The sequence below is a fragment of the Zea mays genome, chromosome 6 (genome assembly GCF_902167145.1).
Source record: "Zea mays cultivar B73 chromosome 6, Zm-B73-REFERENCE-NAM-5.0, whole genome shotgun sequence".
NCBI lineage: Eukaryota > Viridiplantae > Streptophyta > Magnoliopsida > Poales > Poaceae > Zea > Zea mays.
This window is the reverse complement of record NC_050101.1, coordinates 88,053,264-88,115,154: the sequence shown is the minus strand read 5'-3', so window position 1 is coordinate 88,115,154 and position 61,891 is coordinate 88,053,264. Positions and strand designations below refer to the sequence as shown.

Sequence of the window (61,891 nt, the reverse complement as noted above, 5' to 3'; positions counted from 1 at the left end):
TATTTTATTATTACTTTTCTTTATTATTATTAAGGTTTGGTATTTACTTACACTTAGTAATTGCTAATAAAACTTTGACCAACTTATAAAAGCAATGCTTAGCTTCAGCCTATATTTTATTGATCAGCCTTACACTTCACATGAACTCCCACCTTTGGTGAGTTCATGCACATTATTCCCCACGACTTGTTGAGCTATGAACGTATGTGAGCTCACTCTTGCTGTCTCACACCCCCCACAGGAGAAGAACAAGTGGTCGAAGAGGAGCCGCCTAACACTGAGGCTTTCGACTTGATCTAGGTGGCGTCTCCCAGTCAGCTTTGTGGCGCCAGGGAATAATATTTAGTTCGCTTTATTTTATCATTTATTTTTGTAAGACTTCCGCTATGTAATAAGTACATTATGATATTTATGACATTTATCTCTATGCACTCCGTTATTATGTGTGTTGTTCTTCCTTGACGCATATATGAGATGCACCCGGATTTGCTCCTTAAATCCGAGTGTGACAACCCTACACCCTTACGTATACGTCGTCCCGGTTCTACCTACGTATATGTTACACGCTGCACGGCGCATGCTCAGCTGAGCTGCAAATTAAAGGCATATATAGGCAATTAGTACAAGTAATAGTAGCGACGACTAGCGAGAGAGAAAGCAGTGCTACTGCTACGACTACTCAGCTCGTAGTTAGTAGAATGCTAGATAGAAGGTGACGAGAGAGAGGGGGAGAGGAGATTCTTGATAGGGATGAAAACGGTCGGAAACGGTCGGTAAACACTAAAACCATTACCGTTTTCGTATTTTTTATCGGAAACAAAATCGAAATCGGTAACTCCGGAAACGGAAACGATATCGGTATTTCGGAAACATCGGAAACGAAAATTTGGTGCGGAAAATACACCGGTAACGGTCGAAATCTAAAATACGATCGGTAAACATATCAAACTTCATAATACAAAAAAGTTGACAAAAGATCACAAGTTCACAATTCATAATATAACAAGTTCACAATATAACAAGTTCACAAGGATCACAAATTTATAATATAAAAAATTTACAAAGATCACAAGTTCACAATATAACAAGTTCACAGTAAAACAAGTTCATAAAGATTACAAGTTCACAGGCTCAAAGTTCACAATTCAGAATATCCACTCGATCTAGCTGACATGGCATGCTTACTTATGAAATATTTTTTTCTCACATAAAGAGTTTTTCACAACCTCACAGGAAAACCATAAAACCTAGTGTGTGAAAAAGACCAAATCGTTAATCTCAACTGCCTTCCAACACCATCTATCCCAAAAAATCTTAAGGCATCCAGAAAATACAAAAATAAGTGATCCTTATCTAAAGACGTACAGGCGATGCGAAAAATCACATGCTGGAAAATTCCAAAAAATTTCGAGACACAATTCCGAAAATTTCCGAGACACAAATCCGGTAATTTTCGACAAAACCGGTAACTGAAGGAAACGGTCGGTAAAACACCACGCCGATTCCGATACCGATTCCGATAGAAAATTCCGAAAACTTATTTCGTTTTCGAAAAATACCGTTACCGGTGAATCCGATCGAAAAAATTCGAAATCGGTTTCCAGAATTTCGAAAAATTCCGAAACTGTTTTCATCCTTAATTCTTGATCTAGTTGAGTGCTAACGATCGAGGAGAGCAGTGGAGGAACTGAGCTAGCTAGGAAGGAGAATCGAAGAAAAAGTAGGAGATGGGGCGCGACAAGGTGGAGCTGAAGCGGATCGAGAACAAGATCAGCCGGCAGGTGACGTTCGCCAAGCGCCGGAACGAGCTGCTCAAGAAGGCGTACGATCTATCGGTGCTCTGCGACGCCGAGGTCGCCCTCATCATCATCTCCAGCTGTGCCCGCCTCTTCGAGTTCTCCACCTCCTCCTCGTGGTACACATGCTGCTCCGCCCCACCTGTGCCTTACATACCCAGACGATCTGGTTTTGAACATGAACGTTGAACGCATCTTCTGTTTGTCATGCATTTTTCTACGGTGTACGTTACTCCTCTTAGCGCTAGTTTGACAAACTTTTTTTCTAAGGGATTTTTATTTTCTTGAAAAATTAGTTTATTTTCTTTGGAAAATGAAAATATCTTAAAAAACTGGAGTTGCCCTTTCTGCCTCTAATAATTATTCCCTATGTTTATTTATTTCTCTTGCTTTGCTTGGACTTTACTGTTCCATTAAGACACAGTCTCTCTCTGTGGAAAATGGCATCTGCTCTAGCTAGACTCTACTGTTCCATTGGGGAACTGATCAGCGTGTTGTCGCTCTCTCTCTCTACGTCTTCTCAAACATGTTAAAAGAACTTTTAAGATAATAACTTAATAGTAAAATGTCGAATAATTAGTAGCCACGCGTTCATAACCCGGTCGTATTTAAACATGTTAAAAGAACTTTTAAGATAATACTATAATATATATCTTTTTATTTATTTGTTGCTTGGTATGAATATTTTTAGATGTGTCTTTAGTTTATATATTGCACTACCGGAATCGCGTTCTTTGTCGAGTGTCTAAGACACTCGGCAAAGACTATTTTACACTCGGCAAAGGCTTTGCTGAGTATAACACTCGGCAAAGAAAAACACTCGGCAAATTAAGAATTGAAAAAAAATAAAAAAAACAGTAAAATAATTTTTTAAATTATAGGAACAACTCTCCACAATAGGAACAACTCTCCACAACCTACCCATTATCTTACCCATTGCCCTATCATATTCACTATTATTTTGAATCAAATTTATATATTTTGTGAATGGTGAGATTGGAACTCGCAACCTCTCTCGCGTGCATACCCTTCTATACCACTACACTACTACACCAATTATGTTTATATTACGTTTTTATTCCCCATGTACTATAACAAACCGAGAGTAATTTGATTATTTAAGGCACTAAATGAGTTTATTTGAAAATGTAACCAACTATAAAGTTGCATAACGTTTTAAGATCTACAAGTTTTATTTTAATAGTTTCTACATCCGAGACCGTTCACAAATTTTATACATCTCTCTCTTAGTTTCATAAACTACGAGAGAGATATAGGTTTTATGAACAAATTTATTTTTATTTTGTCATATGAATAAATGTTGAATATATAAATTGTACATCATAATGAGTTATACAAATTTGTAGTTGAAAACTTTTTCATTTAAATTAATTTACTGCTTTAAAATGTGATTTTTAAATTGTCTTTGCCTAGTGTTGGAAAAAAGCACCCGGCAAAGAGCTCTTTGCCGAGTGTCAACAAAAAACACTCGATGGCCCAGAATATGATCCGAGCACCGAGCAGATCGACCCCGATGTGCTTATGAAGGTCGGAGGAAGCAAGAGACATGGGCGGTACTGGATTGCCGACAGGGAAATTGACTCGTCCTCCACTCCCACTCTGTCTTAGGTGCGAGCAAGGAGCACGGGCTCGAGTCCAACCATACGACCTCGGCACGATAGCTCACAACATCACATACAGCAACTCGAGGTTAGTGCTTCTGTAACTCGTCCTTACTTGAGTTATATACCTTCTCTTTGAGTTACTATAACATTGGCTTGTAATATTACAGACCCAACTAGAAGAGATGGAGGCGAGGATGATGGCGGAGCGGGTGGCTCGCGAGGCAGATCATCAGAGGATGACAGAGATGTTTCAATACATGCAGAGCCTTGGCGCCGCACAGGGTTTCGCTCAGCCACCTCCATTGTTCCCTACAATGGACCCTGCTCTATTCCATACTCCTGTGAGTATCAAAATTGTAGTTAGATGTTGGTAATGCATCTGGTATAACTCATGCAATCTCTTCTCTGTGCAGGGCCAATCTGGGGCGGCATCCAACAACCCTCATGAAGTGTCCAGCCCAACGCAGCACCAGTCCAACCGCCCACCTCAATGAGTTTAGTGTTTAGACTACAAAACTTATGTTGAATACTTATGTCAGAGCTTGTGAACTTGTGTTGATACTTCTGAACTTGTGTTCATACTGTTTGTGTTGAGAACTTCTGAACTTATGTTTGTATATTAACGTTTGTGTTGGCTATATATGTCTGTGATGATATGTGATGTATATATGTGATATCTGTGAAATATCTTTTGTTTGTTTGGATGGAATAGGAAAAACAAATAAAAAAGGTGTGTACTGGTCTCTTTGCCGAGTGACACACTCGGCAAAGAGGTGCTTTGCCGAGTGTCAGGACCATAGCACTCGGCAAAGAACCAAGACCTGGGCACCGGTACAGGTTCTTTGCCGAGTGTAGTGGCTCTGACACTCGGCAAAGAGGCCTTCTTTGCCGAGTGCCATCCAGAAGCACTCGGCAAAGAACCTGACATAGGGACCCCGCTGACGGATTCTTTGCCGAGTGTTGGCCGGCAGACACTCGGCAAAGATAACTACTTTGCCGAGTGTCACCTAAGACACTCGGCAAAGACGCCGTCTCCGTCACCCGGCGCCGTGACGGCTGCTTTTCTTTGTCGAGTGTCCGAGAAAAAGTACTCGGCAAAGAATGCTTTGTCGATGCACTGTGTGCCGAGCCCTCTTTGCCGAGTGCGACACTCGGCAAAGAGTTTGCCGAGTGTTTTTAAGGCTTTGCCGAGTGCTTCAGGCACTCGGCAAAGTCGTCGATTCCGGTAGTGTTGTTTAGAAGATTAAATCTCATCTATGATTCTCAGTGATTGAGAGAAAAGTTAAGTTAATTTGCAATTTCTCTCTCAATCCCTAGGGGGGATTTAAGTTCTCAAACTATCCCTAATTATCGCATTTTTCCAGTGGGATTTCATGTAAGGCTAGCTATTCTCTTCATATATGTCTGGCTCGCACACGTACGTCATAGCCTCATACATACATAGCTCCTTTATGTATTCTTCTTTTAGTTGTGTTTGGGGAAATATTGGTTGTCATGTATTTTATCATCTCATTGAACGCTTAATTTTTCCTCTTTTGTTTTCCGCGAGCAAGACAGCGAGTTGATCAGTAACTTCAGTTACATACGTTTTGCGTAAAGGGGCAGTCAATAGAAGATGACAACACACAAATGATCTGGATCTCTTCACAATCCGTGTGATCTATCTACCTGTAGGGCTGCAGCTCAAAACCCTCCTCAGCTCGTCTCCTTTTTAGCGCATGTCAGCACTCAGCAGGTCATTTGCTGCCTGTTGGACTGGACCTTACATACCCAGACGATCAGCTGGTTGTGAACATGAACGCATCTTGTGTTTGTCATGCATTTTTCTACGGTGTACGTTACTCTTAGCGCTAGTTTGACAACTTTTTTTCAAGGGATTTTCATTTTTAAGGGAAATTAGTTCATTTTCTTCTCTGTGTTTATTTATTTCTCTTGCTTTGCTTGGACTTTACTGTTCCATTAAGACACAGTCTCTCTCTCACTACCGGACACAGCTCCTTTGCCGAGTGCCTTAGGCACTCGGCAAAACATAGAAAACACTCGGCAAACACTTTGCCGAGTGTAACACTCGGCAAAGAACGCTCGGCGAACTGTACATCGACAACGGCCTCTTTGCCGAGTACTTTTTGTCGGGCACTCGGCAAAGACTTTGCCGAGTGCCATTTGGTACTCGGCAAAGAAAAGTCGCCGTCACGGCACCAAGTGACGGTGACGGATCCTTTGCCGAGTGTCTTCTTTGGCACTCGGCAAAGAGGCCAATTTTACCGAGTGCCTGCTATCATGGCCCTCGGCAAAGACGGCTCCAGTGGGCCCCACCGCCAGTCCCTGTGCTGAGAGCTCTCGTAGGCACTCGGCAAAGGAGGCTTCTTTGCCGAGTGTCTAATGGACTGGCTCTCGGCAAAGAGTCCTCCAGTGGGCCCCTTTGCCAGTCCCTTTGCCGAGTGCGCTGGGCGGCACTCGGCAAAGGTAGCTTCTTTGCCGAGTGTCTTGACCACAGCACTCGGCAAAGAAGGCTTTACCGGTTCCCAGGTTTCCTTCTTTGCCGAGTGCCATGGTCATAACACTCAGCAAAGATACCCTTTGCCGAGTGTTACACTCGGCAAAGTGACCAGGAAGTCCCTTTTTTATTCGTTTTTGCTGTTCCATCCAAACAAACAAAAGATATATATCATTCACATCACATTATATATCATTTGCATCACATAATCAACACATTTATCATCAACACCATATATATCACAAATATCACCACATAAATCAGGTTTCACAGCACATAAGTCTCACTAAGTATCTCACAAGACCAAGTATAACTAACATCACTAACACTCACAAATATAAGTCTGGATCATCACAAAACAGGTCATCAACGAGGTGGGCATCTGGACTGGTTCGGCGAAGGGCTGGACAAAGCGTGAGGGTTGTTCGACGCCGCCGATTGACCCTGCACAGAGAAGAGATTGCATGTGTGAGAACATATGAATATATATCATGCAGTACTAAAATTTTGATACTCACAGGAGTAGTGAACTCAGCAGGGTCAGCTGCAGGGAACAACGGAGGTGGTGGAGCATGACCCTGTGCGGCGCCAAGGCTCTGCATGTACGCGAACATCTCCGCCATCCTCTTCTCCAGCTCCTCACATTGCCTCCTCTCATCATCTAGCTGAGTCTGTAATATTTCGCCCTAATGTTACGATAATGCAAAGAGAAGATATATAATAATCAATGAACGATGAATAGCTAAGGAATAACCTGGAGTTGCTGGATACGATGCTGTGAGTTGTCCTGCCGAGGTCGTATGGCTGGGCTCGCGCTCGTGCTCCTAGCTCGCACCTGAGATAGAGTGGGAGTGGAGGACAAGTCGATTGCCCCGTCGGCAATCCAGTACCACCCATGCCTCTTGCCTCCTCTGACCCTCATGAGGACATCTCCGTCGATGTCCTCGGTCCTCGGATCGTAATCTGGCCCGTGGACCTCCTTGGCCATGGCGGTGTACTCACTGAGGCGGCTGTGGACGGCGGGGTTGGTGTACGCCTCGGGCCCGTCATCCGGGTTGTAGGTGACGTCGGACGTCGCCTTCCCCTTGTGGGCCATAGCATATGCCGAGAACGTGGAGCAAGGCGCGCCACCATGTGCCGCCGACTGCGAGATAACGAACGAGATGGTTAGAAATCATGTCTAATCGAAAGTTATATACCTAAATAAAAGTACACGGCATATTAGAAGATAAAACTAAGCATATTTAGTACCAATAATAAAGTTTTGTATTTACCTGCAAGTACTAGTCCGGAGTCAACGACATGGTTCGGGCGTCCTTCTTGCTCACCTTCTCCCCAAGGACGGAGTCGTGGTAAGTGACGATGGCCTGGATGCGCGCCTCGTAGTGCATGTCCACGACGAGCTTCTTACAGCTCGTGGTAGCCACCACATCCGCCCTGGCCTCATATCCAGCTTCGCATCTGAAGAAATCCTACATACAAAGACGATGTATCCATACATTATTTCAAGAATATGCAACAAATGCGACTTATTAAACAATATAGTGTGAGGAAGACTTACCCACAGCTCTTGCTTCACCCGCTCCGCCTTGTTGTTGAATTCTCTGCCGACCCGATCTACTGCATCGGGGGCGACGACGTAGTGGTCGAAGGTGTAGGCTGGGCTCGTCACTCTGGCGTACTCGACAAGTCCAGGGAAGTGTTCCCTGCATAGAAGGCCGAGGATGCCATTGGGGTTGCGGTCGTGACCCCCTGCACTCTCCAAAACCTTCCAAGACCTTTCCAAGTGATTAAGATAAAGTATTAGTATCTATTATTAATTTGAACATATAATATGAAAAAGCAGCAACAACATCTAAAGTTACCTACCTCTCTCCATCGGGTCATATCAGCGGACGTCTGTCACGAAGTATGGGTCGCTGAGGGAGACTCGCGGGACCTCGCAGGTAGATGCTCCTCAAACCTGAGGAGCCAGAACTTGAGACGTCCTGCTGAGCGGCGTCGTCGTCGTCCTGCTGCGCCGCGTCATCGTCGTCCTGCTGCGCCGCATTGACAGTGGCTTGCTGCTCCACCTGCTGCTGTACGGCGTCGTCCTGCTGCGCCTCCTCCTCAGTCCTACGGGTGCTCCTCCTCCCCCTCCCCCTCGTCGTCCTCGTCCCACCGCCCACCATCTTTGTCCAACAACCTGCAATTAAGAGTAAGCAATTAAGCACATGTAATATGTATTTAGAAACATATGCAAAATAAATGAAATATAGCATTACATCGATTAAAAATAATCTTCATATGTGTCCGGGTTAGCCGGATCATAAGTGTCATCATCACTCTCAACCATTTCATAGTCAACACCATCTGAAGGCGCAATTTCGTCATTGGCATTACCTTCAAGCATTTCTAAGTCATTCTCATTTTGCACCTCATCATCCTCCTCATCAACAACCATTTCAATATCTACTTCCATTCCGATCGCTTCGGTTAAGTCTATCTCAAATCGCCCTTCTAGCCCATCTTCTTGGAAGAACTCTCCATCCTCTAAAATATATAACCGAGTATAGTTTAATATAGACATGTAATGCATGTACACTACGTTCCTACCTTCTAATAGGTGAGGATAGGTCCTAATCCCACCCGCGGTTGCGTTGATGGAGTTAGTTTCCATGCTCTACTCCGATCCGAGATAGAATTTCGGCAGCACCTCCCCGCTGTTCTCCGGATACACGTCCTGGCAGGGAGAGTGTACTGTCCGGAGAACAACAGGGAGGTGACGCCGAAACTCTATCTCGGACCGGAGTAGAGCATGAAACTAACACCATCTACGCAACCGCGGGCTGTCCAAAAAACGTGGACAATTCGAAACTGATACATTTGTAGATATGCAAAGATCTGCATATCTATACCGTATCTCTTTCGAACGGGAGACGCCTAACTGGGTTACGTGATCTATGACCATGATGCGGAAATAGAGGTTATACCTAGGGTGGCGGTGGAGTCAGGCTAGTGGGGCTGTGGCGGGTCGGTGCAGTGGCGCCGCGACGCGGTGCAGGCAGACCCGCAGCGGCTAGGAAGACAAGTATCTTCTCTGTAAAAAAGAATCACAAGTATGTTAACACAAGTATTTGAAACACGAATTAAATATTCAATGTCCACTATGGATGGTTATTGCTTAACCACAACCCACTAATAACTAGATAGATAACTATAAGTATAACCACAACCGACTAAATACTAACCACCTAATACTACCCACTAACTACTAAATAACTAAGTATAAATTTTGACAGCACCTCCCCTGCACGGGGAGGATACTAAAACCTGCATATTCAACTCACATTCATCACATCCGATCAAATTCGCATTTATCACATTCATATTCACGATATTCATACCTAACAAAAATGCTAACAAAACTAACAAACAACTAATTATAGCAACAAAACTAACATACCTAACAAAAATGCTAACACAATAACTAAAAATCGTAATTGAAAACTAACATACCTGCACGGGCGGCGAGTTGAAGGACGGCGCGTTGGGGTGGCAGCGTGGTGGCGGTGCGGTGGCTAGCCGGTGGCGATTGGTGGGGCGGGGCTGGGGCGGCGGGGCAGGGCGGTGCAAGGCTGGGGTTGGGGGCACGGCGCCGGGGCGGGTGGCACGGCCGTGGCGAGGGGCGGGCGCGGGGATGGGCGGCCGGACACAGCTCGCGAGGGGCGGGCGCGGCGGCGGGCGGACGGCGCGGCGGCCACCGGACGGCGGCGCGCGGATGGCGGGGTGAGAGAGAGTGAGATGAGAGAAAGAATGAGAAAGGAGAAGCCGCGGGCGGTTTATTTCTCTTCTTTGCCGAGTGCCCGCGATCTGGCACTCGGCAAAGATTTTTTTAAAATTTTAAAATATTCTTTGCCGAGTGCCAGATCGCTGACACTCGGCAAAGTCTCCTTTGCCGAGTGCCCACTGGGCGGCACTCGGCAAATATACTTTTACAATTCTTTGCCGAGTGTCAACCAGCTGGCACTCGGCAAAGGCTGCTTTGCCGAGTGTCATTTCTTGACACTCGGCAAAGTACATTTTTATTTTTTTTTTATTTTTCCAACCAAAATTTTTGTGGTATGTTCCTACACTATATAGACTTACATGTACCATTTTGAGACAATTAGAAAATTGTTTTCTATAGCTAGTAGATTTAGTTCGTTTATTTGAATTTCTTCGAAAAAATCACATTTGAACTGCAGGTCACTCGAAACTTGGAATATCGTGCATGCAAAAATGATATCCATGCTAGTTAGCACAAGTTACGACCGATTTCAGGAGCGGACCGGAAACTTCGAGCACCATGTTCACTCAACATGGCCGTGAACTTGTCATACAACTGTTTAAAAATTTTATAAAACACAAACAAACTTAGAAAATCATGAAACTTGTCCACGTGTCATGATATCATATGTAGAGTCTGTGATAAAAAATTTAGAATGTTTGGAGAAAGTTGTGAGACATTATATGTAGAAACCTGAGAGAACTACACATGAAATCATAGAGTTTCAATATGGATCTCTTAGGTTTGTACACATAGTGCATTACAGCTTTTTCGAAACTTTTTCAAATTTTTATTACAGCCTCTACATATGATATCATGACACGTGGACAGGTTTCATGATTTTCTGACTTTGTTTGTGTTTTATACAATTTTTAAACACCTGGATGGCAAGTTCACGGTCATGTTGAGTGAGCATGGTGCTCGAAGTTTCCGGCCCGCTCCTGAAATCGGTCGTAACTTGTGCTAAGTAGCATAGATATCATTTTTGCATGCACGGTTTTCCAAGTTTCGAGTGACCTGCAGTTCAAATCTGAATTTTCTGAAGAAATTCAAATAAACAAACTAAATCTACTAGCTATAGAAAACACTGTTATAATTGTCTCAAAATGGTACATGTAGGTCTACATAGTGTAGGAACATACCACAAAAAGTTTGGTAACCAAAATTAAAAAAATAAAAATACTCTCTTTACCGAGTGCCAAATATTTGACGCTCGACAAAGACTGACGGCCGTCAGCTGTAGACGGCCGCTAACGGCCCTTTGCCGAGAGCCATCTTTGCCGAGTGTTCGACTCTCGGCAAAACAGTCTTTGCCGAGTGCTTGTCTGTGCCGAGTGTCATGCACTCGGTAAATAAGCTCTTTACCGAGCGCAGGACTTTGCCGAGTGCGGCGCTCGGCAAAGACTTCTTTGTCGAGTGCCCGATAAAAAGCACTGGGCAAAGACCCGGATTCCGGTAGTGTCTGTGTGGAGAATGGCATCTACTGTTCCATTGGGGAACTGATCAGCGTGTTATCTCGCGCTCTCTCTCTCTACTTCTCAAATGTCTAGACTCCTCTCGTCTTGCAAACGGCTGCAGCAGGAGGCAAAGTTACTGATGAGAGAGAGGCACATGTACATGTACTAGGTGTGCTGTATCGATTGGCTCGTCAGGAGTTATCCCTATGCTGGCGTAGTATGAGTCGACGACCATGGACAGGTACCAATAGTGTACTGCGTGCGTGCCTGCCTTTCACTCTTTTAGGCATGCAGGCAAGAGACCACGCAAGGTGCATATGTATCCGGACCATATATGAACATCGGGTACTGAACAATGATCTGATGGAGAGAGAAAGTACCAGTTTTTTTTATGTGTGTGTTGGGCATGGAGCTACTAGCTGATGCAGAGAAATCCAATGCGTAGCAGGTTGACTGTGGGTAGAAAATGCTTTTATTAGTAACAAAATAATAAATACTGTGTTTTTAAATAAAGTCTTAAAGCTTTTTGGCTGAGTAATAAACATAAAAAATAAAGGATTACACGTTCAACTTTGCTGCGGTATATGTTTTACTCCTTCTGTACTAAAATAAAATTTGTTATATATCTAGTTTTATCATTATCTATTTGAATATAGACATAAAATAAAGAGTTAAAACGACTACTATTTTAGAACGTAGGGAGTACCTTAGATATTCTGTCTAATAAATAATAAAATGCTGACAAGAGGTACCGATGGGCGTATAATATATACTACCTCCATTCTTAAATATACGACGTGGTTCACTTTTTTTGAAAACTTTGACTACTAGTCTTATTCAACAAAAAATGTGAAATGTTATTTATTTTATTATAATTTTTTTATCACTTAAGGTAGTTTGAGCGCGACTTGAAATTTTAGATTTTCGAGTAAATATATCGAATAAGACGAGTGATCAAAGTTTTTAAAAATATCAAATGACATTATATATTTAAAAACAGAGGGAGTACTTTCTGATTGAGTATGCATAGTATCTCTGATAGTCTGATGTTTATATTTTATACTTCGATCTTGTTTTTCATGGGCTAAGCTAGCTGTGTAATGTCAGCTGCATGCACGTGTGTATATATATACTGTTATTATATATTACACCTGGGTGCATTCAATATAGAGAATGCACCCAGGCGCAACCTACGCGCCCATGTGCACATGGTCCGACCCAACCTATCCACACAGCCGAACCGACGCTGCCTTTTCACTTACCCGCACCCGACTGTGCCTTTTCCACTTTCCTGGCCCTCCGCGTACGGCTCAATCCATTCTCTTCCCCGGCGACCTAGCCCTCGCCGTAGCCGTTGTGCGCTCGCTCCCGTTCTCGTCTTCGTCCATCCCGCACGCTCCCGCACGCTCCCGCTCGTTCCCAGCTCCGGCCCCCTCCACACTTCTCCGCGAACGGATCCTCCGCTCCCGTCAGAATCGTTTGCTCGCCTGAGTCGTAGACCGCGAACGTCGACGTAGCCCGCGCCGGAGTAGTTTGCGCCCGCGACCGCCGTGTAAGCGCATCCGATCTCTCTCCCATTTCTCTGTCCCCATTTTTTGGATTTGTTTTGTTATTTTCGGTAATAGACAGGTAAACCCCATTTTTCCCCAAGTGTTGCAACTAGTATTATTCGTTGATTGGAATTATTAATTGTTGTATTCTAGGTTATAATCTAGGTTAATGCGGATACATTTCATTTTTGAACAAGCAGTTTGTGTTCTAGGTTATAATCTCAGATGTTTCCACTTTTATTGTAACTGCAGTGTACCTTTTGTTGCAACTGGTCCATGACATAAGTTGCAACTGTATAATTTTTACTTTCAGACCACATACATCATTACTGTCTTTTATAACTGTGCTCGTATACAACTAGTTATTTGTTTAAATTCACTGTTGCAACTGTCCCAGTAGTAATTTTTTTAGCAGTCTTGTTGCAACTGGCTTATGTCGCATGTTGCAATTCCGTCCCAGTACTAATGTATGTGTGCAGCATTAGTGTGTATTGCAACTATTTTTTGTTCCTATTTTTGTACTGTGTGTTTTAGTTTGTTGATTAGCAATTTTTGGTTATGAGATCTGTACCATGTGTTTGTGCCCTCATGTTTTTTGCATTCCCATTTTTTCAGTGTTTTTTATAATGGATCAAGATCAGAATGTATCAGGCCAGCAAGGCGCTCATGCTGTCCGTCGCTCTCCCCGTGTTGAAAACAAGAGAAAGCAATTAGATAAAAATGAATTAAAGGAAAGGAAGAAGAGATTAAGGTTGAAAGTCCCTCCTATACAAGACGCCGAAAGTGATGATGAAAAAGACACAGAGTTTGTTCCTGGTGGCGATGGGTCTGGTGATGACAATGTTGGTATTGTTGGTGGAGATGAAAATAAGGGTATAACTAAGACACGAGCTATTCGATGCTCACCTGGAAAGTTTATAAAGCTTGTGAATTCTCTATCTGATGAATTGAAAAGTGAAGTGGTTGCTAAGGGGTTTGGCGGCCTGCTTAGATTCAAGCCACATTTATTGTCGAGAAAGTTGCTTAGCTGGCTGATGCGGAAGCTTAACCCAGAAACAATGAAATTAGAGATTGGTGGTGGGAAAGAGATTCAAATCACCGAACACAGTGTTTGGTGTGTTTTGCAGTTACCAAACGTTGGCAGTGATCCGCCCCCCATGTCTGATGCAGATGCTCGTGCCTTGCGGGACGAGCTGGGGGAGCAAATTTGTGGGAAATCTTATAGACGCATATCTGGCATCAATATATCTGTTATCACTGATAGATTGCAGAAGAGGACTCTCAATGGGGAGCTGGGCCTGAGAGCCTTTTTCATGGCAGCATTTCAGTGTCTTCTATTCTCCAATACTGACACTCGCATCAGGATTGATGATGTGAAGTACACTCAGGACATCCAGAACATGGGCAACAAGAACTGGTGCAAAGCTGTAGTAGACAGGCTGAGCATAGCTGCTCGTCTATATAGAAAGGATTTTGCGGAGAAAGGCATTAACGCACCCATCAGTGGATGCGGGATCTTTGTAGCTGTAAGCTCAACACACACATTCAATTTTTGCCCTTGCAACTTACTCTTCCAATTACACAAGTAGTAATTTTTTATGTTTACTGTTACAACTGTCATATGTTACAAGTTGCAATTTGAGGGCATTTTTTTATGATAACTTAGTTCACACATTCACATGTATTTTGTAATTTATGTTGTTCATAAAGTAGCAATAATTTTAGTATGAGGCTATTTCAACTGGCTTATTGCACCTGTGCCAATTTGGTTTACTTTTTTTCATTATATGAATTCAACCTAAAATACCCATGTGTCTTTTACCTAATGTTAAAAACATGCAGATGCTTTATGTCGACAACCTGCAACATGGATTAGACACAAGTCCTTTTTCAATCCCTCGATGTGCTTTCTTGGACTCCAAGATGATTGATGCTATAGCAAATATGGATCTCAGGGGAGATGTTCCTCCTGGGACCACTGAGTTTGGACACCTCAGGGTAAGTTGCAAATGATACTACACAATAGTTGCAATTTGTTATTCATTTATCATTTTATCATTGTTTTTTTTACTTTCAGTTGAGAAGTATCACTGACACGTGCTACGGCGTCCCCATTGGTGCTCTAGCAATATTACATGCTACAGTACCAGCACCTGCCCCAGTAGCAGTCCCTAATCCAACAGCAGCACCTAACCCAGTAGCAGCAGCATCTGTCCCAGTAGCAACAGCAGCACCTACTGGGACATCTGCTGATGTGCTTGGCACATCCCATGATCCCGTCGGTCATGCTTCCTTCAATATCCAACCCCCAGTCTTTTACCAGTACCCTAGCTTTAGATCTTCTTTTGGTCAGAGTATTACTGATTTAGTTGGAAGGAGTAGGAAGTCAGATGCGCTGAACATCTTGAAGGCGTTTGATGAAAGCACTAGTGAAGCCCAGTCGTACGCACAGAAGGCTGTGAAGTATTCAACAATATCCCGCGACCTTATAGCAAAAGCTCACCACGAGTGCTACACTGGCATTCAGAAGCTTATCGCTGACGCTATCGTTGAGAAGCGAGCTGCCAAAGAGCGCAGGAGGAAGGTGAAGAACGACCCTAGAGCAGGAGCAGGTATTTTTTGTTGCATATAGGATAATATTATTGTTTGCAAGCACCCACCATACAAGTTGCAATTTGCCCAGACACATCAATATGTGTTTACAATCATTTTTTTTAAATTTGTATGCAGGAGCAGGAACTAGTTCAATTGCACCGGAGGACCAATCTAGAGGAGGTGATGGTGAAGAAATTATACGGAGTCCCGTTGCAATTGACCCTAGAGCTGGAGCAGGTATTTTTTATTGCATACAGTATAATATTATTGTTGCAACCACCCACCATACAAGTTGCAATTTTACCCATATACATCACTTTGTGCTTTCAATCATTTTTTTAAATTTGTATGGAGGATCAGGAACTACTTCAAATGTACCGGAAGACCAACCTGGAGGAGGTGATAGTGAAGAAATACAGTTGGATTGCAGTGGTGGAGATCTTGATGACAGCTTAGATTTTACGAGAACCCCATCGTGTGGTGATGACATTGATCTGGAAGAGGGAAATTTGAATAGAAGTAAGCCTACCTATGTCTTCCATGCTTAAAAAATGTTTTTTCTCATCTTGATTATTCCTTTTTTTCATTTATATTTTTTATTCTTTCCCCTGGCAGCACCTCCTGATTTACGTGGGTCAATCCGAAGTATTGATGATATATTGCAAATGATGTATTCCCCAGAGCACTTTGCAAGCATTGATGGCGAGGTTAGTTTATTGTGTTTTTTTATTACCATCAACTCCTTTTTTCTGATTAATATTATGATTTTTCCCCTTTTTCTACAATTACAGTCCCCTCCCAATAGCCAGCCGACTCGTGCACCACGAATTGCTGTTCGCAAGAGGAAGGCTTCCTCAAACCCCCCTGGCAATGATCAACGGCCTGTGGTAAGATCATCTGATACCCATGTGAAAGCAGTCCATAGTTGCAATCGGGCCCCACCTATTGTAGTAATCATAGCCTATACCAACTTGCAATTAATCATATATTATGAACAGGGACCACCTGAGACAGAAGAGGAGCCTCTGAGCAGGGACACTGGGATGCAGCATCCTACTGCCCAGGTATGTTCATGCAATTCGTGTCTTTTTTTTATAATATAAATGATTCACTTTCATAATACAAATATGTTAATTTGGCTATTCTACTCAACTGCACCAGGATCATATAACTTACTCAAGGAGGAGCGATAGGTCCATTCAAGTTGCCAACACACAGAAGGCAGAGGCTGAGAAGAAGAAGGCTGAGATTGAGATGAAGAATGCTGAAGCTGAGGAGGCTGAGAAGAGAAAGGCTGAAGCCGAACAAGCTGATAAGAAGAAGGCAGAAGAAGCTGAGAATAAGAGAAAGGCTGAGGCCGAAGTAGCTGAGATCAAGAGAAAGGCTGCAGCTGAAGAAGCTGAGAAGAAGAAGGAAGTAGAAGCTGAGAATAAGAGAAAGGCTGAGGCCGAAGTAGCTGAGATCAAGAGAAAGGCTGCAGCTGAAGAAGCTGAGAAGAAGAAGGAAGAAGAAGCTGAGGATAAGAGAAAGGTTGAGGCCGAAGAAGCTGAGATTAAGAGAAAGGCTGAGGCCGAAGAAGCTGAGATTAAGAGAAAGGCTGAGGCTGAAGAAGCTGAGATTAAGAGAATGGCTGCAGCTGAAGAAGTTGTGAAGAAGAAGGCTGATGCCGAGAAGAAGGTTGATGCGGAGGAGAAAAGGATACAGGTTGCAATCCAGAAACAGCTAAAGGACAACATCAAAGCTTTGAAAAAGCCGGTGCCCGCTGCCAAGTTAAAGAAGATGTTCCAGTTACAAATGTCAAAAGAATATGCTGAGCAGCGCCAACAGTACGAGGATAGGTTGAACATGCTTCGTCAGGAGGCCAAAGCTGAGATTGATAGTTTGGAGAAGAGCATTGATGGCCAGGCAGGACCCAGCTCATCATTTGATGATATCCAGTTCCCGGCGGAGTCTGATGATGATATCAACAATTTGACCCAACCAATCCGACTTTCTCAAGACGAAGTCTCAGTAGGCCAGGCTGATTTTAGTGAGTTTCAAAGGATGATATTCAAGCGCCTAGGTGATAGAGTGCTGAAGAAGCCTAGGGAGTACATATCCCCGTTCAAGATCCCTCGTAATCGACCTGAGATACCCCTGGCCAAGGCTGTTGCACTTAGGCGGAAGATCGCATCTGATCCTGAGCTGAAAAGGTTTTTTTTGTTTTTCCCAAGTTGCAATTGCTATTTACATTTTATTTTGCAATTCTAACCAAGTAGCAATTATTTTTCTTGAATAGTTAGTTACTTATATAGCAGTAGCAATCGCAGCTAATGCGTGGTTGCAATCACACCATAACAGAAGTTGCAGTCATTTTTATTTAAAAAGAATTTCACAGAGTTATATAGTACATGCAATTACAACACACTAGTTGCAATTATACTACACCAGTAGTTTGCAATCATATTTGTGTAACAGAATTTCCCAGAGTTATTCAGTACTTTGAAATCACACTAGACCAACAGTTGCAATCACAGCACACCAGCAGTTGCACATTCTACTGTTCTTCTCACTAATCCATATGTTTTTTTCTTTTTTTTGTTGATGCAGGAGAATTTTGTTGGAGTTTGGCCTTCTTGTTGGACTAACTGGCGAGAAAATTTTAACATCTTTTTCTAATGACACCCTTGGTGAGTCAGGAATCATAGACTTTTTCGTGCACTGCATGCGACATGATGATATTGTGCATAAGGTTGATTCTTGTGGATACAGAGTGTTTCTGACCACTGGTTTTTATGTAAGTTTCTTCTCCAAAACCATGTATTTTTTGTATATTGTCTTGCATTTATGTGTTTAAACTAATTTAATCATTTATCATTTCTCTTTTTTATTTATTCTCCAAACTGTAAAACACATACAGTTCAATGTATCAACGTGTGAAGCAGTACTCAACGCTGATAAATCTGAGACGGAAGAATTCATATATGTATGGAATAATCTGATGTCTGAGTGCGAAAACTATGATTTGTCAAGAGCAAAATTGGTTAGCAGACCTTTTCCCCAACCCACTTTTTTCATACCTACAATTTTTTACTTTCCATCATTTACAGTTGCAATCACCAGGACACATACTTTGCAACTGTCTATACTTTTTTCTTGCAACTTCTTTTTTCATATATGTTTTCCATTTTTAGTAATTAGTTTTCTACTCCTTTCTTGCACCAGGTTTTGTCCCTATCAAAGATGGTGCTCACTATTTTGTATATTGCTTCAATTTTATCCATAAGCGTATTGATGTGCTGGACTCGAACGACTACTTCCTGAATTGTTCTAATCAGGAAGAACGGCACAAGGTTGTCTTTGCCAAAATCCCAATCATTGATGCAGCCTTCCAGAAAGTTTCCAACCTCAAGTTACCCAGAGTTAGCAAGTGGAGGCGGCCTTTTATTGATGTGCCAAAGCAAGCAGGTCAAAGCGATTGTCTTTTTTTTGTATGGAAGTACATGGAATATTATGATGGGGACAAAATGACCAAGGAAATCAATCCGGTTAGCCATGCTGTCAACTGATTTTCTATCTGTTTTGGTGCTTTTTTGTGTGTTTTCTATGTGTGCATCATAATATAGTCACTGACCATTATGATGTTTTTATGCCATTGCAGTTCAAGGGCCCGATATACAGATGTGAGCTGTTGCATTACGAGATCTTCCACCCTTTGAACCAAGCTGAAATTCCTGGTTCGGTTGATAAGTTTAGAATTGGTGGTCGTCCGTTGCCAATTGAATGGGATAGTAGTCAGTCGAACAATTAGATTCATGCAAAAACAATCTGTTGTGTTATGCAGTAGTCAGAAACAATCAGTTGTGTTATGTTATCTCCAGAAACAATCCAGTAATGTTGTTTAGGTTGCAACCAGCGCACTGGTTCCATTTGCAACTGGTCTATTCATCTAGTTGTTATCGTACTCTAAACTGCAGTTTCCAATTTTGTTTGAAAAATCCCAGCCATTGCAGTTGCAACCAATGTATATGTTTGTGTTCTGTACCCACCGGTGAGGTGGAGCCCTTCCATATGAGGCAGTTGCAACCAGCGTATATGTTACAGTTGCAACTGAAATTGTAATCGTAGTTGCAACTGACCATGACCACTCATTTTTATTTCTATGTTTGGTAACCAGCATGATGGCAAACTTTGCAAACCTGTTTATGAGTAGTAGCAGCGTATATGTTACAGTTGCAACTGAAATTGTAATCGTAGTTGCAACTGACCATGACCACTCATTTTTATTTCTATGTTTGGTAACCAGCATGATGGCAAACTTTGCAAACCTGTTTATGAGTAGTAGCAACTGTTATATGATAATAAAACAAGATATATTTTAATTATATGTCGAGACGTAAACAGATAACACAGATTCATGTATTATTCAGTGTATACATACAGTTGCAATCAGCGCAACTACGATGTTGCAATTGGTTGGTCATGTGTGTCCACTGTTTTCCGAACAGTCACACAGTCATTATTGAGTTTAACTTACACAGAGTTATAAAATAAGATAAAATTGAAATATTACATTGGAGATTCAGTCAGATTCATAGTCATCCTTAATCACTTTCGTCCTGGTAATTAACATGGCAAGTTGTCGCCCTCCTAATTCTTGCAATCACCGCGTGTGCTGCTGACTCCTGCACCGCCATAGTGCACCCAGATTGCTGTGTATCATCCCCCTCACTCTGTGCCTCATCTTGATTCCCATCTAGTACTTTTTTTATTGTTGGGCGACCTCTTTTTCTTGGAGTCCAACCTACAGTTTTCGCACTTCTCTTTTTGTCCTTGTTCTCGGCCGCTCTGCTTCTGTTTGGGTTCTGAGGGCATGTTGTGCTATAGTGCCCCCTAACATGGCAGTTTTGGCACTCTCTTATGCCCTGACCACCACTATATGTGTTGTATGGATTAGCAGGTTCCACACTATTTTTAGCACATTTAGCCCCACTGGCAGACTTCCTACCCTTCGTGCGCGACACTGGCGGTTCAGTCAATCTTAGATCAGTGAGGCAGTTTGCAGAATCTGGATTCAGGCCCGATTCCGGTGGTGGTGTAGGTCCAGTTGGCATCACAACAGGTTCTATATTGTTGTCAGAACTTTGTTGTGTTGGTGCAATGGGACCAATATTCCGCCGTCCTTCTGCATCTTGCTGCAACTCAGTATTTGTTGCTTCGTCCGGACCAATCGGACCAATCTCCGCTGTTCGTAGAAGCTCAATTCCAGGAGTTATCATGTCGATGTGCCTGATAGTTTCAGTGTATGCTCTATCAGATTTGCTTCCCGCTCTTCCCAGTCGCATTAACTTTGGCAGCAGCTTCGACAACCTTGACTGCTCTGTCTCATTTTGACCACCAACACTCACATCGTGCCGGTCCCACGGAACCACAGATCTTGCATTACGTGTATATCGCTTCAGAATGTACTTTTCAGGTATGTTTTGGACTTGGAGGTGGGTGAATGCCTTTATTATGTGCATGCAGAACAGACCTACATTTTTGTGTTGCAATTTGGATGTAAATATGCAGGAACATCAATGTTTAATTTTGTTAATATAACGAGGTTGCAATTCATCTCACCTGTATGCTCCCACTGCATGCATTCGCATTTATACACGCCTGCTGCTTTGTCAGCCACCACCTTGAATGCGTGTTGTGCCCAGCAAAATGTCCCATCGCCTTTCTCATGTTTCACCAAGTAACCGCATTCCACTCCCGGATCAGGCTCTATCACAAAAGCTGTGCTGTTAATATATTCCCTCTTGTATTCATTGTACACAGCCCTGGTGTACACCCTGCTGAGTTGCTCATCAAATCTTGATTTGCAGGCTCTGACAACTTCAGTCTGCATCAAGACCAGCAGTTGCAATCACATCAAACAGCAGTTGCAATTACACGAGACAGCAGTTGTAATCATTGTTTGTTTAACCAATTTTTGGGCATAGTTATATAGAAGTTGCAATCACACCAGACCATCAGTTGCAATTACACCAGACAACAGTTGTAATCATTGTTTGTTTAACAAAATTCCCTAGAGTTATTCAGTGCTTGCATCCACACCACACCAGCAGTTGCAATTACAACACAACAGTAGTTGCAATCATTTTGTTTACATTTTTAACAGATATTTGGGTAGAATTATACAGTAGTTGCAATCACACCACACCAGCAGTTGGAATCATTTATGTTTAACAGTTTTTTTACAATCAGACCAAAAAATTCAGGGGTGTGGGCAAATACCTGTGAGTAGTGTGACTCCCCAGCATCCATGTGGTCTGTGTGCTGAATCGAGTCAAGCACCCTCTTTGCAAATATATGCAGACTTGTCACATTGTTAACATAATCATCTTTCAAAACCCTGTTTTGGCTCTCAGATCTCTGGGTGGAAGTCATTCGCCCACAGTACATGCCTTTGAAATATGTTGCTATCCATCTCTTCCTTTTCTGCCACAATGCAACAATTGCAGGGTGTTCTCTTATGCCACATTCATCCACCAGCTTATTCCACTCCACCTCAAATTGTGTGGGCCCCAGAGGATAGTTTATCAGGGACTGCAGTTTCTCCTTTAGATTATTATCATTGTGCAATTTGTACAGCTCCTCGAGTTCGTAATCCCATGTTCTGGTTATGTGCCATCGGCAATTTCGGTGTTGTGTCTTGTTAAACACAATCCTTATTGCTTTCTTCATCGCTGCATCTTCATTTGTTTGTCAAAAATAAAAATCAGCAAAAAACCCCAATAGGTTTGCAATCAAGCAGTTTAAAATATTGCAATCATCTTCAAAGATACAGTTGCAACAACACAGCAGTAATTATGTGACAAGCATTTTTTTGTAGCCAAAGCATACCTGTAAGAATCACAAAAGGTTGCTGACCACCCATGCAACTTTTAAAGGTCTCAAAAAGCCATCTGAATGTGTCTATTGTTTCATCCCGAAGAAGTGCTTGGCCAAAGGACACATTTTTCAAATTATTGCTGCAACCCACAAACATGGCCAACAACATATGCTTGTTGTTAGTCTTGTGTGTTGTGTCAAATGTGACTACATCCCCAAAATCCTTGTATTCTGCACGCTGACTTGCATGACACCAAAAAATGCTCCGAAGCACATTTGTTTTTGGTTCAAAATCCACATCCCAGTAAAAGTATTCATTGTGTTCTTTGCACTCCCTGAAAAATTGGAACAGTTTATCCATGTCACCATCCCTCTCCTCCCTTGCTTGCTCAGCTTTCCTGTACCATAAAAGAAAAAACAAATGAAGATGCTGTTGTCAATATATCGCACAAAGATATGATGTCAGTTTTTTTATGACCTACTTGTTATGGACATCTTTCTCTGTGAACGGCCAGTTTTGACGGCCTCCAAATAATTCTGACATTACATTCATTGCTGCCTGTGTTGGCACACCACTCTTTGACATGATTGCAAATAGGTCATCCAACGCTGCCTCCCTCTGCTTATGAGAATGCATATATCTCACCATCCTTGGTGAGGGTTCAAGTTTGTGATTGTGTGCTTCCTGAACATGATGAAAATACCAAATATTGCGCTTCTTGTCCTCCTTCACCTTCACATAAGCAGGGCAACCAATTCTCATCGATGTCTTATTTGTCATAGGCTCCTCATTCTCTTGACCTGGCTTCAGAAACCCCTCACGGTTGCAAACCCAGTGTCTGGTTTCTTTACTAGTCCTTTTTGTCCTGACACTAAAACCAGCCAATTTTGCATAGTCAAGGTAAAAGAGGTAGGCTTCTTCTTTTGTATCAAATGTTTGCTGCACCCTGGGGACAAACACATCAAGTATGTTTGCATCCTGCAGGACAACACGCAATCATGAGTTTTGCAATTAGAGGATACACATAGTTGCAATCAACAAGCAACAAATGTTGCAACTCGAGCACAAACACACCATGCAACTGTAATCAGTGAGTAAAAACAGAGACTCAAGTTTGTAATTAGAGTATATACCTAGTTGCAATCAACAAGCAACAAACGTTGCAACTGGAGCACAAACACACCATGCAACTGTAATCAATGAGTAAAAACAGAGACTCAAGTTTGCAATTAGAGTATACACCTAGTTGCAATCAACAAGCAAAAAACGTTGCAACTGGAACACAAACACACCATGCAACTGTAATCAATGAGTAAAAACAGAGACTCAAGTTTGCAATTAGAGTATACACCTAGTTGCAATCAACAAGCAACAAACGTTGCAACTGGAGCACAAACACACCATGCAACTGTAATCAATGAGTAAAAACAGAGACTCAAGTTTGCAATTAGAGTATACACCTAGTTGCAATCAACAAGCAAACAACGTTGCAACTGGAACACAAACACACCATGCAACTGTAATCAATGAGTAAAAACAGAGACTCAAGTTTGCAACAAACGATGCAACAGAAAATAAACAAACCACGCACGGTGGAGCAACAATTTTTGATTGTTTTTTTTCTTACCGGATGGAAGAGCTGGGCTGCATCCGGAGTGACCAGCGATCCAGGTGGAATTGAAGGCGATGGCGTCAGCAACGTTTTGTGATGCAAGGGATCACCTGATCCGCCGCGTACACCCGCTCCCGTTGTCGCAATCGGAGACGGCAATATCGGATCAGCACCTACAGCCACAACAATCGCCAAGGAATTAGGGGAGGAGCATCGAGGCGATTCAAGGTGCGACAGCGACGGTGGGGCCATGGATCTAGGGTTAGAGGATCGGAGGAAGGAGGAGACGGCGGCGGCGCGGTGACAGGGATGCGATCGGTGGCTGCGGGGTATAGGGTGGCGCGGGGTCAGGGAGGCGCGCGGCGGCAGCGGAGGGCAGGGAGGCGCGGGAACAGGACGGCCGAAGGCGCGATGAGGCTTGATCGGGATGTATTTATATATTACGCCTGGGTGCATTCAATATAGAGAATGCACCCAGGTGCATTTTAGTGCTGTCGTGTGTGTGTATATATATATATATATATATATATATATATATATATATATATATATATATATATATATATATATATATATATATATATATATATATATATATATATATATGCTACCTAGAGGCCGTCGTACATCTCATCATTTTCATTTTGCACTACATTTAAAACGCAGCCAATAATCATGACATGCATACCGACTCCAGTTTTGGTAAGTGTAAATCATCATTTTCAGAATCATCTATTGTATATCTTAACTACTAGTAAGCTATGTTTTATATATAGTGCATATGCACCAAGACACATTTCTGTATTTTAATAATCACGATTTTACACAAACTATTTATTAGACCTACTTTTTCTTGTTCAACACAGAATAATTATCAGGAGTACTTGAAATTAAAGACAAGAGTTGAGTTCTTACAAACAACTCAGAGGTAAGACATTACATTGCCGTCAGTGAGCTATGTTGGTGTTGGAAATTGGAATATATATCTATCACAAGTGGCAGTCTAATAATTAGCTTTGGTTATCTTAATATGCAGAAATCTACTTGGTGTTGGGGTCCACTTAGCGTGAAGGAGCTAGAGCAACTTGAGAACCAAATTGAGATATCCCTCAAGCATATCCGATCATCAAAGGTAGCAACTTGAGTACTTCAGTCAAGCCCAAATTTACCAATTTTCTAACCAGCAGTAAACAATTACATAAGATCAAATTTAGCAATTTCCTAACTAGCGACAAACATTTGCAGAACCACCAGATGCTTGAACATCTCTTCGATCTCAAGCGCAAGGTGATCGAACCATTTTCCATATTTTTTGTTCGGTTTTGGACTCTCTCTCTTCCTAAAAGACTCGCGGAAATACTAACCAACATAGTGAGGTTTTGCAGGAACAACAACTGCAAGATGCTAACAAAGACTTAAGAATGAAGGTAATGGATTGTGAATGATAAGGCTCAGCCCATAAATACATTGTATTCCTAGTTATGTGTTTGCACATTTTTTATATATAGATATATACATGAGCACTGTTTTGGTAATTAAATCCCTAATTCATGAAACACGAGCGCCCTGAGACCGCACCCAGGGGCGGACCCAGCCTAAATATTGAGTGGGGCCCAAATGTGAGTGGAGTCTAAATGAAATGTTGTTAACAAATAAACCTTTGTAACTACAGTAAATAAGGTAAAAAAATCCAGTACACCAAGAAAATTGAGTGGGGGGTTGTGCCCCCACTCAGCCCAACGTCGGTCCGCCCATGACCGGACCGTCCGTGGTCCGAACTATCCACCGTAGTGGCATGGATCATCCATGCGTGCGCAGAATCAGTTAGGGTTACAGATTTATTGCAGGATTTGTTAGCTAAACTTGTGGAATTAACTCGAGATCCAACTTGTAATGGGTCCAGACCTCCCTTTTATATAGATGAAGGGTTACGGCCGATTGAACCCCTACAATCGATTCGATCAATTCTACTTATCATTTTCACCTTATGTATTAGGAGTAGCCATAGTTTAGCCTTTCTCTACCTCGAATCTTCATCTCTCTTCGGCTCTACGTCGACTAGAGGCGTTTTGGATGGTCTGCCGATTCCAAGACACACCCTAAGATCTCTCCTCCCTGACGGGGTCCTCCCGGGAGGCGAGATCTAGGTCTACTATAAAGAAGACGACTCTCTACGACATCGCGGACCGTCCTAGCCCCAAGCATAGACCATCCGAACATATGCAGAGAAGGAGCCACTCTTGTGCGCGGACCGTCCGGCCCAGGGCCGCGGTCGCGCCTCCACAAAGAGCACGCCAGGTGGTTCATCTCCCAGTGTTTGACGCCCAAATCAGTGCCAACACACTTTTTTCGCTTTTTATGAAGGCTGACGCATCTGGCCATGAGCGGACTGTCTGACTAAGTCAGCTGGACCGTCTGTTTGAGCACCGGACCATCCGCGCACAGGTGCCAGACTGTCCGTGATGCTCGAGTCAGGGAGCTTTGCTCGGCTGCTCGATTGAGCCTGCCCCCTGGCGCCTCCGGACTTGTTTTTTCTGTCCAAAGCTTTCCGAGCAATCCCTCCTTGTGATATATTTGACGTGTGAGGATCACCAATGACGATGTTTTTGCCTTTGCCTTAAGTGGCCGAACCAAGACTTTTTTGTTTGTTAGTTCTATTATATTGATAGAAAATGGTTGCGTGTCCACTTGCATCTCCTAAAAACTTGATCGACCCTCATTTATGGGTGATTGTATCTGTCAACAAAAAATATTACAATCATTGGTGGCATGGGAAAAAGAATCATGCCACTTACAGTAAGCACATCTCTTTAATTCGTCTAGAGGACGAAGAGTATGAGTTACTTTAATGTTGCCACTTTTTACTAGTTCGTCAAATATTTTATCACACTTAGCGACATTAAGAGTAAATTTAACTTTTTTTGCTGATTCTTTTGAACCGGCTGTAAAGAAGAACAAGGTTAATGTTTGGCCTTTATTGGCCAAACAAGTTCAATGGTGCATATATCCGTGGATTCGTCATTCGAATTATCGCGCTACTCTAGATGTATAGTACGACCGGCCGATTATGATGTCTCTTTACATCGGCTTTCACAAGCCAAAGCTCGCTGATGTATCTGAGCTATTGAAAAGAACTGAGTGTCATCTAATTTGTCTCTTAAGTAGGATAGCAACCTTTTAAAAGCCAGCCCCGCTAGTTCTTTTCAATAGCATTAACCGATTCTTCGTGTCCCTGTCGGACTGGAGCTAAGTTAGCCAACCCTAATTCATATTTCCCAGAAAAGAAATGCTCATGAAATTTATATTCTAAATAATTCTAGGAATTAATGTAATCAGGAGGCAGGGTGGCATACCATGCAAAAGCGGTACCGGTAAGGGATAAAGAAAATAAACGAACACGAAAGGCTTCCCCATCGGCCAATTTGCCTAGATATGCTAGGAACTGGCCTATATGTTCGTGTGTGCTTCTACCACTTTCACCAGAAAACTTAGAAAACTTTGGTATCCTTGCCCCTTGTGGGTACAAGATAGTGTCAAACCAGTGATCATATGGCTTTTGATATGATTGCCCTACTCTGGCTACACTAACTTCGAGCCTATCTTAAAATAGTTCAGCCATCTCTTCCCTAATTTTCTCCACTGCACCCGGTGGCAGACCACTATACCTTGGGTTGTGGGGCTCATTTTGTCGGGCAGTGTTATGCTGACCTTCCCGTCGTGGCCGATCGAGAACGTTGGTCGGCCTGTGATCATATGGTGCATTGTGGTTTAAATATGTATGGGGAGGAACGCACTGCTGCTGTGGTGCGTAATAAATTGGTGTAAGGTGTGCAACAGAAGGTTATGCATATGTGATCCGGACTATCTGGCCTAGGCGACCAGATGGGCCGACGCGAAGGCGAACGGTCCAATGGTAAATCCGGACTTTCTAGTCGTGTTTGCTACTATAGGGGTGCCCTATGATGGTCCTGGTGTTGCCCCAGACTATCCGACAGGAAAAGCCAGACAGTCCTCGTAGGGGCCAGACTGTCTAGACAAGGGCTCAGACGGTGCGATCGTGCCTAGGGGCACCAGTCTGCCAAGCACGGACGACGGTGGTGGTATTTGCCCTGGATATGAGTTCATCGGCTACCATATAATGGTTGGGGCCATGAATCCCCATTTGTTGCGGATGTATTAGACACAAACATCTTGTTATTAGCTTCAAATGATGGAAAACTAGTAGCAAAAAATTTCTCCAACGAATGTGTTAATGTTCTAATTGATTCTTCTAAGCCTCCAATCTGTTGTTTCATTTGATCTTGCTATTGATCTACATACTGTTTACATATTGGATGTCGTCGGGTTTACTTACATTGGAGATTTGAAGCGAAGGTAGAAGGGATGCGACCTCGATCTCTCCATGTTTGACAACCTTCTGATCACGATCCACCGTGAATTGTGACAAGAAATTCTTCTTTGCTAGACGCATGTAGTCTTTGTATCGTTGTTGCTCATCGGCCGACAGGTTTTCAACAGCCGGCCTAAGAATATTGTCTAGGGAGATATCGGTGTGATCTTTAGAACCAGGCATTTGAGGGCCTGATTTTTAGTAGATCTAGACGCTTGGTTCCCAACGGAGTCACAAAAAACTGTGCTGGCGCCGATCTAAGTGCCAAACACTGGGAGATGAACCGCCTGACGGTGGTCTCTGCGGAAGCGCGGACGATCCGTGGTCCTAGGCTAGACGGTCTGTGACCTAGGAGCAGGAGCAGCTCCTTCTCTACGTACGTTCGGACAGTCCACGTCTGGGGCTCGGACTGTTCGCGATGGCATAGAGAGTCGTCTTCTTCGCAACAGACCTAGGTCTTGCCTCCCGTGAGGATCCTGTTGGGGTGGAGAAATCTTAGGGTGTCTTGGGGCCGGCAGGCCACTTAAGATGCCTCTAGTCGATGTAGAACCAAAGAGAGGTGAAGATTCGAGATAGACGAAGGCTAAACTAGGGCAAAACTAGGTCTATTCCTAATGCATAAGATAAAAATGATTAGTAGAATTGATTGGATCGATTGTGGGGGTTCAATCGGTCGTAACCCTTTATCTATATAAAGCGGGAGGTCTAGACCCGTTACAAGTTGGTTCTCGAGTTAATCTCATAGGTTTAGCTAACAAATCCGGCAAGGAATCTGGAACCCTAAATAACTCTACGCACACGCGAACGGTCCATGCCGCTACAGCGGACAGTCTGGACCGCAGACCGTCCAACCTCAGTACCGGACCGTCCGCTAGACACTTTTAGTGGTCAGCACTGACATAATAAAATTATTCAGGGGAAATAAAAGGATACAATGCTATATTAAATATACACCATTGTATAAACCATTATCTAAGAAACAATGAGATCAGCATCGTGGATATATACAATTAAAATACAACACACTTAAGGGGGGTCTTTGATGGACTATTGCTAATTGTTAGCGGCTAAAAATAGCTAGAGACATCCAAACATCCTAGCTAAAAATTCAGCTATTAGCTATTTCTATTAAATTAGCTAATAGTTAGCTAGCTAATTATTCCATTAGTCATGTTTAGCTAACTAACTATTAGCTCTAGTGCATTCAAACACCCACTAAGACTGACACGATTTAAATACTATATATAGTGTTCCTGGTTATATAGATGCAGTGATGCAGACAGAAACTCTAAACTCTAAGTGCTAGTTTGGAAACTTAAATTACCTCCAAGATTCCCGAAGATTGAAGAGAAAATGAACTAATTTTCCACTAAATCCCCGAGAATTCTAAAAGGGATTTAAGTTTCCAAACCAGCCTTAAACCAAAAACTCCCAGCCGTCAATGAATTCCTAGCAAAAAAGGTATATGATGAAAATTTCGTAGCTATGAATTTAGGAATTTACACAAGTATTGTTGTTATGTAGCTTTTGTGTCCATCAAGAGAAGTTTTATATGCTCTCATTTCAAGTATTCTATTATTGTACCAGATACAAGAAACTAGTGAAGAAAATGTGATGTCGCTGTCTTGCCAGGACATAGTGGATCTAGTGGGCATGGTGATGAAGCCAACCAAGAACGCCTTCACCTTGCTCTTCATCCTTCACTATATATAGGGTGATCATTCTTCACATGTTTGAACAACAGAATTTGTCCCCTAGCAAATGGTTACAAATTCGGTATATATATATATATATATATATATATATATATATATATATATATATATATATATATATATATATATATATATATATATATATATATATATATATAGTTTTGTAGAGATTATATAGCTCTTTTTCTGTTTCTGTATTGTAACAATTCAACAGAACAAAATTGAATTGGTAATTCATAGAAAAGAAAAAAATGGAAAGGATTGACCTTAGAGTTTCTTAATGGGTTGTAGTATAACTAAAGTGAGTTGCCAGCGTACAAAATGCTCTTGCATATTATCATTGGTGTTAAAACAATGTAGTACCGCCAAAAGTACCCTGCAAAATTGTCTTCCATATTATCTGATGCTTTTACCCTCCTATGTAGGTACCAAGCTTATATGGACCACCTGAAACAATGATTGAGTTGCTTCTTTGTGCTCTGTGCTCCGGTGGCCATGTATCTTCTATATATGGTGGGCGCAATGCTTTTGACAAATCCTCTATATTTAACCATTTCGGTCCTAGCTTTGTGCTACTGTATGTACTAAACTAAGAAGTCCTATGACTCTCTTTTGTTCAAGAAGAATAATATGTCATGACTTTCTTGCTAAATAATTAATGAATGGCCGATGAGACGACTAGAGAAGTGTGAATAGGAACCAATCAATTTTTTTTGCTGTCAAACACTGAAAATGAGTACTTGACTTCAATCAAAATGAATTAAGCACTCAAACCAAAATCACATCAGCAAACCAGTGGTCTCATGATTTCAAAATATTTCTAATATTCACATGAGACCAGCAAAAATACGGATAAAAAACGAACACCGAAAAGTATGAATCGGTCCAAAACAGTATCACGAACAAGTAATGATTTCAGCAGCACAAAATTTTGTTCTTGGATGCGAAACTGAACCAAACAAACTCCGATTGAGCTGAAATTTTAGACACACCTGGACAAATATGTTTCCAAGATCTCCATAAATTTTGAGCTCAATCGAACTTGTTTCACAACCACAGATTTAAAAATACAACAAGAAATTTGGGTTTTGTTGGAGTTTTCTAGAACGAGTTCAAACTGAGTTTTTCTCAAATCGCGACCAAAATCTGCAACAACCGGGTGTATGATGTGGTTCGAGGAATGCAACTCACCAACAATCAAATCCCAAACCAAATCCTCTCAAAAGAATCAAAGTTTTTCTACCAAAAACACAAGAGGGAGAAGGGAAGAACAAGTAACCAATAACAACTTCAAATTTCAGCAAGTATGTAAAACTGAGATGGAGATGTAAATAAACGTTGTGGGCCGTACCGACGACCCTTGCTGAGATTAATTTTCAGATCACAAAAACACAGTTGACAATACAAAATTACTGTGAATCCCTCGACTCAACAGATGTCTACCTAGAGAGAAAACTAGAAGCTCCAAAATGTGAAGTCGAAAACAAATAGCAACCAGGATATGGCTGTAACAACAACTGAAAGTCGCCTAGAGGGGGGGTGGATAGGCGGAATCTGAAATTTATAAACTTAAGCACACACTACAAGCCGAGGTTAGCGTTAGAATTAAATTCGAGTCCGAAAGAGAGGGAAAACAAATCAACTAAGAAATAAAGCGGATGAACACGGTGATTTGTTTTACCGAGGTTCGATTCCAAAGAACCTAATCCCCGTTGAGGTGGTCACAAAGACCGGGTCTCTTTCAACCCTTTCCCTCTCTCAAACGGTCACCTAGACCGAGTGAGCTTTCTCCTTAATCAAACGGGTCACTTAGACCCCACAAGGACCACCACACAATTGGTGTCTCATGATTTGATTACAAGTGTTTGAAGAATAAGAATGGGAAAAGAAGAAAGCACGATTGCAAAAGCCAAGCGACAAGAGCGACAAATAACACACAGATCACTCTCTCTCTCTCTCAAGTCACTAACACTAATGATCACTTGTCTCAATTGTGAAACTTGGAGAGATTGGAATTGATTGTGTCTTGGAATGGATTGCTAGCTCTTGTATTGAATGTGAAAGATTGGAATGCTTGGGTCAAGTGAATGGAGGTGGTTGGGGTTGTATTTATAGCCCCCAACCACTTCCTAGTTGTTGCTCCCTTTCTGCCAACCGCGGACGGTCCGCGCCCTTTGTCCGGACGATCCTCACCTGCACATCAATGGCTGAAATCGCAACGGTCAGCAGTAACGGACATATCAACGACTATTGCATTTAATGCGTCGTCAGATGTCAGATAAAGGTAGTCGCGGATGGTCCGGTCGTGCACCTCGGACGGTCCGCAAGGACGCTATAATTCATTTTACCGAACCTGTCACCTTTGGGTTTTTCAGTTCTTCACCGACCGGATGGTACGCGCCTGAGGCCGGACGGTCCGCGCTTGGTCTCGGACGGTGCTTGCTTTTCTATCGGACGATCCGTAGTGTAGACTTGTGTTTTTGCATTGGTTCTGTCCGAGGCTCACCCTAGTGTCGCGGACGGTCCGCCGCAAGGGCCCGGACGGTCCGCGCTTAGGTGATTTTCCAAAAAGCTTCTCCTGTCCGGAATAATCTACGGTATTCCAGACAGTCGACTTTAGAATAGTTGTAGATGAACTTGTGCACCTGTGGAATGATCAACTAGACAAACTGGTTAGTCCACAAGGTTTGTGATGGTCGTCAAACACCAAAATCGATTATAAGAAATATTGAGACTATTTCCCTTTCAATCTCCCCCTTTTTGGTGATTGATGCCAACACAAAACCAAAGCAAATATAAAGTGTAGAAATGTAACTAGTTTGCATTTTGACAGATGTGCATAAGTTATTTTGAAAATGAAGGCATTTCTAAGTATATAAGTTTGATTTGATATTTAACATTTTGGACCACATTTGCACCACTTGTTTTGTTTTTGTAAATTCTTTGGGAAAATCTTTTCAAAGTCTTTTGCAAATAGTCAAAGGTATATGAATAAGATTTGAAATTTCTCCCCCTGTTTCAAATGCTTTTTCTTTGACTTAACCAAAAACTCCCCCTGAATGAAATTCTCCTCTTAGTTTTCAAGAGGGTTTTGCCAATTGGAAATATATTTGAGATGCTAGATAAAACTTATTTCAATTTAAAATGTCATACCCATTTGAAATATATCAATAACAAGATACCAATTGAAAACTAAAGTTTTGAAATTTGTGGTGGTGCGGTCCTTTTGCTTTGGGCTAATACTCTCTCCCCTTTGGCATGAATCGCCAAAAACGGAGACTTTTGAGAGCCCTTCGTATTTTTTCCTCCATTGGTAAATAAAATATGAGTGAAGATTATACCAATCGAAGAGTGGTGTGGAGTAACGGTGAAGGGTAAATGATACCATTAGAGTGGAGTGGAAGCCTTGTCTTCGCCGAAGACTCCATTTCCCTTTCAATCTATGACTTAGTAGAAATATACTTGAATACACATTAGTCATAGCCTTGGTACATAAATAATACGAAATATGCATTTGTACCAAAGAGATATGATCAAAGGTATATAAATGAGCTATGTGTGCAATGTTTCAATCAAAATTCCGAGAATCAAGAATATTGAGCTCATTCCTAAGTTTGGTAAAGGTTTTCTCATCTAGTGGTTTGGTAAAGATGTCGGCTAGTTGTTCTTTGGTGCTAACATAAGTTATCTCGATATCCCCCGTTTGTTGGTGATCCCTCAAAAACTGATACCGAATGTCTATGTGCTTAGTGCGGATGTGTTCAACGGGATTATCCGCCATGCGGATTGCACTCTCATTGTCACATAGGAGAGGGACTTTGCTCAATTTGTAGCCATAGTCCCTGAGGGTTTGCCTCATCCAAAGTAATTGCGCACAACAATGGCCTGCGGCAATATACTCGGCTTCGGCGGTGGAAAGAGCCACTGAGTTTTGCTTCTTTGAAGCCCAAGACACCAGGGATCTTCCCAGAAACTGACAAGTCCCTGATGTGCTCTTTCTATCAATTTTACATCCTGCCCAATCAGCATCTGAATATCCTATTAAATCAAAAGTGGATCCCTTGGGGTACCAAAGACCAAAGTTAGGTGTATAAACTAAATATCTCTCATAATTCTTTTCATTGCCCTAAGGTGAACTTCCTTAGGATCGGCTTGGAATCTTGCACACATGCATACGGAAAGCATAATATCCGGTCGAGATGCACATAAATAGAGTAAAGATCCTATCATCGACCGGTATACCTTTTGATCTACAGATTTACCTCCCGTGTCTAGGTCGAGATGCCCATTGGTTCCCATGGGTGTCTTGATGGGCTTGGCATCCTTCATTCCAAACTTGGTAAGTATGTCTTGTATGTACTTTGTTTGACTGATGAAGGTGCCTTCCTGGAGTTGCTTGACTTGAAATCCTAGGAAATACTTCAACTCCCCTATCATAGACATCTCGAATTTTTGAATCATGATCCTACTAAACTCTTCACAAGTAGACTTGTTAGTAGACCCAAATATGATATCATCAACATAAATTTGGCGTACAAACAAATCTTTTGTAATGGTTTTAGTAAAGAGAGTAGGATCGACTTTTCCGACTTTGAAGCCATTATTGATAAGAAAATATCGCAGGCATTCATACCATGCTCTTGGGTAGGGGTGTAAACGGATATCCGAACTGTTAGGACAAATTTAATATTTTAAAATAGATATGTATAAAATTTGATGCTAATCTCTTCTTATGTTATGTAGCACATTATTATAAATAAGAATAAAATTGTGTATAAATTATTTCATACATTATTTGCTCCATACAACAAAAAAGGTGAAAAAATATATGTATCCATATTCGATTTGTATCCGAAATTTATATTTATTATTTGAGAAGATATATGATAGATTTGAGGTTTACCTTTCATGAATCTTTACAAGCTCAATACTAAAAACAAGAATATAAATTTGCATAGCAGATTCTATATTCTATTAATTCACAATCAAAGAAAAAAGACCAAAAAACTGATTTCCGAATAAGTATCATGTCGGTACACCGAAACAGGGGTACCCCTTACTACAGTATGAAGACGCGGTGCCCACGCGGCTATCTCTAGTCGTGTGGTGAACAGCACCCGACCCCACCACGTGGACGGCTCCAGGGCTGCCATATGGCTAGAGAAGACAATATCCTCCAAGGTATTAACAGTGGGTCCGGACCCCCATGGGAAAGTGTCGGACCCCTGCATATACGGACCGGACCTCCGGGCAACGTCCAGGACCTCCACAGATTCAAACCGGACCCCTGGGACGGGTCCCGGACCACTCACAGCAGGGTCCCGGGATTCTGAGACAAAGAATACCCGGACCTTAATCAAGACCAGGTGGGGGTCCGGAGCCGACATGTGTTTGGACCATGCCGTGTACGCTTCTGCTCCCCGCTCAGGCGAAGACCCGATGCTGCCACGTGGCCCACTGCCCGTGACGTAAGCTAGCGGGCGGAGCCTGACGTAAGGCCTCTGGGCCGCGTGGCCTCTGCATTTATTGGGATAAGCCGCGCCGCCTGTCCATTCCACTGGCAGGTGATGTGCCGCCTCGACATTTAATGAGCCCTGTTGCCGCCTCAGCATTGAATGAGCCTTGTCCACTCCGCTAGCGAGCGGGGACCAGGCCATCCTACAGGCGGTGTGCCTGTCCATTCCGTTGGTAGGCAGTACGCCAGTGCTGCGGCATACACTATGCTCATCATCACTCGCGCGTTGCCGAGGAAGCAACGCGGGATATCAATACTATATGCACTACGGACATTATGGCGCTCGGAGATCACCCTGGCGTTATAGGCAGTAGTTACTTCCTTCCATTTTGCCCTTGGGCCCACATGTCGGGGCTCAGTATCCTTGTACGTGCCCCCCTTGAGCTATAAAAGGGAGAGCACACGACGTTACAAGACAGACCCAACTTAGGCTCAAGCTCACTTAGACTCTCAGACTCACAAGTTCATACAAGCTCTCAACATCAATACATCACACAGTGGAGTAAGGTATTACACTCTGGCGGCCCGAACCACTCTAAACCCTTATGTGTTCTTGTGTTCTTCTCGATTCCATCTAGCAGGCAAAACGCTTAGGCCCCTCCTCATCTTAGGATTTAGGGCGGGTGCGTTCTGCCACCCGGCCGGAGAATTTCCTCTCCGACATTTGGCGCGCCAGGTAGGGGGCTAGATTTTAGGTTTTTGCTTGTTTTTTCTGCTCGACACCATGGTTCACATCGTCGAGCACCATGATTTCATGCCCGAGGACTTCATGGCGGAAGAGGCGGCTGCCTCTTCCACACCGCGGTCCACCAACCTCCCTGCGCCTAGTGCAGTCGCTGCTGTGCACTCTGCGCGGCAGCACACTCCCGCGCAAACGTCCAGGGCATCTAGGGCTGCGCCTGGGGCACTGTCTGCAGCCAAAGAGTTGTTGCGCCACCCTCCAAGCTCCACGGCTTCGTCGAGGGCCATGAAGCAGTGGCGTGACGACGTCGACCATTTGCTCGGCATGGCGCACTCTAGTTCAGCCAGGCCCAGGCCTCGGTCATCCCGGCGTCAACACGAGGTGTCGGTGTCAGTGTGCTCCCCCTCAGAGAGGGCCGCATCGACTGAGGACCTGCGAGCGGAGCTCAACCGCAGACGTGCGGGAGAGGACGCTCCAATCTCCCTGGAGAGGTCTAATGACCTGCGGGCAGAACTCAACCGCAGGCGTGCGGGCGAGGATGCCCGCGTCTCTCTGGAGATGGCGTGTGAGCGCCGACAAAACGTCGAGGGTCGCAACCTCGACTACGACTTCGTTGCGGTTGCACCGCAGACTCCAACGGGCACCCGGATCTAGGCGAGTGTCCCATTGGCCGGCGTGGGCTGCGCCGCGCTGGCGGATCATCTCCACGCGACGACTTGGCCATCCAAGTTCCGGCCACACCTGCCGGAGAAGTACGACGGTACGTCAAATCCATCAGAATTCTTGCAGGTTTACGTCATTGCCATTACAGCAGCCGGTGGAGACACCATCGTGATGGCAACATACTTCCATGTAGACTTGTCCGGGTGTAGCATCCCAAAAATTCAAATCCTGAAATTTTCTCAAACTTGCTCTAAATTCAAAATGAATTTCAAAATTTCATTTCAAAATGTTTGTTTGCGAGTTGATATCAGCAAATAAAATATAGTGGTCTATATTCTATCCAAAATCCTCCTCAAATATCCTACAAATATTTCCCCAGTGATCCCCTCAAATTGTTTCCAGAAATACTGCCCAGATATTTTCCTAGTGATCCCCTTCAAGTTCTTTCCAGAAATACTGCCCAAATATTCCACTGATATATCTCTAGATATTTTCCTCTTGAGAAATACCTTCAGAATCATTTTTCAAGTCCCCACAAATATTTTTTTCATAACTTTCCTCATGCTCACACGTATACGTATGCCTCCGGTGTCATACGTTGAGCTCTACAAGCTAATTACACTCATATAAGACAAATTCATGCTAATCTCCCATTAATCCTCTCATCCTCCCACTAATCCTCTCATCCCTCCCCATAATCTCCCCACCATGGCTATAAATAGAGGGGCAAGGGCCTCCTCTCATCCCACCCCAAGCCATTTCATGGCAACTCACTCCCCCCCCACACACACACCCACTCCATGTTCCACACAAGCACACACTAGCACAAGGATCGTTCTGTCGTTCTTCGATCGTTCGTCCTCCTATTCTTAGTTTGTTCGTTCGTTCGTCCGATTGTTCGATCGTTCGTCCGATCGTTCGATCGTTCGTCCGTTAGTTCGTCCAAATAATCTTTTTCCTGTCGTTATGCTGCTGAAATTCCGATCGTTCATTCGTTCGATCATTCGATCGTTCATCATTCGTTCATAGTTCCTATTCATCGTTCATCGTTCGATCATAGTCTCTATTCATTGTTCATCTAGATAATCTTTGTCTTGTCGTTATGCTGCCGAAATTCCGATCGTTCGTTCGTCCGATCATTTGATCGTTCGTCCGTTCGTTCATCGTTCGTTCATAGCCACTATTCATCGTTCATCGTTCGTTCATATAAACTATTCACATCACTATTTACCATTACTATTCATCATCACTATTCATTGTTACTATTCAGTGTTACTATTCATCATCGTTACTATTTATCTTTAGTATTCATCGTTCATCCGATCACCCCCAAATTTCAACTACCCATCCATCATGCTGTCCAGTCCACCTAACACCTGCCAGATCCATATTCCAGTCATACGAACCGCGGTGACTGTGATTTTCCTTCCAGTGGGAACTTCTCATCTGGTCACCCATCCCAGGTTTCTCCAAGTTGAGCACGCTTAACTTTGAGATTCCTACGAACCAGGCTTCCAAACTCCGATTCCAATAATTCTTGTTTCTAAATTCTTATCAAACTATTCCCTATCCAACCATATCATCCCTTAAGCATGGTTCATGTTCCAGAAAACTCCCAAAATACTCTTGTCCCATATTCTGCCTATAACTCTCCTGTTCATACTAAGTCAGACGATTCATTCGTCACTATTCTCACCAACAGTGAACTTCACTGTGCTACACCACATACACCCAGCTATAAATACACCCAACTACCCTCTCCCTCTCCACACACACTCAACACCCTCAGCCAAGGCAAACACCCCACCCACTCAGTTACTCCGCTCTGCCGGCTACACGCATAGTGTCGCTTCGCCTCCAGTCCACCCTCCTGGTAAGCACCTCCACTCCACCACTAGTAATATCTCAACACCACATGACACAGATTCTACTCAAGACTCTACCCATCCATATATCGCTATTCTGACCACTATACTAAATATTTGTTGGTATACTTGCTGGTTTGTATGTTTGCTTGTTCATGTTGAATAGTTATCGAAGCGTTCGTGCCGTCTCGTGGAGGCCAGATCTGCAAGTCTACGCCAGGCAGTGGAGCTAGAAGCCAGTTCCGCGAGCTCCCCTTCCCCTTTCGCCGGATAAGCACGGCAAGCTCATTGGATCCCTTTGATGCATAAATTACCTATGATTTTTCAACCACAACCCTCAGCCTGTTATTTTATGCATGATATGATTTTGAGACAAGTTATTATGGCCACCCAGCCGCTTGCCGCAATCAATCCTTGATACATTTGTTCCAAATGATTTGAGAAAAGGTGTGACTTTTCAAAAGAAAATGCTTTTCAAAATGTGTATGATGAAGGGTTTTCACCCTTATCACCTTTGAGTAGGGATGATCAGGGACTCCCTAGTTTAGGGGAGGGCCTAAGGTGATGGCTCAGCTGGTTTAGGCATGAGCAGAAGGATTGTCCCCTCATATAAGGACCGGTTTGTCATCCTTCACTACCTGTACTCATGATAAGTACAACCACTCGAGACTGTGTGGGTAGTCACTCAATCTGAACTCGTACGGAACAACCCCAGGGTTATGAAGGCTGGGGAGCACCGGGAGGATAAGGAGGGGGAATGTTTTGTCCGGTTTGGACATGGCGGTGGCATGACTCCTTCCGGTATAACCGTTAAGGTAGGGACGTGCGAGGAAAGAAAGAGATTCGGTGTCGGATCTCATGGCAGTGAGATCGCAGAGCCAGACTAGTGGGTAAAGTGTACACCTCTGCGCAGAGTTTGAAAACCTATTCGAATAGTCTATGTCCATAGGAATGGACGAGTGTGGTGTGATATGGCAATTAGTGTTTTGCTTTAAAAAAAGAGGTGTGTTTGAGAAAAGTGGTTTTTAAAAGGTTCGGCGGTTGAGCCGTGAGCTATGGTGGACGGGAAGTCTAGTGGCTGTTGTTGAAAATGAAAACCAGTGGGAAACTGCTGAGATACCTGGATGGTTTAGTCCAGGGGATTTTGTTCTATACTGAAACACTTCCTGCTCGTTTTGGAGAGGATGCGCTTTGCAAAATACAAAATGTTTTTCAAAACAGCCCTGCATAAAATATTGTTGTTTCTGCAAAATATCCTGAGCTCCACATATTCCATGCATTATATCTGATTTCCCGATTCCGCGAGTGAAGGTGGGCTGCTGAGTATGTTTGTACTCACCCTTGCTTATTTGTTGTTTTTCAGAAAAAGGAGATCGAGTAAGAGTTACGACTGTTCCCATCCTTGCCTGTGGCTGTTGGACCACTGAATTGCTTCGCTGCGTATATCGGGCTGCTTCACCCCACTGTGATGTTATGTCCCGAGTTGTGGACCAACTCTAAAAGTTGATCGCCACCTTTATAGGTTTGTCTCGTTTAAGCAGATCTGTAATCATCTGATGTATAAATGTGTTTACTAGCCTCCTGGGACTAGTAATTGTATCACATTTGAGTCCCAGAGGATCTGGGACGCTTCAGGTGGTATCAGAGCTGTTAGGTTGGCCGCAGGACGTAACCCTTAGCCTGATCCAAAAGTTTTTGAGTCAAAACTATTTTCTTAAAAAAATCTTGCTCTCATCCCTTCATTTCAAAAATGCTTTCCCCCTTTCCTTCTCTCAGAAGTCAGATGGAGGTTCGCTGCCAAACCAGCTTTTGCCAGAATGAAGATGGTTTCCCCAAGTTGCTGAGAGCATGCACAGCTCGCCTCGGAATCAAGAGCCAGCCAGAGTATGATGGTCGTGAATTTGTCGAGCATGGCACAGAGAAGTGTGTCGTGACTGTATACATTGGATCTAGTCTGCACCATGTGGAATGGAGTGTCACTGCTGCTGGGCACAGATTCAAAGACACCTGTCAAATCGTCGCTCGCAAGGCATTGAGGGTCCTGTGTCAGATCTATGAAGAAGAAGTGGCCGACACACCGCTCAGATTCTTTCAGCCCTTTCAGAGAGACCGTCCAGTTTGGATGGCTAGGATGCGTGCATTGGAAGGGAAGCAGCTGCTTGAGGACAACCCCACAGTCGTGTACCTCACTGCATACCTGCTCACCCTGGATGCCTAGTATGATTTCTTGGCTCGGCACCACCGTCAGATGATTGCCCGAGCAGAAGATGCAGAGAAGCGCAACCGTAAGCTCCATGTGGATCTCACCACAGCTCAAGCTCGTGCAACTGCCTTGGAAAGTCGTGAAGTTATTGCTGTTGAAGCCCTGAAGCAAGCCAAGGATGAGCACATCCAGAAGTTGATGGAGGCCTACATGGTAACCCACAACCAACGTAGAGCCCTGCGGATCTAAGAGCCCGCTTCATCCAACCCAGTTCAACCCATGAGAGCTGAAGATCCCCAGATTCTTGAAGGTCACCCGGTCTATATCAGAGGAGAGAAGAAGGCTTGGGAACTCTCGGAAGGAGACATAGTCTTGGAAGGAATTCCAGTCTTCCCTCAGGCTATGGATAAGCAAGAGCACCTTGAATCCTCCCAAGATCCCCCGCCAGAGTTGTTTGAGCCCCTCACCATGAAGAAGATTCCAGCACCATCCCTTGAAGTCAAGGAATAAGCTACAAGTACCCTGCCAGCACCGCCGCCCTCTGAGGAGCTAAAAGAGCCAGTCCCGCTTGAAGAAGAGTTCGACCCCGTGTTTCCATCTCAGTCGCCGCCAGAAGAAGTCATCAACATCAGCTCCCTCTTGACCCATCCAGGAGATGTCTCAGATTGAAGTTGTGTGTCAGGCTCGCTAGAAGAGAAGCTGTCAGATCTGAGTTAGTTATGCCTAGTCCTCTGCATGCATTGGGTAGTGAAGTTTTTCTTCACTTTGGCTAGAGCCCTGCTGAAAGGGAAATGTGCCCTTGGGCCATTTCTAAGTATTTTGGTGATTAAGTGACCAACACAAATGGTTATGTGTTAAACTATGCCAAATGGTGAACAAAGTGCAAATCAATACAAAGGTATGATTCTAGACTTAGTACATTGGTTTTTGTGTGCTAACATATTTGTTTAAGAGCTAGAATCAGAGAAAAGATAAATGGAAAAGACTTGGCTCGAGCAGCCAAGACTCTGCTCAGTCTAGGTGCACCGGACTGTCCGGTGGTGCACCGGACAGTGTCCGGTGCGCCAGGCTGGCGCTGGTCATCTGGCCGCTCTCAGGAACTAGATGGCGGTGTACGGCTAAAAATCATCGGACTGTCCAGTGGTGCACCGGACTGTCCAGTGAGCCAACGGTCGACCGAGCCAATGGTCGACCGCGCAATCCGCGCGTGACGCGTGGCCGGGCCAACGGTCTGAAGGGGGCACTGGACTGTCCGGTGTGCACCGGACAGTGTCCGGTGCGCCAAAGGCTCCAAATCGTCAACGGTCGGCTGCGCCAGAATAGGAAAGAAATCTGCACACCAGTCGATAGAAGGCAAGATTTGCCTTCCTGGATTGCTCTCAACGGCTCCTAGCTGCCTTGGGGCTATAAAAGGGACCCCTAGGCGCATGAAGGAGTACACCAAGCATTCCTTGATCATCTCTTAGCACCAAGACTTCTCTCTAGCGCATTTGATTCGTTGTGATAGCAATTTGAGCTCCTCTTGAGTTGAGAACTCCGTGTGTGATCTTAGAGCTCAAGTTGTGACTTGTGTGCGTGTTTGTGATCGTGCTTTGAGGCTTGTGTGCGTTGCTCTTCCCACTCTTACATCTGTGCTTCTTTGTGAACATCTCATTGTAAGGGCGAGAGGCTCCAAGTTGTGGAGATTCCTCGCAATCGGGAAAGAGTAAAGGAAAAAGAACACCGTGGTATTCAAGTTGATCATTGGATCACTTGAAAGGAGTTGAGTGCAACTCTCATCCATTGGGACGCCACAACGTGGACTAGGCAAGTGTTGTACTTGGCCGAACCACGGGATAAATCTCTGTGTCTCTTGCGCTTGTTCTCACTGTGTCATTTGTGATTCACAAAAGCTCTCCTTAGCCACTTGATTTTATTGTGCTAACACTTAATCAAGTTTGTGGCTTTAAGTTTCAAGTTTTTATAGGATCACCTATTCACCCCCCCCCCCTCTAGGTGCTCTCAATTGGTATCGGAGTCGTTCTCTTCAAGAAAGGGACTAATCGCCTGAAGAGATGGATCCTAAGGGAAAGGGAATGGTGGTCAACGATAATGAGAAGGAGTCCATCTTCAATGAGCCAAGGGACAACAAAGTCAATGACTCTGGGTCGAGTCAAAAGAAGAAAGACGGAAAGAAGAAGAGGCGCATCAGGAAGGTTGTCTACTACGACAGCGACGAATCTTCCTCTTCTCAAAAAGACGACGAATACGAGGAGAAAAAGAAAACAGTTAACTCGAACTTTTCTTTTGATTATTCTCGTATTCTGCATAATTCCAATGCTCATTTGCTTTCCATTCCACTTGGTAAACCCCCACACTTTGATGGAGAGGACTATGGATTTTGGAGTCACAAAATGCGTAGCCACTTGTTTTCTCTTCATCCAAGTATATGGGAGATAGTAGAAAATGGGATGCAATTTGATAGTTCGGATAACTCCATGTTTATCAATGAACAAATCCATAAAAATGCACAAGCTACTACTGTTCTTTTAGCATCCTTGTGTAGGGAAGAGTACAATAAGGTGAGCGGCTTGGACAACGCCAAGCAGATTTGGGACACCGTCAAGATCTCGCATGAGGGGAACGACGTCACCATGCTCACTAAGATGGAGTTGGTGGAAGGCGAACTAGGAAGGTTCGCAATGATCAGGGGAGAGGAGCCAACTCAAACGTATAATAGGCTCAAGACCCTGGTCAACAAGATAAGAAGCTATGGAAGCACGAGATGGACGGACCACGACGTCGTCCGACTTATGCTAAGGTCCTTCACTGTTCTTGATCCTCATCTTGTAAACTCTATTCGTGAGAATCCTAGGTACATCAAGATGACACCCGAGGAAATACTCGGAAAGTTTGTAAGCGGGCGGATGATGATCAAGGAGGCAAGATATGTTGATGATGCATTGAATGGTCCAATGTCGATCTACGAGCCTCAAACTATTGCTCTCAAAGCAACAAGTAGCAGGGAGGCGCTACCTAGCAAGGTGGCACAACTTGAGGCGGCTAGGCTAAATGAGGACGAAATGGCCCTCATCATCAAGCGCTTCAAGACGACGCTCAAAGGTCGCAAGGAGCATCCCAACAAGAGCAAGACGAAGGGAAAGCGCTCCTGCTTCAAGTGTGGTAAGATTGGTCACTTTATTGCTAAATGTCCCGAAAATGATAGTGACCAGGAACAAGGAAAGAGCGGAAAGTGGGAAAAGAAGAAAACCCACAAAAAGACGAAGGGCGAGGCACACCTTGGAAAGGAGTGGGATTCGAATTGTTCCTCGTCCGACTCTGACAACAAAGGGCTCGCTGCCTCAGCCTTCAACAAGTCGGCTCTCTTCCCCAACGAGCACCACACCTGCCTCATGGCAAAGGAGAAGAAGGTAAGTACTCGAAGTGCCACTACGTATGCTTCTTCATGTGACGATGAGTCTAGTGATGATGAAGTAGACTACACTAGCTTATTCAAAGGTTTAGATAGAACTAAAATTGACAAGATCAATGAATTAATTGATGCTTTGAATGAGAAGAATAGATTGTTAGAGAAGCAAGAGGATCTTTTATATGAAGAGCATGATAAATTTGTTAGTGCACAAAATTCTCTTGCTTTAGAAGTTAAAAGAAATGAAATGCTTTCATGTGAAATATCTACTTGCCATGAATCTATTTCGAGCTTAAAGAGTATTAATGTTGATTTAAATACTAAGTTAGAAATAGCTAATAAATCAAGCTCTTGTGTAGAACATGTTGTGATTTGCACTAGGTGTAAGGATTTTAATGTTGATGCTTGTAGCGAACATTTAATTTCCATTTCCAAATTAAATGATGAAGTGGATAGTCTTAATGCCCAACTTAAGACTAGCAAGAATGAATTTGACAAACTAAAATTTGCAAGGGATGCCTACACTATTGGTAGACACCCCTCAATCAAGGATGGACTTGGTTTCAAAAGGGAAGCCAAGAACTTAACAAGCCAAAGGACTCCCACTTTCACAAAGGAGAAATGGAAGGACCCTATGGCTAATAGTGCTCAAAAGAATCATGCATTTATTTATGATAGGAAATTTTCTAGAAATGTTCATCATGATAGGAGTTGTAATGCTTATGATTCAAATGCCATGTTTGCTTCAAGTTCTTCCTATGTGCATGGTAGAGATATGCCTAAGAAAAATGTCATTCATCATATGCCTAGGAGAAATGTTGCTCATGTTCCTAGGAAAATAATTAATGAACCTTCTACAATTTATCATGCTTGCAATGCTTCCTTTGCAATTTGTAGAAAGGATAAGAAGGTGATTGCTAGGAAATTAGGGGCAAAATGCAAGGGAGATAAAACTTGCATTTGGGTCCCTAAGACCATTGTTACTAACCTTGTAGGACCCAACAAGAGTTGGGTACCTAAAACCCAAGCCTAATTTGCCTTGCAGGTTTATGCATCCGGGGGCTCAAGCTGGATTATCGACAGCGGATGCACAAACCACATGACGGGGGAGAAGAAGATGTTCACCTCCTACGTCAAGAATAAAGATTCCCAAGATTCAATCATATTCGGTGACGACAATCAAGGCAAGGTTAAAGGACTAGGAAAGATTGCTATTTCATCCGAGCACTCCATTTCTAATGTGTTTTTAGTTGAGTCGCTCGGGTATAACTTGTTGTCCGTTAGTCAACTTTGTAATATGGGTTATAATTGCTTATTCACAAATGTAGATGTGTCTGTCTTTAGAAGAAGTGATGGTTCATTATCTTTTAAGGGTGTACTAGACGGCAAACTTTATTTAGTTGATTTTGCAAAAGAGGAGGCTGGTCTAGATGCATGCTTAATTGCTAAGACTAGCATGGTCTGGCTGTGGCATCGCCGTTTAGCACATGTGGGGATGAAGAAACTTCACAAACTTCTAAAGGGAGAACATGTGTTAGGTCTAACAAATGTGACTTTCGAAAAAGATAGACCTTGTGCAGCTTGTCAAGTAGGTAAACAAGTGGGAAATGCTCATAACAGCAAGAACGTGATGACCACATCAAGACCCCTAGAGCTGCTGCATATGGACCTCTTCGGACCCGTCGCCTACCTTAGCATCGGGGGAAGTAAGTATGGTTTAGTAATTGTTGATGATTTTTCCCGCTTCACTTGGGTATTCTTTTTGCAAGATAAATCTGAAACCCAAGGGACCCTCAAGCGCTTCCTAAGGAGAGCTCAAAATGAATTTGAGCTCAAGGTGAAGAAGATAAGGAGCGTCAACGGGTCCGAGTTCAAAAACCTTCAAGTGGAGGAGTACCTTGAGGAGGAAGGAATCAAGCACGAGTTCTCCGCTCCCTACACACCATAGCAAAACGGTGTGGTAGAGAGGAAGAACAGGACGCTCATAGACATGGCGAGGACGATGCTTGGAGAGTTCAAGACGTCCGAGCGGTTTTGGTCGGAAGCCATGAACACAGCTTGCCACGCCATAAACCGGGTCTACCTTCATCGCCTCCTCAAGAAGACTTCGTAAGAGCTTCTAACCGGCAACAAACCCAATGTTTCATACTTTCGTGTATTTGGGAGTAAATGCTACATTCTAGTGAAGAAAGGTAGGAATTCTAAATTTGCTCCCAAAGCCGTAGAAGGGTTTTTGTTAGGTTATGACTCAAATACAAAGGCGTATAGGGTCTTCAACAAGTCATCGGGTTTGGTTGAAGTCTCTAGCGACGTTGTATTTGATGAGACTAATGGCTCTCCAAGAGAGCAAGTTGTTGATCTTGATGATGTAGATGAAGAAGACGTTCCAACGACCGCAATACGCACCATGGCAATTGGAGATGTGCGGCCACAGGAACAAAAGGAGCAAGATCGACCTTCTTCCTCAACAATGGTGCAACCCCCAACTCAAGATGATGAACAGGTTCATCAAGAAGAGGCGTGTGATCATGGGGGAGCACAAGATGATCATGTTATGGAGGAAGAAGCACAACATGCCCCTCCAACTCAAGTTCGAGCGACGATTCAACGGAATCATCCCGTCGACCAGATTTTGGGTGATATTAGCAAGGGAGTAACTACTCGCTCTAGATTAGTTAATTTTTGTGAGCATTACTCTTTTGTCTCTTCTATTGAGCCTTTCAGGGTAGAAGAGGCCTTGCTAGATCCGGACTGGGTGTTGGCTATGCAGGAGGAGCTCAACAATTTCAAGAGAAATGAAGTTTGGACACTGGTGCCACGTCCCAAGCAAAACGTTGTGGGAACCAAGTGGGTGTTCCACAACAAACAGGACGAGCACGGAGTGGTGACAAGGAACAAGGCACGACTTGTGGCAAAAGGTTATGCCCAAGTCGCAGGTTTGGACTTTGAGGAGACTTTTGCTCCTGTGGCTAGGCTAGAGTCAATTCGCATATTGTTAGCCTATGCCGCTCACCACTCTTTCAGGTTGTTCCAAATGGATGTAAAGAGCGCTTTCCTCAACGGGCCAATCAAGGAGGAGGTGTACGTAGAGTAACCCCCTGGCTTTGAGGATGAACGGTACCCCGACCACGTGTGTAAGCTCTCTAAGGCGCTCTATGGACTTAAGCAAGCCCCAAGAGCATGGTATGAATGCCTTAGAGACTTTTTAATTGCTAATGCTTTCAAGGTTGGGAAAGCCGATCCAACTTTATTCATTAAGACTTGTGATGGTGACTTATTTGTGTGCCAAATTTATGTCGATGACATAATATTTGGTTCTACTAACCAAAAGTCTTGTGAAGAATTTAGCAGGGTGATGACTCAAAAGTTTGAAATGTCGATGATGGGCGAGTTGAACTACTTCCTTGGGTTCCAAGTGAAGCAACTCAAGGACGACACTTTCATCTCCCAAACGAAGTACACGCAAGACTTGATCAAGCGGTTTGGGATGAAGGACGCCAAGCCCGCAAAGACTCCAATGGGAACTGACGGACACGTCGACCTCAACAAAGGAGGTAAGTCCGTTAATCAAAAGGCATACCGGTCTATGATAGGGTCTTTACTTTATTTATGTGCTAGTAGACCGGATATCATGCTTAGTGTATGCATGTGTGCTAGATTTCAATCCGATCCAAGGGAGTGCCACTTAGTGGTCGTGAAGCAAATTCTTAGATATTTAGTCGCTACGCCTTGCTTCAGGATCTGGTATCCAAAGGGGTCTACCTTTGACTTGATTGGATATTCAGACTCCGATTATGCTGGATGTAAGGTTCATAGGAAGAGTACATCAGGGACGTGCCAATTCTTAGGAAGGTCCCTGGTGTCTTGGAGTTCTAAGAAACAAACTTCTGTTGCCCTATCCACCGCTGAGGCCGAGTATGTTGCCGCAGGACAGTGTTGCGCGCAACTACTTTGGATGAGGCAAACCCTCCGGGACTTTGGCTACAATCTGAGCAAAGTCCCACTTCTATGTGATAATGAGAGTGCTATCCGCATGGCAGCTAATCCTGTTGAACACAGCCGCACTAAGCACATAGACATCCGGCATCAATTTTTGAGAGACCACCAGCAAAAGGGAGATATCGAAGTGTTTTATGTTAGCACCGAGAACCAGCTAGCCGATATCTTTACCAAGCCTCTAGATGAGTCAACCTTTTGCAGGCTGCGTAGTGAGCTAAATGTCTTAGATTCACGGAACTTGGATTGATTTATGGCATACATGTGTTTTATGCTTTGATCATGTTCCTTTATGCATATTGTTGTTTACTTATGGTGCTCAAGTTGTACAAGCACTCCCCGGACCTCACAAGTCCATTTGCAAGTGGTGCACATACTCAGGGGGAGCTGTGCTACAACTTGACCCGTTGAGACTAACCATGTGTTTGAGCTTGCTTGATTTAGTCTCAAAGGTGGATTGAAAGGAAAATGTGAACTTGGATCATGAAAGACTTCCACTGCACTCCGATGAGAGGGTAACTTACTCCAAGTTCATCTCCGTGTCTCTTATTGCCTTTTGCTCTTAATTGACAATTTTGGTGAGGCAATGAGGTTAAAAAGGGCCAAGATTGATCCCGTTTTGGTGCTTGATGCCAAATGGGGAGAAAATAAGGCCAAAGCAAGAAATGGATCAGCTACCACTTGAAAATTTTGAAAATAGTAGAATTAGAGTTTTTGTTTTGGCAAAATTCTCTTAATGTCTCTTCTTGTCAAAAGTTGGTCTCTTGTGGGGAGAATGTTTGATTATGGGAAAAAGGGGGAGTTTTTGAATCTTTGATCAATTTCTCTTGGAATACCTTTCTCTATGCCTCAACAAGTGAATTTGACTTAGAGATAGGAAATTGAGTTTGATTTGCAAAAACAAACCAAGTGGTGGCAAAGAATGATCCAAATATGCCAAATTTGAATCAAAATAAATTCTTGTTCTAATTTGCATTGATGTTGCACTTCTATATGTTGCTTTTTGTTGTGTTGGCATAAATCACCAAAAAGGGGGAGATTGAAAGGGAAATGTGCCCTTGGGCCATTTCTAAGTATTTTGGTGATTAAGTGACCAACACAAATGGTTATGTATTAAACTATGCCAAATGGTGAACAGAGTGCAAATCAATACAAAGGTATGATTCTAGACTTAGTACATTGGTTTTTGTGTACTAACATATTTGTCTAAGAGCCAGAATTAGAGAAAAGATAAATGTAAAAGACTTGGCTCGAGCAGCCAAGACTCTGCTCAGTCTGGGTGCACCGGACAGTGTTCGGTGCGCTAGGCTGGCGCTGGTCAACTGGCCACTCTCGGGAACTCGACGGTGGCGTACGGCTAAAAATCACCGGACTGTCCGGTGGTGCACCGGACTGTCCGGTGAGCCAATGGTCGGCCGCGCAATCCGCGCGTGACGCGTGGCCGGGCCAACGGTCTGAAGGGGGCACCGGACTGTCCGGTGCGCCAACAGCTCCAAATCGTCAACGGTCGGCTACGCCAGAATAGGAAAGAAATCTGCACCGGACAGTGTCCGGTGGTGCACCGGACTGTCCGGTGCACCAGCCGACAGAAGGCAAGATTTGCCTTCCTGGATTGCTCTCAACGGCTCCTAGCTGCCTTAGGGCTATAAAAGGAACCCCTAGGCGCATGAAGGAGTACACCAAGCATTCCTTGATCATCTCTTAGCACCAAGACATCTCTCTAGCGCATTTGATTCGTTGTGATAGCAATTTGAGCTCCTCTTGAGTTGAGAACTCCGTGTGTGATCTTAGAGCTCAAGTTGTGACTTGTGTGCGTGTTTGTGATCGTGCTTTGAGGCTTGTGTGCGTTGCTCTTCCCACTCTTACATCTGTGCTTCTTTGTGAACATCTCATTGTAAGGGCGAGAGGCTCCAAGTTGTGGAGATTCCTCGCAATCGGGTAAGAGTAAAGGAAAAAGAACACCGTGGTATTCAAGTTGATCATTGGATCACTTGAAAGGAGTTGAGTGCAACTCTCGTCCATTGGGACGCCACAACGTGGACTAGGCAAGTGTTGTACTTGGCCAAACCACGGGATAAATCTCTGTGTCTCTTGCACTTGTTCTCACTGTGTCATTTGTGATTCACAAAAGCTCTCCTTAGCCACTTGATTTTATTGTGCTAACACTTAATCAAGTTTGTGGCTTTAAGTTTCAAGTTTTTACAGGATCACCTATTCACCCCCCCCTCTAGGTGTTCTCACCTGCATGTATGAGAGGTAATCGTGTAGACTCGTGTTTTGCAAAACTCTAATTGTGTAGCCCCCTAGGGCATTTCAAAATGAATTTCGCTTGATGTTTTCTCCCCCTTTGAGTGCATATGTGATGCTTTAACGTTAGTGCTCATAAGTCACGTTTAGCATAGTTCTCAATTCAGGAGCTAGCAATAGTAGTTATGCTTAGCCCCTGAATCCAAGTAGTTTGTGATTTGGAAAACTCTATTCCTCCCTTATTCAAAACATTTGATTTGTTTGTGCTTATCATTGCTGAGCTTGTGTGTTTTCTTTCTTTTTAAGAAAGGTTTTCTCTAAAAACATAGATCACAAATTAGATCTAATCCTCACCTTATTCTTCCATTCTCCCCTTAACCCATCTCAAGAGAAAAGCACCTTACCCAAGAAGATACCGGGAAGCTTACCCTTGAAGCCTGGAACAAGCTATAGAAGAAACCAGTCCAGCCGCTCAGTCAAAAGGATCGACCGTGAGAATCAAAGCATTGCCCCTGAGTCAAAGTAAACAGAAAAGAGGACAAAAGAAGTTATTACCATACAGAGAGGCAAAGATTCTTGGAACCAGAGACCACAAACATTAGGGTCATTGACCCCACCACTCACTCGTGCCCCTCGCACGCATGCCTGCCTCCATGCGCACTACCACCGCTCCACGCCCCCTTTGCAGCGCACTACCGCCATCCACGCCCCCTTTTGCAGCGCACCCACCGCCATCGTCGCCGACAACAGGCCCCCCTTTCCCTTGTCGCACCTGCTGCCTCGTGTCACCTGCTCCATCACTACCACTCCACACACCCCCCCGAGCACCCCCGCTCGCCTATAAAACTCCCCCACCATCTCCCTCAGTTCCCATCTCAAAGCAAAGCACACACCAGATAAAATACCATCTGCCAAATCGCAAGCAGCTCCATTTTTCCACTCCCTCGCCCTTGAGATCACAATGCTTGGTGATTCTTGGATTGAAGACTGTTGTACATGGTTCATAGTCTTTGGTTTCCTCCTCTGTATGATGGTAATACTCTTTGATAGAATCCTTTAGTGGGAAGAGCAAAGAGAAAGAAAGGGTCAGTGAGAAAAGGAAAAAATAGTGAAGAGAAGATAATAAGAAGGTTCTCCCAGAATCAACCCTGTGTTAGTCATCTCTCCGCAGCCTGTTCAAGTAGCAACAACAGAAGAAGGCCCCATAACACTCTTGTTATGAGGTACTTCAAGGAGTTCAAATCCCCAAGATTTAAGAGTTCTACCCTCATTCTTTTTAAGTGGGGTAGTGTTCCAGTAAGGTTCCTGCTGTGGAGAAAAGAAGAAGGCATGTAGCAAGTTTGTGGAGGACCAGATCATCAAAGCATATAAGTTTCTGGATGAGAAGTGGTCACCCAAGTTCTGTTGATGAAGCACCAGAAGACTAATCAAGGAAGGAATCCATGAGGGAGTTCGCAAGAGAAAGGTTTGTGTGTTGGCATCGATGCTTCCTCAATAAGCTAGCTGCCAAGCGAAACCTAGAAGCCTGAAGATGATCTTTGAGTAGCCAGAATCAACGTTTGCAATCGGCAACCAGATACTCCTCAAAGGGCAGATTTTGTTGAAGCACCATCTCCTCGAAGAGTCTGCAAACTGAAGATATGTAGCTGAAGTAAAGCTATAACCATAACCCTTCTAAGCCGAATCTCGAGGACGAGATTCCTTTTAAGTGGGGTAGATTTGTAGCATCCCAAAAATTCAAATCCTGAAATTTTCTCAAACTTGCTCTAAATTCAAAATGAATTTCAAATTTTCATTTCAAAATGTTTGTTTGCAAGTTGATATCATCAAATAAAATATAGTGGTCTATATTCTCTCCAAAATCCTCCTCAAATATCCTACAAATATTTTTAGAGTGATCCCCTCAAATTGTTTCCAGAAATACTGCCTAGATATTTCCCTAGTGATCCCCTTCAAGTTCTTTCCAGAAATACTTCCCAAATATTCCACCGATATATCTCCAGATATTTTCCTCTTGAGAAATACCTTCAGAATCATTTTCAAGTCCCCACAAATATTTTCTTCATAACTTTCCTCATGCTCACACGTATATGTATGCCTCCGGTGTCATACGTTGAGCTCTACAAGCTAATTACACTCATATAAGACAAATCCATGCTAATCTCCCACTAATCCTCTCATCCCTTCCCCTAATCTCCCCTCCATGGCTATAAATAGAGGGACAAGGGCCTCCTCTCATCCCACCCAAGCCATTTCATGGCAACTCTCTTCCCCCCCCCCCCCACACACACCCATTCCATGTTCCACACAAGCACACACTAGCACAAGGATCGTTCGGTTGTTTTTTGATCGTTCGTCCCCCTGTTCTTAGTTTGTTCGTTCGTTCGTTCGATCGTTCGATCGTTCGTCCGATCGTTCATGGTTCGTTCGTCCGTTCGTCCGGTCGTTCGATCGTTCGTCCGTTAGTTTGTCTAAATAATCTTTTTCCTGTCGTTATGCTGCCGAAATTCCGATCGTTCGTTCGTTCGATCATTCGATCGTTCATCGTTCGTTCATAGTTCCTATTCATCGTTCGTTCATAGTCTCTATTCATTGTTCATCTAGATAATCTTTGTCTGCCGAAATTCCGATCGATCGTTCGTCCGTTCGTTCATAGTTCCTATTCATCGTTCAACGTTCGTTCATAGCCACTATTCATCGTTCATCGTTCGTTCATATGAACTATTCACATCACTATTTACCATTACTATTCACCATCACTATTCATTGTTACTATTCACTTTTGCTATTCATTATCGTTACTATTTATCTTTACTATTCATCGTTCATCCGATCACCCCCAAATTTCAACTACTCATCCATCATGATGTCCAGTCCACCTAAGACCTGCCAGATCCATATTCCAGTCATACGAACCCCGATGACTGTGATTTTCCTTCCAGTGGGAACTTCCCATCTGGTCACCCATCCCAGGTTTCTCCAAGTTGAGCACGCTTAACTTTGAGATTCCTTCGAACTAGGCTTCCAAACTCCGATTCCAATAATTCTTGTTTCTAAATTCTTATCAAACTATTCCCTATCCAACCATGTCATCCCTTAAGCATGGTTCATGTTCCATAAAACTCCCAAAATACTCTTGTCCCATATTCTGCCTATAACTCTCCTGTTCATACTAAGTCAGACGATTCATTCGTCACTATTCTCACCAACAGTGAACTTCACTGTGCTACACCACATACACCCAGCTATAAATACACCCAGCTACCCTCTCCCTCTCCACACACACTCAACACCCTCAGCCAAGGCAAACACCCCACCCACTCAGTTACTCCGCTCTGCCGGCTACACGCATAGTGTCGCTTCGCTTCCAATCCACCCTCCTGGTAAGCACCTCCACTCCACCACTAGTAATATCTCAACACCACATGACATAGATTCTACTCAAGACTCTACCCATCCATATATCGCTATTATGACCACTATACTAAATATTTGTTGGTATACTTGCTGGTTTGTATGTTTGCTTGTTCATGTTGCATAGTTATCGGAGCGTTCATGCCGTCTCGTGGAGGCCAGATCTGCAAGTCTACGCCAGGCAGTGGAGCTAGAAGCCAGTTCCGCGAGCTCCCCTTCCCCTTTCGCCGGATAAGGACGGCAAGCTCACTGGATCCCTTTGATGCATAAATTACCTATGATTTTTCAACCACAACCCTCAGCCTGTTATTTTATGCATGATATGATTTTGAGACAAGTTATTATGGCCACCCAATCGCTTGCCGCAATCAATCCTTGATATATTTGTTCCAAATGATTTGAGAAAAGGTGTGAGTTTTCAAAAGAAAATGCTTTTCAAAATGTGTATGATGAAGGGTTTTCACCCTTATCACCTTTGAGTAGGGATGATCAGGGACTCCCTGGTTTAGGGGAGGGCCTAAGGTGATGGCTAAGCTGGTTTAGGCGTGAGCAGAAGGATTGTCCCCTCATATAAGGACCAGTTTGTCATCCTTCACTACCTGTACTCATGATAAGTACAACCACTCGAGACTGTATGGGCAGTCACTCAATCTGAACTCGTACGGTCCAACCCCAGGGTTATGAAGGCTGGGGAGCACCGAAAGGATAAGGAGGGGGAATGTTTTGTCCGGTTTGGACATGGCGGTGGCCTGACTCCTTCCAGTATATCCGTTAAGGTAGGGACGTGCGAGTAAAGAAAGAGATTCGGTGTCGGATCTCATGGAAGTGAGATCGCAGAGCCGGACTAGTGGGTAAAGTGTACACCTCCGCGCAGAGTTTGAAAACCTATTCAAATAGTCTGTGTCCACAGGAATGGATGAGTCTGGTGTGGTATGGCAATTAGTGTTTTGTTTTCAAAAAAAGAGGTGTGTTTGAGAAAAGTGGTTTTTAAAAGGTTCGGCGGTTGAGCCGTGAGCTATGGTGGACGGGAAGTCCAGTGGCTGTTGTTGAAAATGAAAACCAGTGGGAAACTGCTGAGATACCTGGATGGTTTAGTCCATGGGATTTTGTTCTATACTGAAAAACTTACTGCTCCTTTTGAAGAGAATGCGCTTTGCAAAATACAAAATGTTTTTCAAAACAGCCCTGCATAAAATATTGTTGTTTCTGCAAAATATACTGAGCTCCACATATTCCATGCATTATATCTGATTTCCCCATTCTGCGGGTGAAGGTGGGCTGCTGAGTACGTTTGTACTCACCCTTGCTTATTTGTTGTTTTTCAGAAAAAGGAGATCGGGTAAGAGTTACGACTGTTCCCAACCTTGCCTGTGGCTGTTGGACCGCTGAATTGCTTCGCTGCGTATATCGGGCTGCTTCAGCCCCACTCTGATGTTATGTCCCGAGTTGTGGACCAACTCTTAAAGTTGATCGCCACCTTTATAGGTTTGTCTCGTTTAAGAAGATCTGTAATCATCTGATGTATAAATGTGTTTACTAGCCTCCTGGGACTAGTAATTGTATCACATTTAAGTCCCAGAGGATCTAGGACGCTTCACTAGGCCAGCCCAGACTTGGCTCATGAACCTTACCCCGGGATCAATCTACTCCTGGAAAGAGCTCTGCACGTGGTTCACAGCGAACTTCGCCAGCTCTTATCAATGGCATGGCATGGAGGCTCACCTCCATGCAGTGAGGCAGGAGCCTGGGGAAACTCTCTAGGCCTTCATCTCCCGCTTCACCAAGGTATGAGGGACTATACCCCGTATCTCCGATGCTTCCATCATCACCGCTTTCCGCGAGGGGGTACGTGATGAAAAGATGCTGGAGAAGTTGACCACGCGTGACGTGGAAACTGTCACCACGCTCTTCGCTCTGGCCGACAAGTGTGCCAGGGCTACCGAGGGTCGTGCATGGCACTCGGCACCACAGACCAGTGTCGCCCAGACGGGTGGCTCGGGTGCCGTCATCCAGGACGGCAAAAAGAAGAAGAAGAACCGCGGCCACGAGAGGTCGTCGTCTGCTGCTCCGGTCGTCGTAGCTGCGACTGGGGGCCGGAACAAGCGCAACAAGCGCCCACGACCGCAGAGGGGTAACAGCGGCTCATGCCCTGTGCACCCCAACAGTCGACACAGTGTCGCGGTGTGTCGCGAGATCATCGAGCTCGCGAAGCGTGTCAGCGAGCGGCGCGAGCAGACTTCCAAGGATGGCTCCCCACCTCGTCACCGGCCTGGCAAGGAAAGGGTCGACAATGGCGAGGTGGCCGCGGGAGAACAGGACCTCGGGTATCGGTCACCCGAGGGGGTCCTGAAGGATGTTTTCACCGGAGACTCTGACTCCGGTGATGACAGCTAGCTGAGCTACCGGGGAGACTCCATCCTTCCAGGTCTTCGGGACCGAAGCCTTCCTTTCCCTGGAAATTCTTATGGGCTCCCCATGGGCCCAGTCTTTTGATGAGTCTATGCAGGAACAGCTACGACGTGAGGGCATGGACTTCATTGACGAACGCAGATGGCAAGCGGCGATCCGAAATGCACGTTACAACCAAGCGCTCGGGCGCTATTAACAGTGATTCATGCATAGTAGGGAGCTCAGGGTCGGGGACCTAGTCCTAAGGCAAATTCTAAACCGAGAAGGGCTCCACAAACTCCCCTCCAGTTGGGAAGGACCCTTCAAGGTAGCGGAAGTATGCCGACCTGGGTGTGCCCACCTCGCCACAACTGAAGGAGTGCCTCTTCCCAATCCCTGGAGCATAGAGCATCTCCGTAAGTTCTACCCACAGGAGCGAATCTGAGGGGTTAAGGTTTCTTCTTGTAACTAGGTTGTGCATAAGTGTACGCTAGCCCGGTGAGGTCCGCCCTCATAAGCCCGGCCTGTTGGTCTGCACCCATGCATGTCAAGTTATAAAGAAAGGATTTACCCCCTCAGATGTGCTTCTATGATGGTTTTATTCCGCTGCAGTTTCCAGATATTATTTTTTATCTACCCCACCCATACAGTTTCCCACCCTTGTTGGTATCATGACATCCGAATTGAGTAGTCAGGCTTGCAGTTTAGGACCCCTCTACGAAGGCAGGGGGTCCGGCAGCCTGGGGGCCAGTTCTAGAGAACGGGTACTTGTCTCCTGGGGTGGTCTGGAGTTGGTAGCTGTTTAGCTTGGTTCCATACCCTAAGCCTGCACGCTCCACCACTCTGTGACGGGTACCCTAGTATTTGGAACTATAGTCCTGTGAGTCCGACAACCTGGGGTCTAGTTCTAGAGAACGGGCACACGTCCCCTAGGGTGGTCCAGAGCCGTGTAGCCGCTTAGCCTGATCCCGTACCCTAAGCCTACACGCTCTACCACTCTGCGATGGGTGCCTTAGTATCTGGAGCTGTAATTCAGGGGGTCCGGGCACATGGCTTGGCTTCCCAAGCTAAATCCTGCAGGTCCTGTTGCATGAATCAAAGGATGGCTGATACCAGACGATGGGTCCTATGGGTGTGCTACTAACACTCCCTAGCTGAAGTTGTGTACAGGTCCAGGTCCCAGTTGAGGCTACCTCCTGGGGGCTGGGTTACCAACTCTTTCTTAGGTATGTTGGTATCCAGCCTCGACACGTCGAGCCTACATCCCAAGGGGGCCAAGTACTAGGAGAGGAGTTGGCAACGCCACGCACAGCAAGAACAAATACCATACAGATAAGAGTTGTTTAATTGATAGTTCCCAAAAGTATCTTACAAAAACAAAAGTTATTACATCCGCCTTCAAGCGGAGCCCTAGCCTCATTTCTACAGGTATGAGCTACTCGACATCAGCAGGGTCACGCTGGAAGCGCGTGGTCGCCGTCTCCACGGCATCTTAAACGACCTCCCGGGCGGCGTCTTCAGTGTCGACAACTAGACCGGCGATCACTACCACCGCCCGTGGGCATCCTCCCTCATCGTCGTCGTGGCGCAGCTGCCGTCACAACCGCCGGGCGCAGACCTGCCGCTCACCCTGAACACGGCGGCGGCCTCCTCGATGCGTGCGTCAAGACGAAGGTGCCCTCATCGTTGGAGGCGGCATCAAGGCCATTAAAGCCAAAGAGATGGAGGCGCGGCAGCTCACGACGCTCGGCGGCCTGGCCACTGAGACGGAGCCAGAGCTGGACCAGTTCATGGAGGCGTACCATGAGGTGCTGGTGAAGCTCAGGGAGGAGCTGACGAGGCCGCTGCAGAAGGCAATGAAGTTCACGCGAAAGATGGCGCCACAGCTCAACTCGCTTTCCATCTCTGGAAGGTCGCTGCACAACCCTTTCGCCCGAGCGCTGGCAGAAGAAGCGCCACCCCCACGAACATCTCCCTGAGGTGGGCGAAGATGGCCGCCTAGAGGATGGAGTGGTGCATGAGGTGCTGAAGCTAGGGGCCGAGCTCCTCCAACAGCAGCAGGAAGAAAGGCGAGGTCGGCAGCGCCAACCCGCAGGAGAGGTAGGAGACGAAGAGCACGAACTCCCCGGCGGCGAGATCGCCGAGGGGAGAGGCGATGGCGTGGATCCTTCCGGCGAACACCGGCGCGCCCCATCCAAGCAGGTTGCGCACCAGGTTGAGTGCCACCTCGGACTGGAAGCACTCAGGATGGACTAGCGAGGCCATGGCGACTACGGCGATGGAAAGCAGAGGAGCGCAAATGCAAAGGGGCATGGAGAGCTCGAAGGCGAAAGGGCACAGCAGTTGGAGAGGATGCGAAAGAGTAACTGCTGCACGTGGGGTGAACCCCTTTTCAAGGAAGACTCTCCCGCTCGCGCCCCGAGACGCCACAGAAAATCTCGCCCGGCGCGCACCAAAGCAGCCCAGCCTATGACACGGGGGCCCGGGCCCACAAGTCATACAGCTGGCGTGCGGGTCTCTGAGTGCGAAGAAGGCGAACCGCCGCCCGCGGTAGTGCACCTCTCCATCTTCGCCAAAAACAATGGCCCAGTCTCTGACACGGGGCCCGGGCCCACGTGTCATACTCCTTGGGCGTCAGTTCCTAGGTACAGAAAGAGCGAACCGCCGCTTGAGCAAGTACTGCGCCTCCTCGGGGCCACCGCAGAAGACAGAGAAGGTGAATTTTTAAAACCAATGCAGCGGTATCGAGGCGCCTCGCGCATGGCCCGGCAAAACCATCATGCGTGGGGGTCATGGGTCAGTCAGCCGCGGGGACAGACTTGGCAGTTGGCGTGACCAAAGGCGGACTGGCAGTGATTACGTCAGCAAGCACACGGAAGCGGTGCGCCAATCGCCAATCAAGCTTTGGCCCCACCTGCAGGCTTGTATCCTCCCCTGAGGTGGGCCCGAGGGCCACTGTTGGTACCCCGAAATAGGGGTACCCCTTACTACAGTATGAAGACGCGATGCTCGCGCGGCTATCTCTAGTCGCGTGGTGAACAGCACCCGACCCCACCACGTGGACGGCTCCAGGGCCGCCACATGGCCAGAGAAGACAATATCCTCCAAGGTATTAACAGTGGGTCCGGACCCCCATGGGAAAGTGCTGGACCCCTGCATATACGGACCGGGCCTCCGGGCAAGGTCTAGGACCTCCATGGATACAAACCGGACCCCTGGGACGGGTCCCGGACCCCTCTATGTGGGGTTCGGGCCACTCACAGCAGGGTCCCGGGATTCCGGGACAAAGAATACCCGGACCTTAATCAAGACCAAGCGGGGGTCCGGAGCCGACACGTGTTCGGACCATGTCGTGTACGCTTCTGCTCCCCGCTCAGGCGGAGACCCGATGCTACCACGTGGCCCACTGCCCGTGATGTAAGCCAGCGGGCCGAGCCTGACGTAAGGCCTCTAGGCCGCGCGGCCTCTGCATTTATTGCGGATAAGCCGCACCGCCTGTCCATTCCACTGGCAGGTGATGTGCCGCCTCGGCACTTAATGGGCCCTATCCACTCCACTGGCAGGCGATGTGCCACCTCAGCATTTAATGAGCATGTCCACTCCGCTGGCGGGCGGCGACCAGGCCATCCTGCAGGCGGTGTGCCTGTCCATTCCATTGGTAGGCAGTACACCCGTGCTGTGGCATACACTATGTTCATCATCACTCACGTGTTACCAAGGAAGTAGCGCGAGATATCAATACTATATGCACTAGGGACATTATGGCGCTCGGAGATCACCCTGTCGTTACAGGCAGTAGTTACTTCCTTCCATTTTGCCCCTGAGCCCACATGTCGGGGCTCAGTATCCTTGTACGTGCCCCCCTTGAGCTATAAAAGGGAGAGCACACGACGTTACAAGGCAGACCCAACTTAGGCTCAAGCTCACTTAGACTCTCAGACTCACAAGTTCATACAAGCTCTCAAGCTCAATACATCACACAATGGAGTAGGGTATTACGCTCCGGCGGCCCGAACCACTCTAAACCCTTGTGTTCTTGTGTTCTTCCTGATTCCATCTAGCAGGCAAAACGCTTAGGCCCCTCCTCATCTTAGGATTTAGGGCGGGTGCGTTCCGCCACCCAGCCGGAGAATTTCCTCTCCGACATATCCGTTTACACCCCTACTCTTGGGGCTTGCTTGATCCCATAAAGCGCCTTAGAGAGTTTATAAACATGGTTAGGGTACTCACTATCTTTAAAGCCGAGAGGTTGCTCAACATAGACCTCTTCCTTGATTGGTCCATTGAGGAAGGCACTTTTCATGTCCATTTGGTAAAGCTTAAAGCCATGGTAAGTAGCATAGGCAAGTAATATACGAATTGACTCAAGCCTAGCTATGGGTGCATAGGTTTCACCGAAATCCAAACCTTCGACTTGTGAATATCCTTTGGCTACAAGTCGAGCTTTGTTTCTTGTCACCATACCATGCTCATCTTGCTTGTTGCGAAATACCCACTTGGTTCCTACAACATTTTGGTTATGACATGGAACAAGATGCCATACCTCATTCCTCGTGAAGTTGTTGAGCTCCTCTTGCATTGCCAACACCCAATCCGAGTCTCTTAATGCATCCTCTATTCTGTATGGCTCAATAGAGGATACAAAAGAGTAATGTTCACAAAAATGAGTGACTCGAGATAGAGTAGTTACCCCTTATGAATATCGCTGAGGATGGAGTTCACGGGGTGATCTCTTTGAATCGCTTGGTGGACTCTTGGGTGTGGCGGTCTTTGATCCTGTTCTTCTTGATCATCTTCCTTGTCTTGATCATTGTCATCTCCCCCTTGATATCATTGTCCTCCTATTGAGGTGGCTCATCATCTTGATCTTCTTCTTCATTGTCTTGAGCCTTATCCTCATCTTGCGTTGGTGGAGATGCTTGATTTGAAGATGATGGCTGATCGTGTGCTTGTGAAGACTCTTCAGATTCCTTAGGACACACATCCCTAATGGACATGTTCCTTAGCGCGATGCACGGAGCCTCTTCATCATCTAGCTCATCAAGATCAACTTGCTCTACTTGAGAGCCATTAGTCTCATCAAACACAATGTCACAAGAAACCTCAACTAATCCAGTGGATTTGTTGAAGACTCTATATGCCCTTGTGTTTGAGTCATAACCAAGTAAAAAGCCTTCTACAGCCTTAGGAGCAAAGTTAGATTTTCTACCTCTTTTAATAAGAATAAAACATTTGCTACCAAAGACTCTAAAATATGAAACATTGGGCTTTTTACCGGTGAGGAATTCATAAGATGTCTTCTTGAGGATTCGATGAAGGTAGAGCAGGTTGATGGAGTAGCAGGCGGTGTTAATCGCCTCAACCCAAAACCGGTCCAGAGTCTTGTACTCATCAAGCATGGTCCTCGCCATGTCAAGTAGAGTTCTATTCTTCCTCTCCACTACACCATTTTGTTGTGGTGTGTAGGGAGAAGAGAACTCATGCTTGATGCCCTCGTCCTCAAGAAAGCCTTCTATTTGTGAGTTCTTGAACTCCGTCCCGTTGTCGCTTCTTATCTTCTTGATCCTTAATCCGAACTCGTTTTGAACCCGTCTCAAGAATCCCT

At 44.7% G+C, this 61,891-nt stretch overlaps 1 pseudogene; it reads left to right on the top strand.

The window, feature by feature from the left end:
* The first annotated feature begins 1,727 nt into the window (after positions 1–1,727).
* Positions 1,728–30,363, top strand: LOC103631157 (MADS-box transcription factor 5-like; annotated as a pseudogene).
* Positions 30,364–61,891: the final 31,528 nt, after the last annotated feature.